The sequence below is a fragment of the Gossypium arboreum genome, chromosome 2 (genome assembly GCF_025698485.1).
Source record: "Gossypium arboreum isolate Shixiya-1 chromosome 2, ASM2569848v2, whole genome shotgun sequence".
In the NCBI taxonomy this organism is placed as follows: domain Eukaryota; kingdom Viridiplantae; phylum Streptophyta; class Magnoliopsida; order Malvales; family Malvaceae; genus Gossypium; species Gossypium arboreum.
The window spans coordinates 97,024,123-97,096,211 of record NC_069071.1 but is presented as its reverse complement, the minus strand read 5'-3'; the positions used below and the strand labels follow the sequence as shown (position 1 = coordinate 97,096,211).

Below are 72,089 nucleotides of genomic sequence, written 5' to 3'. Positions count from 1 at the left end.
CCGTGAGTTGAGGGAAAGAAGAAAAAAAAAGTGTCCATCATTTTTCACTTCTTTTGGCTGAAAATTCTAAGGAAGAAAGAAAACAAGTTGTGTTCTTTGGTTCTTCTTGGTCGATTTGAGAGGGGGAAGAAAGGAGTGAAGCAATCTGTCATCTTAGGTCGATATTAAGGTAAGGAAGTTGATACTAGTTCTTGAAATCCTAGTTGATTTTGAGTGAGATATCAAGTTATTGTTGGTAACCCATGTTGAAATTGTGATTTTGGAATAAGTAAGGTTTTCGGCTATGGAGATTAATAAGGGTGATGGTTGTGTTTCATGCTAAATCTTGATGATTATGAGTTCCTTTCTTGGGTCTACCTTAGATCCATGAAGTATATTTTATTTGGTGTTGTTGGAAGTATCACCATGGTATATCCATAAGCATGATTTATGCTTATTGCATGATAGGTAAGATTTGTGTTTTGGATATATGTTTATATTTGGTTATAATCAACTTGTGATTCGGCTCTTGCACATATATATATATATATATATATGTTTGCACATGATGTATTGGTATGACATATATACTATCTCAAGGTATATATTTACATATGATGATGTTTGGTTATGAAGTAAATGATTGATGCGTATTGAGTTACAATATGTAATGCCTTAGTTAGTAAAATGTATGCCATTTATGTGTGGTATTAAGTATATAATTCGCCTCAACATGGACATGCATATTCGGCCACATGAGGTGGATTGGTGTGTATGCATTCGGTTAGAGGCAAGCATATTGATGCCTATTCTTGGCTTAGATAATCGGCTAAAAGAGTGTGGACTATTGTGTTGAGTTAGATTCATGATTTCGTACATATGTGACTTTAATGTCTAATGAATATATATGGGCTAAGTACCTTGAGTTCCTCTTTTTGATACTCAAATGATTAAATCAATTTAATTGTCAATTTAAGCTCAAGAGCAAAGGGGAACTAAATCCGATAAAGGGAAGGAAAAAGTGGTCGAATAGCCATCGAAATCGTTCGACAACATCCGAGGTAAGTTTTCGAGTAATGGAATTTGGATTATGATTTGATTAGATCATGTTTTAAGCAAAATCAAAATCATGTTCTTTGTGTGTGGCTATTGAGCCGAAATTGCAAGTGTGATAAGTGTCTTGTGTTTGAGTTTGCTAATGAAAATGAAATACGAGTGTGTCATGATTTATTGATAATTGTGCTTGGTTATTCGAATGATGTCCGGGCTAAGTCCCGAAGGCTTTGTGCTAAGTGACTATATCCGGACTAAGATCCGAAGGCATTCGTGCGAGTTACTAATTCCGGGCTAAGCCCGAAGGCATTTGTGCGAGTTACTAAATTCGGGTTAAGTCCCGAAGGCATTTGTGCGAGTTACTAAATCCGGGTTAAGTCCCGAAGGCATTTGTGCGAAGTTACTATAACCGGCTATGTCCCGAAGGCATTTGAACAGTAGCTATATCCGATTAAACTCAGAAGGTACGTGATTCGGGAATGAATGAACTTGCTGTAAAAATTTCAGTTAATACGCTTGTGAAATCCCAACAATGAGGTATGTTTCAGATGTGCTTTGAATTAGTTGAGCCCTTACAAATAAGTATTCGCTCGGTTGATAAATGAGCTACTAGGCCTTTGGCTAAGTTGATCTTTGTGTATGAATATAAGGGTTGGTAATGTGAACTAAGTATGATATTGAGAATTTGTGCATATGAAATTATCTGTTTAGCTTCATAAATACTATACTTTGGTTGTGTCTAAATTCATGACTCAAACTTACTAAGCATTAAATGCTTACTCCGTTTCTTTAATTCTCTGTTTTATAGATTTTGGTTCTTCAGCTATCAGACTCGGGATTTTTGAAGTCGAAGTCACCCACACTATCAAAGCTCCTTTTGGTATATTTTTGGTTGAACTTTGAAATGGCATGTATAGGACTACCCTTTTGTTGTAGGTCATGTACCTTTCGGTTTTGTGTAAATTTGGATAGCCATGCGAAAATGGCTTAAGTATACTTTGGGCATGGTATGATAATCATTGTATGTTGTTCATTAAGAGGTATGGAAATGTTTGGAAACGATTAGCCGTTGGGATGGTTAATCATGATCATATTTTGTGCTATTTATGTTAAAGGGCTAGTTGAATCATGGAAACTATGAAATAGGTAAAGCCTACCTTAAAGACAGATGCTGATAGCTGCAGTGATGTGGATGTGAAAAATCACTAAAAATAGTAGGAATGGAATTAAATATTGAATAAATTATGTAAACGAACCTTGACGAGTCTATTTTCATAGGAAAATAACAAAATGACGATATGAATAGTATGTTAAGAGATATTTAAGTTTTCGTGAGACAGGGCCAGAACGGTTTCTGGAGTCCCTGTTCCGACTTTGGAAATTCATTATAAATTGACCAGAGATAATTAGAAGCCATGCCATATATGTACAGATTCTTTTCGAGTCTAGTTTCTGTAGAAACAAACAGAATCATATTGAAGCCTCTGACAGGAGATATCTAAGTCGAATGCGCAAAGGTCAGTAGTCAATCCTCGTAACATGGGGGAATTTAACTACTAAACTGTACTAATTGGCCCGACCAAAAATTCTAGAAAAAAAATCTGTAGATGGACATATGAGTCTAGTTTTAGGGAAAAATTACGAAACTGATTTTCGAGTTTTGGAACTCAAGATATGATTTTTAAGGTGATAGTGACGCAGTTAGCCAACTGCCTGGAAATTTTTTAAAATGGACTGTGAAAATGAGTGGTTTAAGCCCGTTAACCCCTCGTGTCCGACTCCGGCAGCGGTCTTGGGTACGGGGTGTTACAGAACGTGGGCGCATAGAAGATGATCTTAAAAACATCAAACTCTCCATCCCACCTTTTCAAGGCAAATCGAATCCGGAAGCCTACCTCGAGTGGAAGAAAAAGATCGATTTGGTGTTCGAGTGCCATAACTATTCCGAGACCAAAAAGGTTAAGTTGGCAGCAATTGAATTCTCTGACTACACGATGATTTGGTGGGATCAACTCACCACAAGTCGAAGAAGGAATAGAGAATGACCGATAAGCACATGGGCTGAAATGAAGGCAGTGATGCGTCGGCGATTCATACCATCCTATTACCACCGCGAGCTCTACCAAAAGCTCCAAAATCTTACCTAATGAGCAAGAAGTGTCGAAGACTATTTTAAAGAAATGGAAATCACGATGATACGAGTAGATGTCCAAGAAGACCGCGAGGCAACTATAGCGCACTTCCTACCCGGTCTCAATCGAGACATCACTAACATCGTGGAGCTTCAGCACTACGTCGAATTAGTAGACATGGTGCACATGGCCATTAAGGTCGAGAAGTAAATAAAAAGAAAAGGGACTGTGCAAGGTTATTCAAACCCCAACGCAACTTCAAAATGGGGCCAAGGCAATAGCAAAGAAGAAGCACCAAGTCGTGCAAAGGATCAAGTGGTGCCAGCAAAACCTAACAAGCCCATTGGTGAAACTAGAAAAAATAAGATTGAGGTTGTTCCTAATCGATCACAAGATATCAAGTCCTTTAAGTGCCAAGGGAGAGGACACGTTGCTAGCCAATGTCCCAATCAACAAGTTATAGTGGTTCGAGTAAATGGTGAAATTGAATCCGAGGAGGATAAGGAGGAAGAGCCCGAAGTACCTATCGATAAGGAAGAAGACTTGGAATACACGGTTGAAGGTGAAATACTCGTTATCAAAAGGAGTTTGAGTATCCAAAGTACCAAGAGTGAGCAACAACGAGAAAATCTATTTCACACACGGTGCCACGTACAAGGAAAAGTGTGTAGCTTGATTATTGATGGCGGAAGTTGCACCAATGTTGCCAACACATTCATGGTGGAAAAATTAGGCCTTCCAATGACTAAGCACCCGCATCTATACAAACTACAATGGCTCAACGAAGGCTGCAAGTTGAAGGTGACCAAGCAAGCCCTAGTCGTATTTTCAATCAAAAAATACAACGATAAAGTCCTATGCGATATGGTACCAATGCATGTCGGACACTTGCTTTTGGGACGACAGTGGCAGTTTGATCGGAAGGTCAAACACGATGGTTAATTGCTATATCTTCGAGCATCATGGTAAACATGTAAATTTGGCTCCCTTAACTCCAAAGCAAGTCTATGAGGATCAAGTTAAGTTGAAAAAGTCTGTGGAAAAATCGAGAGAAAAGAAAAAAGTTTGTGGGAATAAAATGAGTGGAGAAAAAGATAGTGAACTAAAAAAATGAAATGAGTAAAAATGAGAGGAGTGTTTTTACTGATCGATATGTGAATTGCCTTTGTGTTTTTCCTTCCATTCAGGTTCTTAAAGGTTCAAGTGGCGAGAATCAACTTCAATACCTTTCGAAGGAGAGACGGTTCAAGTTGATCAGCAAAGGTAAGGACGTAGATGACCCTAGTCCACCATCACTTAAAGGTAAGTAAGGTAAGGGATCTATAGCCTTTAAGTCTCAATAACCCCATTCGAATATTGGTGATAATATTGCTGATGACTTAGTCTTTGAAAAGGCTCTGTACCTTCATATGGCTAATTTTCATTCTTTGATTAATTTTGATACTTTCATTTTAAATTATGGCAAGAAGATCTTTTCTAATGAAGATTATTGTGTTGATAAGTGTGTGGGTGAAGTAATGGTCAATCGGCAAATGCAAAACTTGGACATGTGTGATAGCAAATTTTTATGTAAGTCTAATTTGTCTGATTGTGATGACAAATTGAATTTTCTGATTTGTTGCATAAATTCCACATGTTTGTGCAAATCTGTTCGAATGAGATTTAAGTGGTGTGATTGTTTGTACATGTGCATGCTTGAAGTCCCTTCATTTAGCATGTGAGAGTTATTTGAGGAAAGGAAATTCTTGCTGAATTTTGGTTCGAGTGACCAAACTCATGTGTTCACACCTGGAATCCACTATTCTAGTACGTCATTGAGAGTAATTGAGCATCTTGAATTTTGTGAAAATAAACGAGTGCACAATTTATGCTTACTTGATGTCTGGTCTTTAACTAAGAAAACGAAACTTGTGCATTCTGTTTGCAACTTTAGATTGATTGCTATTCCTTTCATGTTACTGGACATGAAGTTTTTGATTTATTATGGACATGTACGATCAATTTATATGTCTCGATCTAGCAATGGTTTATGTGCTCTAGTTGGGAATGAGAATTCGGGACGAATCTTGGTGTTTGTAAATCATAGTGTGCCCCAATCTTTTCAATTTCGTGTAGGAGGCACTTTGAATTGGTTCCATCCTAAAGAGGGAGGGCATATAAGTAACCTGTTTTTTTTTCAAGTTATGTGTAATTTTTAGGTTGCTTGGCGCAAATTTGTCAAATTCGACAACCAAGGGGCTTGTGACGAGGAAAGATTTGTCGCGAGCAAGTGGCCCAATTTGAGGACAAATCGCTTTAAAAAGGGAGGGGATGATACGTCTACGTCCCAAGCACACTCTTGGACCAGCTCCCTAAGCGTTGCTTACAATCCCTTGCAAGCTGAATTAGTTCGATTCCAGCTCATTGAGCTCAATTTAGCTCCAGCCTAATGAGCTCGTTTTCTTATTTTGAGTTTATTTTAATTTTATGCTTTCTAAATTTGCTGGAATAAATCAATGAGTTTAGCTTAGCTAGTTAATTCGATTTAACTCATCTATCTTTTTAGTTCTTGCATTTTATTTACTAGAATAAAATAAATGTTTTTAGTTAAATTAGTTAATCAACTTCACTCATAAATATGTCTTAATTTGGAATTATTAATTTTGTTTATAAATGTGTTAATTTTATTACATGTTTTTAATTTGTCTAGCTACAACTGAATTTAATATGTGTCTTAGTTTATTACTTGTGTTTAATATGTCTTAGTTATTACTTGTTTTAATGTGTCCTAGCTGAATGCATGATTTTAATGTGATTTGAGCTGCCAAATTAATGTGTCTTAAGATGAATTAATTTTTTGAATTAATTAGGTGCAGGTACATGCTTGGGACGGCATAAATGCAAGGAGCTAATGGTTCAGCTCTTCCAAGCAACCTTTCATGAACAGCAAGGGACAAGGGTGAGCTATTGTTTCTTCTTCTTAAGTTAGCTATTTAGCTCAGCAAGTAGCTTTTAAAAGCTTTCACACCAGCTGGACATTCCATTCACATTGAGTGCCTATTGGGTTTTATGTGTTCATACATGGAGGGTTGTTTGCATTCAGTTTCACACTTGATGTCTATTGCAATACTCAAGTTGATCACTAATTAATCACAATCTTTCTAGTTGTGACAGCCCTAAATTGACCCTAGTCGGAAAGTGGTTTCGGGACCGCTAAACTGAGTCACTGAAGTATTTGAGTATAATATTTATTGTCTAAAATATGTGAATATGAGTGTGTGAAAGTTTTAAGCTTCGATTTAGTTACTTGCATGTGAATTTAGTTAATAGGACTTATGTGTGACACTTTTGAAATGTGATAGGTTAATCTATAAGGATCTATTAGTGCATGTAATCAAAAGGGTGGACTTGCATGTCAATTTCCCCACTTTGATAGTAGTGGCCGACCATGACAATGAGGATAGACAAAATGTGATGGGTAATAACAATAAAATAATGTATTAATGGCATAAATTATAAAAAATTAAAGAAAAGGGTGTTAAACTAATTAAGAGAATAAAACAAAGAAAAGAAAAAAAGTGTTCATCTTTTAACATCCTTGGCGAAAATGCTAAGAAGAAAGGGAAGGGAAACAAATATTCTACCACTCCTTCTAGTCTTGAATAAGGTATGTAATTCATGGTAGCTTTTGAAATTGTTGAATGTATTAAGCTAGTTACTAAGTCCCTTAGTTAGCCCATGTCCAAAATTTGGATCTTGTTGGTAACATGAGTAATCGGTCATGAGATAATGTTCAAGAAATGGTTGTTGTTCATGTTATTTGGATGAGAAATGGTAGTTAGGTGAAGTAGAGTCTAACAAATGAGCACATATGTGCATTAGTTGCTAAATGGAGAAAAATCGGCTAACAAGTGTGTACTAAGGCCGAATATGATTTTGAATATTATTGAGTAATGTATGTGTTTTGAATTGATGGAATGGAGAGGATGCTTTAATTGTGTTATGAACAATTATATGTTAAATTAAGGTTTGCTAAGCTAGCTATTAAGGTGAAGTGCAAATGTTAGTATTTGATTACTAGTGTATATATGTGTATTAGCCGAGTTTTGGACTTGAAACAAAATGGTATTTAGTCAATATAAGTAACCATATTTGTAGAATGTATTAAGTATATAATCGGCCTCAACATAGACATGCATATTCGCCACATGAATGAATACATAGATTGATGTTGTATGCGTTCGGCTATAGGTAAGCATATTGATGGCTTTATCTTGACTTAGAAAATCGGCTAAAGGAGAATATTGGCTTATATGTTGAATTTGATTCATGATTTCATACATATATGACTCTAATGCCTAATATATATGGGCTAAGTACCTTAAATTTCTCTTTGATGTTCAAAATGATTAAATCAATTTATTTGTTAAATTAAGCTCAAGAGCAAAGGAGAACTAAATCCGATAAAGGAAAGGAAAAGGTGATCGAATAGCCGTTGAAATCGTTCGACAACATCCGAGGTAAGTTTTCGAGTAATGGAACTTAGATTATGATTCGATTAGGTCATGACATATAAGCATAACAAATAAACGGTGATATAATGATTCTACTTGAATTATATATTGAGGTAATTAGTTTATACTTATGACGGGCAGCCGAATGCGTATGGAGATCATGTTATATAGCGAATCAAAACCATGCTCTTTGTATGTGGCTATTGAGCCGAAAATGGTAATGGTAGATAAGTGCCTTGTGACTGAGTTCTAGTAATGAAAACGAAATAAAGATGTGTTATGATTTGTGGACATATGTGCATGATTATTCGGATGATAACCGGACTAAGATCCGAAGGCATTCGTGCGAGTTGCTATATCCGGGCTATGTCCCGAAGGCATTTATGCTAGTGATTAGATCCGGGCTAAGACCAAGGCATTTGTGCGAAGTTGCTATATCTCGGGCTAAGACCAAGGCATTTGTGCGAGTTGTTATATCCGCTAAACTCAAGATACTTGGGTTTGGAAGTGAGCGATCTTGCTGTAATAATTTCAATTAATACGTTCATAAAATCCAAACGATAAGGTATGTTTCATATATGCATCGGAAAAGTCGATTCGTTTTAAATAGTATTCGTTCAATTGATTAACGAACTTTCGGCCTTTAGTTAGGTTTGATACCTTGTGTATGAATATATTGATTGAAGCGTGAAGTAAGTATGATTATGAGAATGTGCATATATGAAGTTATTCATTTAGCCATATGAATGTTATACTTTAGTCAAAACTAATTTCATTACTCAAAACTTACTAAGCATTAAATGCTTATTCCGTTTCTTTGATTCTCTGTTTTATAGATTTTGGTTAGTTAGCTATCGGACTCGGGAGTGTCAAAGTCGAAGTCGTCCACACTATCTAAACCACTTTTGGTACTCTTTTAGTTCAATTTGAAAATGGCATGTATAGGGCTGACCCTTGTTGTTAATTGAGTACCCATTTGTAATGTATATTCGTATAGCCATGCGAAAATGGCTCGTATATTTTGAAGTATAACATCATGGTCTTATGGTATGGTTATTAAGTGACGTGGAAATGTTCGGTAATGACTAGCCATTGGAGTGGCCAATCATGGTTCTATTGGTGCTACGTACGTCGTGGCTAATCGTGAACATACTTGGAAATAATGTATGTTAATTTGCTAATTGAATCATGGAAACTATGAAATAGGTGAAATTTGCCTTAAAATAGATGTTGATAGCAGCGGTGTTGTAAGTTTGAAAAATCACTAAAAATAGTAGAAATATAAATAAATAATGAATGAATTATGTAATCGAACCTTGATGAGTCTATTTTCATATGGAAGAAGCGAAACCACCATATGAGCCGTAATTTATGAGATGTTTAAGTTTTCGTAAAATAGGGCCAGAGCGATTACTGGATCCCCTGTTCTGACTTTGGAAATTTACCATAAATTAACCAGAGATAATTAGAAGTCATGCTTTATATGTACGGATTCCTTTTTGAGTCTAGTTTCATTAGAAACAAACGGAATATGTATTGAAGCCTGTACAGGAGATATATAAATCGTAATGCATGAAGGTCGAGTAGTCGAACCACAAACAGGGAGACTTTAACTAATAAACTGTAGGCCCGACCAAAAATTCTAGAAAAAAATTTGTAGATGGATATATGAGTCTAGTTTCAGGGAAAATTTACGGAATTAGTTTTTGAGTTTTGGAGCTCGAGATATGATTTTTAAGGTGACAGTGACGCAGTTAGTCAGCTTGTCTGGAAATTTTAAAATGAACTGTATAAATAAATGAATTAAGTCCGTTAACACCTCGTGTCCGACTCCGGCAACGGTCTCGGGTACGGGGCGTTACATAGCTGATCAAGGTAACTTAATTCAAGCTCATTAAACCTCGTGGCCGAACATAGACAAGGCAATTCAGCTTCCAATCACTTCAATTAATTTTTCAGCTGAATGTTCATTATCTAGAAGCTAACTAGTGGCGTTCCAAGGCTAGAGAAGCTTCTTGGAATTTTCTTGAAATTTTTTGGAATTTTCAGCTCATTAAAAGCTGAAATCAAGTGTCTATTTAGTTATCCATTTGACTATTCGACTAGCATAGACTTCTAGTTATAAATACTTAGCTAATTTCATTTTGTAAGAACTTTTGCAACTTTGAATGAAATTCTGTTATTTTTGTGAGATTTACTTCTCTCAAATTTCGTCCAAAGACTTAGCTTGGCTTATCTGTTAGTTAGTGGCGTCAATCTTTGTCTTTTCTGAACTTATCACTCTAATCCGAGTGTGGTATTCACCCAATTTATACTTTGGTTCTTACCTTATTAGGTAATGGATCAAGGTTCTTTTTCTTTCATCACCTAAATCCCCTTAAGATCTTATAAGTTTCGGGTCAATACTCATATTTAGTGTTGGTTCACACTTGTATCTTAAGTCTATTTTCCAGTCCATCCACAATTACCTACTTAACCATACAAGTTATTATTTATCCTTTTACTTCTTGTTAGCTGAATCTATAACCATCAATACTTAACCATTTTTGAACCCATCTTTGTTACCTAACTCCAAGCTTAGCTTAATCCCAACCATACTTCGCAAATCAAATGACACTTCTTCGTTAGACGATTGAGCACATAAATGACTCAACTCATTATATTGAGGCAAGATTGCATCACACATGGCTCGGGCATTTCCATACGGGCTGGCCATATGCCCGTGTGAGCTACACGAGCTGGTCATACGCCCATGTGCTAGCCGGTGTCAATATCGTACCCTGCTTCTTAGATATGCAGAAAAACCCAATTTTTAGGCTTTCTGATCATTCTAAAGTATATAAATACCAATTAGAAGAAGGCCTAAGGGGGCACTCAAAGAAGATCGAAAAAAAGACTTAAAGAACATCATCGGAATCAACTCGGAAGTGGATCTCCTTCAAGATTGAAGATCACTATTTAATTTCTTTCGAAGTTTTATTCAGTTTCTTTATGTCTTGTTGTTATCCTAACTTTGAGATGTTTTCATTCCATATTACGAACTAAATTCCCTAAATACCTAGGGAAGATGAAACCTATATTGAATCTTATTATTTGATTTCTGATTTACATGATAAATACTTGATTCTTGTTCTCAATTATGTATGCTTATTTTGTGTTTTAATATTTTTAGGATATTAACTCATGTTTAATGTTCTTATTTTAGTGGACCAAAAGTCCCTATTTAATAGTAGATCTAGCATAATTGAATGGAGTTGCATACAATCCTAGAAATAGGACGGCATTAATCTGCCAGATTAGAGTCAAGTATAATAGGGGAATCCATGATCGAGTTAATGAGACGATAGAGGTTTTAATTAGAAAGAGATTTCAATTAATCAACCTAGAGTCAGTTTTTCTTACTCTCGAAAGAGATATTAACATAATTTAAGGATTTCTACAAATCAAGACACAACTGAATAAATCGTTTAATTCAGATTTAGAATAAATGGTGAAGTCTAGGTGGATTCTTTCCTGGGTATTTTCTTTCTCATTGGTTGTTTTCGATTATTTTCTTATTTCATTCTCTGTTGCGTTCGTAGTTAAATTAGATTAGTAAATTTAGATAAGAAAATAATCATTTCAAATTACCAGCTAAATAATAGGAAAATAGTAATTACTAGTACTTTTAGTCCTCGTGGATACGATATTCCCTACTCACCATAACTATACTATTGTTCGATAGGTGCGCTTGCCTTAGTCATATTTATAGTTAGTTTAGTGATCATCAGGGCGACAACTCTAATTAATTATACTAAGGTTTGTTGTCTCCCCTTAATACACAAGGGGATTTTGGGCCTATCCTATATCGGGTCCGATTACAAGTACTTTCTGGTCTTTTAACCCGATACTCTATAATTTGATGTAACCCAATATTTTTTTTCTATTTCCAAAAAGTAAACTTCAATATATTTCAAATTAAATAATTTTTTTCAGCTTAATTCTAATTTCATTAAAACCATGATAACTTTACAGTAAAATAATCTATGATAAAATATATTTTATATTTTTGCATTCAATGGTTCACTATGACTAAATGATTTATTTCCATTTTCGAACTTCTTTTATTCGAAAAACATAAATTAATTTTCAATTATTTTTCAAGTCATTTTCATTTTCATTTTAGAGAAAACCACATTCATTTCCAAATGATTCCATTTCTCCATTTTCAATTTCGTTTTAGGGAAAACCATAATCATTTCCAAAAGTTTCCTATTTCTTCATTCACCATTTCTATTCATTTTTGTTCATTTGATTCAACATGCAATTCATTTATGGTTTCAACAAGTTAGCGGAGGGACCAATTGGACATATGCAATTGAGGCTTAAATGATTTATAATTAAGTTTTAGTTTTTCACCTATTAATTATAAACTCATTTAGTCATGAAGTCATTCCATTATAGTATTGTGAGTGAGCTCTCCGCAACGACATACCATTATTAAAGTGATCAATTTATCCATTACAAATATAAATGACTTGTGGCTACGTTTATTTTTTATCAACCATGTAATCCCAATGAGAGGATATCATTTACCCATGTCTCGAGTTATGAATTCCACTATTGTGAATAACGCTACATACTATGTAACAACCTATTTTTCAGTGGTGTTGAAAATTGTAATTTTGTGTAACACCCCAAAATTGGGCCTAGAAGTTTCAAGAGTAATTTAGGAATTTTAGCTTTAGAGTGCTCGAGAATTTCATAAGAATGGTAACTGGAGATATTTCTGACTATAACTTTTTGAAGATCAAGCCAATTTCTGAAAATAAGGTTGAAAAGACTTCAATTTTAAAATAAGGATTGTTTTGTAAAATTGTTCAAATTAGAAGTAGTTATAAAGCAATTATACCAAAGATTTAAAATACCCTATTTTTCCCCTCTATCTATATTAAAGTCACGTTAACTTCTACTTCTTTGTTTTGTTTTGTTATCCCTTGCTCTTCAAAAGCTTTTTTCATTCAATTTTGATTCTCAAACTTTATTCCTTTGATTTCTATCATCATTCAATCATTAAAACTCCATAAAACTTCAAGAAAAACACCCAAAACATCATTGATTTTCTCATCTTCCAAACTTGTGGGTTTTTTGAGTTTTCAACCAAAAGCTCATTTTTCTTCCACTAAAGGTAACAAATCATTTTTTCTATTTGTTTTTAATGTTATCTAGTTTTTCTAAATAGAGTTTTTATCCATTAAATTGCATGTTAAGGGTGGATTTTGGGATTTTGAATAAAAATGCAGCTTCAAATAGTTTTTCAATTAGTTTTGACATATTAGAAGGTTTCTAAACTTACTTTAAAGTTTCTTGGAAAATTTTCAACGTTTTAGTGAATTTTCGCAAAAATTGCCATAAACATGTCAAAATTTTTGATACCATGAATTAGGTAGTTTTGAGTAGTTTAAAGGTTGAGAATCAGTCCTAGGTGAATAATTAAATGAACAAAATTAGTTTTAGGTAAAAAGATCAAGTATAGACCGAGATAATTGAAATTCAAGTTTGTTATGTCGAAGGTTTTGCTTACATGAGAATTTAGCTTAGGCTTGTGTTTTGATTGTTTGAACTGAGTCTTTGGTCGATTGTTGATTGTGTTTTTGTGTGATTTACCTTGTTGAAGCTTCAAAATTGTTAGGACTGTCAACGAGTAAAGATAAAGGTGAGGAAAAAGCTAGTTTAAGCTTTCGACAATTAGATGAAAACGTGATCGGTGAGTATTTGGATTTGCTACTTGTAGACACGATTCATAGTGTTAATTAGGAGCTTAAGAATAGGCTAAAACCCGGTCCTAAGTTCTGAGTGTAAGCTTTCTATTTCCTTTGTTTTATTTTGGCAAATTATGTAATTATGTGAATAATTGTGGATTGATTATTATGATGTGATATTGTGATATGAGACATAAGTGATGACTATTGTGAATTGTGTTGTGTTATGGTCATGATATACATGCCAAATAATAATGATAATGATATGCTAATAATGAAAATATACAATGGAAGTAAGCAATAATTTGGTAAGTTCATATGTGTTGAATTGTGGAACGTGATATTATTATGACAGGTAATATGTGAGAATACATGTAAGTGATTTATGATGTACTGATTTTAATGCACAGTTATGTGCTTGGATATGTGATAGCTCAATGAGAATTATTGTGGCACTTAAAGTGCAAATAAATGTGAATCTGATAAGTGTAAAATGTGTAACAGAATGCGATGTAAATTGACGAATATGAACAGAGATGATGTGCATTAAATCAATAATTAAAAATGTGTAATTGTGGATATTTTGGCCTTTTAATCTATTGAAATCGTTGGATATAGTTGGCATGTCATAGGATTATGAGTACTCACCTATATGTATTGTTTTTTGGGGCATTAAGGCCCTGGGATAGGTTGGAGAGATAAGGGAATATGAGCTAAGCCCCATTCAATGGGACATGTTTAGTATGTTGGAGAGTGCTAGCTTTATGACGGTCACTAAACTAACTATAAATACAACTAAGGCAAGCACACCTACCGAACAATAGTATAGCTATGGTGAGTAGAGAATATCATATCCACAAGGAATAAAAGTACTAGTAATTATCATTTTTCTATTATCTAGCTGACAAATTGGAGTGATTGTTTCTAATCTAATTTTTCTAAACTAATTTAACTAAGATAATAGACTTCACCTATTATTATGAATCTAAATTAAACGATTTATTCACTTATGACTTGATCCGTAGAAATCCCTAAATTATGTTAATTTCTTTTTCGAGAGTAAGAACAACAGACTCTAGGTTGATTAATTGAAATCTCTTTCTAATTAAAACCCCTATCGCCGCATTAACTCGATCTATGAATTCCCTTATTAGATTTGACTCTAATTCGGTAGATTTATGTCATCCTATTTCTAGGATTGCATGCAACTCCACTCAATTATGCTAGATCTACTCTTAAACAAGGCCTTTTGCTCCACTGAATTAAGCATATTAAACATGAATTAATATCCCAAAAATATTAAAACAGAAAATAAGTATATATAATTAAGAACAAGAATAAAGTATTTATTGTGTAAAATGGAAATTAAATAATAGGATTCGTCATAGGTTTCATCTCCCTTAGGTATCTAGGGGATTAGTTCATAATCTTGAATGAAAACATCTCAAAGTCAGAAAAACCACAAGACATAAAGAACTCAATAAAACTCTGAAAAAAATTAAAAGGAGATCTTTAATCTTGATAGAGATCCACTTCCGAGTTGGCTCCGATGGTGTTCTTCGAGTGTTTTCTTTAATCTTCTCTAGTTCTTCCCTAATGTCTTCTTCTATTTGGTATTTATAGACTTTAGAATGCTCAGAAAGCCTAAAAATTGGGTTTTTCTGTGTATTTTAGAAGTAGGGTGCGAAATTGACATGGGCTAGCACATAGGTGTCTTTCTAGCCCGTGTGGCTCACACGGGCGTGTGTCCAGGCCGTGTGGAAATGCCCAAGCCATGTGGATATTCAAAATATCTCTATTTGTCCGATTTTGGCTCGTTTTCTGTTCCTTTCACTCGTAAATGTTCTCCTAAGTATAAAAACATAAATTTGAAGGATTCGGATTATCAAATTCATTAATTTGCATAATTAATCATCCACAAATGCAGTAAGAATGAGATTAAATTATGTTACTTTTATAGCTTATCAAATATCCCACACTTAAGCATTTGTTTGTCCTCAAGTAAAATCCTCAACTCACATTAAAATTAATCTTTCTCAACTTATAATTCTCATAAAAAATGTTTCGAAATAATTTACAAATAATCACAAATTGACAATTCAACTAAAAGAGCACTAAAAGATTCAAACAATCTAAGTCAAAAATTTTTAAAGCACGAAAACATAGGTATTTCCCTTTATCTAAATGATTACCTTTTATTCAAAATCGACAAGAATTGACATCCTCACTAAAGATTCACTCAAATCACTCAAAGTGTTTAAGGTTCAAGAATAAGCACTCAATAGTCAAATAAGAAAAGTCATTACCATAGGCTTGCATGAAAATCAAATCTCTACCACTATAAAATGATATGAAACACAAATTAAAAGGTCTTTAAGAAGTTGTAATAAGGCTTAGGTTGAGGGTGTGGACAAAGGCAGAAAATTTGGTTATAATCGAGATAGAATTGATAAATTACCAAACTAGAAAAAAAAAACAAGTGCTGAATTAAAAAAACAATTACATCAATCGAGAACTATTCAAGAATAAAAATGAGCTTCTTCTCAAAATATGAATTTAGTTGCTCAAGCTCAATCAACATAGAACTAAATAATAATATATTTTTTTTCAATTCCAAATTTTTTTTATTTTTTTCTCTCTTTAATTTATCTAGAATAATCAGAAATAATTCAGGTAGAAGAGCATAGTTAAGTAACTAACCAAGTCAATTCTCCACAAAAATGGGGTCAATAAAATGGGAAAAAGTCTCAACGAAAAAAAAGAGTTATGGGTTAACATTAATGGGAAAATCAAGAAACAGTGTGTTAGGCTCAACGGGGTTTACTAAGGGTTAATTATGTAGGTAGGCTTCTTATGGGATAAGTGGGTTAAAACCTAAATGCATTTATCATCTCAATATATCAAATCAAAGGTGTGGTCTTGACACGTATAATCGAAGCAAGGTCTAGAATAATAAATCAAATTGACACACTCATAACCAATAATAAAATGAGCAAGAAAAATGTATGCTCTAAAGGCTCAAAATTTTAAAAAAAATCATGGTTTTTAATGTTAAGCAGTGCTACTTAAAACGAGTGAACTGCTCGGAGAGGTCCTCTAAAGTAGCAGAAGAAGAAACAAGGTGATGTCTCGAATGATGAGGATGAGATGGACCCTTATGATGAAAAAAGACATATTCAATGAAGTCCTCGGGTTTGTTCATAGGGTCAAAATGATATAGTCGGTATTGAGGAGAGTCCACTCCATGAAGTCTTTCAATCATCCTCATATGGATCATGCCAGATAATCCCTGCAGGACATCTAGCCGACTAGTGTAAGCGATGAGGACTGCTCCGGTGTGTCAAGGAGACCGAAATGTCGAGCGAGTTGAGTCATATAAGGGCCTAAATAGATAGGACCCTTCCTGCCACTCTCTGTCTGATGGCGAAAGGCAAAAGTGATAAAGTAGGCTAAATAAAAAAATATACCCCGTGGCCATGCTCCATAGAAAATATGCATCGATGAAACTGACGAATCCGGTGCTTTCTCTTACCGGTCAATATGTAAGCCAATAGGGCATGAATATATCGTAAGGCCAGAGGAAGAAAAGCCTATTTCTAGCGACTCGCATCATAAGGTCTCGTTCCCGCCGTGAGGTCTACCCAACAAAGAGATGGTGAGTAGTAGATGTGCCGATGTAAGCGGAAGAAGTTCTTAGCACTCATGAACTCTTCAGTGTATAGTCCCAAAGTAGTGTCAAACTCTAGGACACTCATATATCATGCCATGCCACCGAGTTTGACAGTGATGGTGCCTAAATCGTAATGGGTCGTCATCACCTGCTGAAGGATAAATGTGGAATAGAACTCCAAAGTCATCTCCATGTATGTGGCTTGATGATGGAAAAGAATTGGTCCCACAAAGCTGTGGCAATGATGGCGCGCACATTATCAGCTAAGTGGACCTGCTCCAAAGCACCCTAGTCAATACATCGGCCTAAACTGAGTGGCCTTAGGTGAAAAGTTGATATAAGTCCTCCTGGGGGCCCTGTGAAAACCGGAGGAATAGATGGCAGGCATTGGCCGAAGCGCCTGATGAAGAGGTCACGCTAGGAGTCTTCAGCTTTTTCGAAATGGGGACAACGACCTTGGGTTTGTTGCGTGTGTTTGTCACGGAGTGCCTAAAAAAATATAATAGTCCAATATCAGAAAAGCAATAAAAGAAACAGCACCAATTAAGCAAACAGAGAGGCCGCCAAATCAATATGCAATAATACAATACTAACAATCCACGCATCAAAATTCAATCTTCCTAAATAGAAAATTTACTCCTAAAGCAATATGTACCAATACTCAATCATGCAAAATCCATTAACTGAGGCTACCAAGATTCCAACTAGAAATAATAAAGACCATAAGTGAGGAATAATAAATAAAAACAACAAAATGAGAAATAAAATGACAAAAATTAAAATAATAATAATAACAACATTAAAACAAATAATAATAAGAAGAAACAAATGATAATAAGAATAACAAAAATAAAATAACAAATAAAAATAACTATAATGAGGATAAACTAAAACAGTAACATAAAGAATAATAAACTAATGATAATAAAACTAAAAATAAAAAGAAAATTAATAATAATAATAATGAGAATAATAATAAATAAATAAATAATAACTAGAAAAATAAAATAATAATAACAAATAACCAAATAAATAATGAAATAATGAAAAAAACAAAAAGAAAAGGACAAAAGATGGTTAACTAACGGTGGTTGGTGGAAGATCTACGGGGGCTGGTTCGTGTGGCTACTCGATGAGAGAGGGGGAAAGTGAAGGTGAGGCGCGAAAGGAATGCGTGAGGGGAAGGGATGAGCTAGTCGAGTGAGAAAAAAAGGGGGGTTGCGCAACAATGGTGGCTGGAGGAGAGGGGGTGCTTTGGGCGAACGGCGGTTAGGTTGGGGATTGTTGGGCAAGAAGACAAATCAAAAGAAAAGAAAGGAGCCTAGGGTTTTAAGGATGACACGGTTGTGTGAGGCCCATGCTGCGCCACATGGCCATGTGGATCCTTCTCAGCCCATGTGCAATTAAAAAAGCCAACCCAAACTTCACAAGGCCTCGGACACGTTCGTGTGTCCAAGCCGTGTGTGATCTCATTCACTTCTCCCACACCCGTATAAGAGCCCACACACCTATGTGGCTCAATCGTGTCTTACACACGGTCGTGTCTATTACCCATGTAACTCTCTGACTTGATTTAAAATTGAAAAAATTAGCTTCAAGGTTCACACGGCCTAAGACACGCCTGTGTGTCCATGCCGTGTGGACTATTTTAGGCTGTGTAACTATCAAATTTTTGAAATATTAAGTCCCAGGATCCACACGGAAAAGGACACACCCGTGTGTCCAGGCCGTGTGGGTCACATAGCCATGTCGCCAGGTCGTGTAACTCACTGTTGAACCCCTTACTATGCACACAGCCTGGGACAAGCACATAAATAATTTAAAATTTTTTAAATTATTTAGTTTTAGAATAACATGAAATAAAAGTAAAAGAATTAGCAGTGTTAACACTCGGGTTGCCTCCTGAGAAGCACTTATTTAAAGTCTAAGCTTAACTTACCTCATATTCGCACGGTCATGGTGGTTTGCGGAGCCGAGGCTCCTCTTTCTCGTTATCAATTCTATTATCAAAACAAGGTTTAAACTGAGTACTATTTACCTTAAATGTGCCAACTTTAGAATGAGTTACCTCGACTGTACCATAGGGAAAGACATTCAATATCGTACATAGGGTTGATCAGTTTGACTCGAGCTCCGAATAGGAGATTCGTGGATCTGATTTTTCCAGCAATATTTTGTCTCCAACCATAAATTTGGTTGTTCTCATCATGTACTCATCATGGCATCATTTTGGCTCTTCATCGTGCTCTTTCAGTTTCTCTTTAACATGTGTTCGCCATTCATCTAGTTCATCAATTTGTAATATGCATTCTTCATAAGTCGTTCTGTTTCTATCACATTGATTGAAAAGTGGCTCCTTTATGATCTTTCATGGGATTTCCTGGAAAGAAGGTTGGGCCACATGGTTACTCACGTTAACAGAACATTTCAAATCATCTCGATTACTAGAGACTCTCTCAAAATCACGTGCATGGAGAGTAATCGTTTTGTCACCTACACAAAGTACTAATTCACCTGTACCAACATCAATTATAGTTCTAGCAGTTGCTAAAAATGGTCATCCTAAAATTAAAGGTACCTCACTATCCTTATCCATGTCTAAAATAACAAAGTCAACAGGGAATATGAATTTGTCTATTTTAACAAGCACATCCTCAATAACACCCCTAGGATATCTAATGGTTCTATCTGCTAACTGAATACTCATCCTAGTTTGTTTGGGTTTCCCAGGACCTAGTTGTTTAAACATTTTGTAGGGCATGACATTAATACTAGCCCCTAAATCAGCCAAAGCATTATCAATATTCAAACTACCAATTAAATAAGGAATAGTAAAACTCCCTAGATCTTTCAGTTTGTAAGGTAGTTTATTCTGTAAGATGGTTGAGCAAACTACATTTAACTACACAGTCAACAAATCATCTAACTTCCTTTTATTTACCAATTACCAAAAGCTCCTTTAAAAATTTGACGTAATTGGGAATTTGCTAAAGAGCTTTAACAAATGGTAAGTTAATATGTAATTTTTACAGAAGTTTAAGAAATTTACCACATTGTTCATTCGTTTGGTCTCTCTTCGTAGCATTAGGATATGACACTCGAGGTTTTCTTTGAAAACCGACTTTTTCTCTTTCTAGCTTACCTTAACCTTATCGCTATTTACCACAATTTCTTATCTCAGTTCTTGTTCAAATTCAACTAACCCTTATTCATCTTGAATAGTAATTGTATGAAGTTTTTCCATTGGGTTAGTTTCGATAGTGCTAGGCAAACTACCTTGTGCTCTTTCTAGGATTAACTTAGCAAGTTAACCAATTTGATTCTTGAGTCCTTGAATGGACGCTTGTTGATTTTTTAGTGCTGCCTCAATGTTTTGAAAATGCATTTCTGACACCGAGATAAACTTCACTGATATCTCCTCAAGGTTCTGCTTCTTCTCTTGCTGGTAAGGTTGTTGTTGAATGCCTAAAGGGGCTTCTGCTCTTTGATTTCCTTTACCACCCTAAGAGAAATTGGGATGGTTCCTCCAACCTGTATTATAGTAGTTACTATAAGGGTTATTTTAAGGCCTAGAATTATTACCCATATAATTGATTTGTTCATCCTCTACGCTAGGAGCGAAGGGTAAACATTTCGGGTTAGTCATTCCACCTCCATTCATATTACAATGCATCACCGGATGTACCTGCTAGAAACATATAAATCATCAATTTTTTATTTAATTATTCTCTCTGATTTGATAAGATGGTGACTGCATCTAATTTGAAAACATCGGCTGCTTTCATAGGCTTTGTCCTTATGACTTGCCACTGATAACTATTTAGTGTCATTTTTTCTTCAATAAACTCATAAGCCGCTTCGGGTGTTTTATTATTCAAAGTACCACCAGTTGTTGTGTCGATCAACTGCCTCGTTGAAGGGTTCAAATCGTTGTAGAAGGTTTGAACTTGTAGCCATAAGGGTAACCCATAGTGAGGGCACCTTCTCAATAAGTCCTTATACCTCTCACATGCATCATATAACATCTCTAAATTGATTTTTACAAAAAAATAGATATCGTTCCTCAACTTGGTTGTCTTATCTGGTAGGAAGTACTTTAGCATAAACTTTTCAGTCATTTGAGCCCATGTACTGATGGAACCTCATCGTAAAGAGTTCAACCACTGTTTATCTTTGTTCCTCAACTAGAAAGGGAATAACTGTAAGTGAATGGCATCATCAATGATGCCATTAATCTTGAGAGTATCGCAAGTTTCTAGGAAATTGGCCAGATGAGTATTTGGATCTTCGTCTTGTAAACCATGGAACTAAACAAACTATTGAATCATCTAAATAATGTTAGGCTTCAATTCAAAATTATTTACAGCAATGGTGGGTCTCACAATTCTCGATTTAGCCCTAGTTAGAGTAGGTTTGCCATAATCATACATAGTACGACAAACAGGATCTGGATTTGCAGGATTTACAACAACTGCAGGAGGTAGTCGATTATTCCAATTATCACCTATCTTCTCAATAAAATAATGCCTTCTTATTCATATATTGTATTCTGTCGACTTTGCCTTACTTCTCTACGATTTCTGCGAGCTATACTTTCAATTTCGCTGTCAAAAATCAATAGTCCCGATGGGTTTCTTCTAGTCATAAACTAAAAGAACCTACCAGAAGCAAATAAAAGAAAAATTAGAATGTAAAAATTAAACTAAAAACAAAAAAATAAAAAATGTCTAAATTAATAAAAATAAAGTGTTCCTAATATTTTAGTCCCTAACAACGGCGCCAAAAACTTGATGGTCACTAAACTAACTATAAGTACGACTACAGTAAGTGCACCTATCGAACAATAGTATAGCTATGGTGAGTAGAAAATATCATATTCACAAGGACTAAAAGTACTAGTAATTATCGTTTTTCTATTATCTAGCCGACAAATTAGAATGATTGTTTCTAATCTAATTTTTCTAAACTAATTTAGCTAAGAACGCAACAAAGAACAAATCGAGGAAATAATCGAATAATAACCAATGAGATAGACAATACCCAGGATTGATTATGAATCTAAATTATGAATCTAAATTAAATGATTTATTCATTTGTGACTTGATCAGTAGAAATCCCTAAATTATGTTAATATCTCTTTCAAGAGTAAGAGCAACAGACTTTAGATTGATTAATTGAAATCTCTTTCTAATTAAAACCCCTATCATCGCATTAACTCGATCTATGAATTCCCCTATTAGATTTGACTCTAATCCGGTAGATTTATGTCATCCTATTTCTAGGATTGCATGCAACTCCACTCAATTATGCTAGATTTTGCTCCACTGAATTAAGCACATTAAACATGAATTAATATCCCAAAAATATTAAAATAGGAAATAAGTATATATAATTGAGAACAAGAATAAAGTATTTATTGTGTAAAACAGAAATTAAATAATAGGATTCATCATAGGTTTCATCTCCTTTAGGTATCTAGGGGATTAGTTCATAATCCTGAATGAAAACATCTCATAGTCAAAAAAACCACAAGACATAAAGAACTCAATAAAACTTTAAAAGAAATTAAAAGGAGATCTTTAATCTTAATAGAGATCCACCTCCAAATTAGCTCTGATGGTGTTCTTCGAGTGTTTTTTTTGATATTCTCTGATTCCTCCCTTATGTCTTCTTTTAATAGGTATTTATAGACTTTAGAATGCTCAGAAAGCCTAAAGATTAGGTTTTTTTTCACGTATTTGGGAAGTAGGGTGCAAAATTGACACGGGCTGGCACATAGGTGTGTGTCCAAGCCGTGTGGAAATGCCCAGGGTGTGTGGATCCTAAAATAGCTCTATTTGTATGATTTTCGCTCGTTTTTCACTCATTTCACTCCCAAATGCTTCCGAAGTATAGAAACATGAATTTAAAGGATTAAAAGCATCGAATTCACTAATTTGCATAATTAATCATCCAAAAACACATTAAGAATGAGATTAAAATATGTGACTTTTATAGCTTATCACTTTATGCTTCACCTTTTGGATATGTTCGACTCTATAAGTCAATTGGTGTATTGGAGATCCGTGTATCCGATGTGTGGTGATAGAACCCACTTTTATGTTTCATAGCCTCAAATTCCTAAATTATCGTTTAAATGTGGTCTTATTTATTGTGATAATACAATGTGATATGGATGCATAAACATGTAAATAATATGTTAAATGAGTTTATTTTAGTTTTCTGAAAATGTTAGTATGTTCTCATAGTAAATTGCGTATGTAATTATGATCTAGGTCATTTTTATTTAACTTGTGAATGCATGTGAATGTATAAGTTAGACATTTGAATTATTAAAGCATGTATACATTTTTAGTTTTGATGAATTATTGTAAAATGAACTATTTTCATATAAGTTGAATATAATTGTGCGTGAGAGTATATACTAGTTTTTATGATTTAATTAAGCATGAATATATTATTGTAACCTGATTAGAATATGGTTGTGAACATGTTGTAGTATGCTCTTACTTAACCTTTGATGTTGTGTATACATTATGGTTACTCTAACATTCATTAAGCTTGTTTAAGCTCACCAACTCTCTCTAACCATTGCAACTATTTAGCGTTTGCAGTGTGAGCAGTGCGGGGATACCAAGGAAGTGATCCAAGTTAGGCTTTAGTATTTGCGTAGGTGGTATTAATATTATTTTTTTGAACTGTGGGGATAAGGCAATGTGTTTAGATTTTGATTGATTATTATTGTGGTCCTCATGATATTTTATGGGTTTAGTTTTCTAGCACTTTTGATGGATTTCATAATTATTTCATTGGTGTTGCTCTCGTTTGAATATTTGTTAAGTTAAAGTGCCATAAACTGTATGTATGGTCAATGGACATTGAATAATGTGGTAGAATTGTTTCATGAACTTTGCCATAATGTTTTGGCTATTTTCATAGCTTATTTATTCTTAGGATTTACGGATATTGTTCTTGCTATATCATATGATTACTTAGACATGTTTTCGATGATTGAATTGTTATTTTGGTCATTTTGACATTAGTTTAAAGAGGTAAATGATACATGTTGCCTAGATATTTGTTGGAATGATCTAAATGCTTAAATATGTTGTATTTTTTGTGGTCTAGAGCAGAGGTATCGGTATCTAGGTTTTAAAAATCATACCTCCATGATATTTCTATGTGCAGGAAGTCAGTATTGTAATTCGGTATCGATACCATATCACAAGTATCAATACTCAGGGTAGAATGTCAATAATTTATGAAAGGTATCGATAAATTCTGAGATTTTGATTTTAAATGAGAAAAAAATTTTTGTTTTTGTATCAATTTTCCAAGCAATATCGATACTTTTGATTTAGTATCAATACCTACGTGAATAATTCTAAATTTTTGTTTGGTGGTCTAAAAGCATGTTTAATTCTCATTTTAAGTTCGTTTGACGATTGTTGAGCATGTTTTAATGATGAAATGGAATATGTGTAACTTGTAATTATTCAAAAACTAAATTGGAAGATGTCTGCTTAATAACGAGACCATTTGTAATGCTTAAATGTGTGACGGTGGTGTGACATCTTGATATTCGAGCTCGGCAATCAGGCCAGGTATAGGGGATTACATTTTGGGACCACAATTCCAATTTGTGAATCCAAAAATATTAATTATTTAATATTTACAAATTCATTAGTGTTATATTAAAATTTGGTCTAGAAATTTTGATGTTTGCATAGTTATCTAAAGAAAAGGAACTAAATTGTAAAAGCTGCAAAAGTTAATCGCTATTGATTAATATAGGTTAAATGAGCATAGAAAAATATTTGAATGGATTTATATGAAACTTTATCCCTAATTATTAATAGTGTACGGTTTGTCCATGCATGGATGTATTATTTAGTCATTAGCTAAGGTTAATTTAGTAATTTAATAATTAGTTTAATAAAAGAAAATGTAAATATGCTATCATCTTTATCTCTTGACCGAAATTGAAGTACAGAAAGACATAAAACTCCATTTTTGAATGCTCAAGGTTTCACCAAGTTTATAAATCATGGATGGTAAGTTTTTTCAATTCTGTTTTTAGTAAATTTTATATTTCTGAGATAGTTGCAGCTTAATTTATCTAGCCCATAAACTATTTTGAAATACTATCAAAGATTTGAAAACTTGTCATTGATGTTCTTGATGTTTTATTAATGTTTATGTTTGAGTTTAAAGCTTGATGTTGAAATAGGACTATTTTGTAAAATAATTTTGTATAGTTTTTAAGTTTAAGAACTAAATTGAAAGCATATTAAATTTGGCATGGTTTTCTTGTAAAATTTCAGTATTAGAGGGCTGATTAGGATGAAAATAAATTTTAAACGATGGTTTAGGGATTAATTGTGAAAATAAGTTTGTTTCGATTTTATGGATTAAATTGAATAAAATGTAAAAGTTTAAAGTAATTATGAAAAATGTCAATAAAGAAGTCATATGCAATAAGTGGATTGTTATAAGGTATTTGGTATTGATAATTGAAATAAAAGTTATTGTATAGATCAAGAACCGGTAGATAATCTTGAAAAAAAGAAAATTGATGATTAGTCCCTGACATTACAATCTTTGTTGTTTAGCCCTAGTAAGTTCATACGGTATTGTTTTGTGTGTTTTGAGAATATTTTATTGAATTCTTTATATTGTGGATGTTGTATAAAATTTGAATGTTAAAATTAATGAATTGTGAGAAATTGATTGAAATGGAAACTGTTATAGTGTTATATGTATCAAGCTCAAATGAACATAGGATAGAATACAATTGGCATGCCATTAAGTTATTTTGCGTGTTGTACGAGACTGACTTGCTAGGAGATGATGATTCATGACTTGTTATTATACATTGAATATACTAGAGTCCAACATTTGTTGCGGATTACCAAGTTATATTTACAATAATCCATACATATTTATGGATGGATGTTAGCCTACGGGCTAAGCACTTGGTGTCTAGGCGTGTTCTTGGATGGATTGGATTGGTTGAGCATTTTGTTGTGTCTTCGGTGGATAACCGTGTATCTATATTTGTTTATATTGTTCATCGGGTTGAATTTCAATGGCTAAATGATATGATGATATGTACTTGATTTTTTGTTATAATGCATTGTTGATGACTTGTATATATTTTCATGATTTCTCATATTATATCCTGACTTGATAATGCATGATACCATACAGATGATATGATTAAATGACTCATATATATGAAACTCACCGGATGGCCGGCATCGGCCTAACCCAATGTGACTCGACAGTTATAGGTCACTGTTCACGCCAGACTTTTTTCTTTCTTTCTTTCTTTCTTTCTCCTACCAAACTCATTGGTCTCCCACTATAAAAGCCCCAATTGGACCCTCACCCTTCCACCACCACAAGCACCACCTTCGACCACCGCCAGTCACCTCCAACCAATGCCGACCACCATCGTTCAACGAAATTTTTTTTCCTATTTTTTCCTTTATAAAAAATATAAGTTAATCTAAAATGTTGTTAATATAAATATTTTTTTCAAAAATTTATTAATCTTTTATATCATTCAAGAAAAATTATTCGATTTTTATGTAGATATTAGAATGAATCCTCGACCTATTCTTGATAATGAAAACCACATAGCAAAGTCTGTACACAATACAGTAAATGTGATCCAATTGAGCTTTAGATAATATCCATATAATTTTTTTTATAAATAAAAATATATTGTTTACTATTTCTACCGAAAGAGTTCATCAACCACATGATCCAAGATATTTTCCCGATTAGAGGGTTGTGTATATTTAAATGCTGGTAAGTTTGGGACGGTCACGTTTATTCAAATTTCAGACCTTAGGGTCGACTTAGTATCAATGCCAGTGGAACAATGGCACCCGAAGACCCACACATTCCACTTCTCGTGTGGGGAATGCATTATAACACTGCAAGATGTAGTAGTCCAGTTGAAGCTATCTATTAATGAGCTACCACTAATCAGGCCAGGAAAAATGCTCGATCCTTGGGCCACCTGCGAACGATTACTTGGATGTGTGCCTCTCGATTATAGCAAAGGAAGATTAACCGGTATTAACTTTACCTGGTTAATGAGTAATTTCGAAAGCTACTGAGCTGTCCAATTTAGATGGACATTATTTACATTGCTAGAGGATATCTTCTACAACTGATAGGTGAGGTATTGATGCCGAACGCCAATCAGAATAAAACCCACATCATGTACCTCCCCTTACTAGAAGATTTGAACCATGTCGGGACTTAAAATTAAGGCTTTGCTGTAACACCCCTTAACCTGTATCAGCCGCCGGAACAGGGTTACGGAGTATTATCAAAACTTTCAAAACATTTTTTAGATAATTCACGTGAATTTCTAACCATTAGCTGAAATTATTTATGTCGTCCTTTAAATGGACCCTCGAGGCCCAATATGAGCATTAAAATCGAATCGGGACTTAATCAGAAACTCTAAGAATTTCTCGCGACATTTCAAAAATTTTCCAAGGTGCAGGGCTCACACGCCCGTGTGACCCTAGGACACGCCTGTGCTACAGGCCGTATTCGAACCCGTGTAACTCTCTGACTTGTGTAGACAGCCATGCCACAACGCCCGTGTGCTAGGCAGTGTGGTTAGTTAATTTTTTTCAAAATTAGGTGCAACATGATCATGACATACACCAATGTTCCAGGCCATGTCACACACACTGTTGAGACACACGCCCATGTCTCTACCCGTGTGCTCAATTCTGAGCATTCTATTTCTCAGATTTAAGGTGCAGGAGACACATGGCCTAACCATATGCCCATGTACCAGGCCGTGTGTCACACAAGGTCTAGACACATGCCCGTGTGGACAAAATAAAGCCATTTCTAGCTTCATTTCTCACCCAAAATCACACCAATAACCTGTACTTAAACTCACATCCAAATACCAATCATTCCAAGCATTCAAATTAAGCAAACTCTATCATTCAACATGGCATATCATTACATGCCTACATGTTTATAATCTTACCTTGGTATATTCCATATGTTAGACATAATTTGATCACTACTTAACATGCATGTAATTACCATAGTATGACAGTACAAGTATATCAAAAACAACCATTACTAGCCATTCCAATGGCTAGATTACAAACCACATAATTAAGCCATTTATGGCCAAGTTATCCTATACATGCCATTATACCAAAATGATTTTACTATATATACACAAAATGAGCTAGTGGATAGTGTGATGATGGTCCAATTATCTCCAACATTCGCGAGCTTCTGAGCACTATAAAATATGGAAAATAAAATCTAGTAAGCATTACATGCTTAGTAAGTTTGTATAACGGAAACTAAACTTACCAATCCCGTTTACTAAATCTAAGCATACAATATCATGTTTTTCATCAACTTGGCAAAATTGCCTAAACACATGCATTCAATCAAACATGTTAGTCACAAAATTTTCATATAGATCAAGTAAACATAGATGAGCTCATCATATAATTTTCCTTCAAAACATTATTCATTTCATCTCATAATTCTTTTGTCATGCCAAGAGTTGTGTCCGTTGAATCATTGAAATTCCAATGGATACTCAAGTAGTACACTCAAGGTGTACAATTCATTAACCCGTCAATTCTTATTTAAGAGTACCCATTAAGACACTTAATCAAAGAACATACTCTTGATCCACTTATCGTATTACAAGATTACCAATCCAGGCTAAATCCTTACGTAACGTATGCTCAGAAGAGCTTAATTAGGATTACCAAGTCCAGGCTAAATCCTAATTGTAACATATGCTCGAGAGGGATTATATCAGAATTACCCATCCAGGCTAAATCCTTTCTATAATAAGATCAATAGGATTACTCGTCCGAGCTAAATCTCGCCAGCAACAAATGCAGGACCTCATTTATTTCGGGAAAGCACATATATTCATCGGAATTCAATATTCAAATGGAGCTTAACCCTTTTTCACCGTTTCAAACATGTATTCAATTCTCATCATAGAAATCAAACAATTTGCATCAATAAACATCACATTTCATACAAACACAACATTCAATTTAACATATTTACATGCTCAATTAAGTTACACGAACTTACCTCAACACTGGTTTGCGTATAAAATCTACTAATCCGAAACCTTTTCTTTCCCTCGATCTAACCTCGAATATGTGCTGTCCAGATCTATATAAATAACTTTAATCATCAATTTCACACATTTCATATTCATTTGGACTCAATTTACGTTCTAGGCAAAATTACCATTTTGCCCCTAACTTTTCCATAAATTCCAATCTTGTCCCTAGGCTCGGAAAATGAAATTCATGCAATTTACTCCCTATTCCAAGACTAATCGAAATTTCAACATAAAATTTACAGCACATATTTTCTATAATTTTAGAATTTTTCATCAATTTTCACAACTTTACATTTTAGTCCCTAAATCATGTTTTCATCAAAAATTACTTTGTAAAAGTTGTTTATCTATCAACAACCTTTCATTTTCTACCATAAATTTCTAATTTTCAGCATATACATCCATGACCTAATTTCCATACTTTGATAACTCTTCAAATTGATCCCCCAAATAGATAGATTAAGCTATCCCGGTTTCAAAAATATCAAAATTACTAAAAACGGGACAAGGAAACTTACCCAATTAAGCCATGAAAGTTTCTTCTTTCTCTCCTAGGGTTTCCATGTATTTTTGGGGTAGAAGATGAGTCAATAAGATGATATTTTCTTTTTCATCTTTTAATTAATTAAATTATTTCAAATTCCAATTTAGTCATTGCCCCTTTTCTAGATTTCCATGGATGAGTCACCAAAATATCTACATACTTTTCTTTAATGGTCTAATTACCATATAAGGACCTTAATTTTTTAATTCCATAGCTATTTAATCCTTCTAGCTACTAGAATTCAACTTTTTCATTTTATGCGATTTAGTCCATCCCGTAATTAAGCACATAATCAATAAAATTTTCTTATCAGAATTTTCACATGACATTTCTAACATATTACGGACCATGTAATAAAATTAAAATTAATTTTATTTTCGTATCGAATTTGTGGTCCTGAAACCACTTTCCGATTTCACTAAAAAATGGGCTGTTACATTTGCAGTTTTAGCATGTTGGAAAAACCAGGTTTGGAAAACACAGATTTGAAAAACACAACGGAAAATAAATTTAGGGAAAATAGAGTTTTCAAAAAATTTTCAAAAAGAGATCTAGTTATGATATCAAAAATAATAAACACTTAATCAAAAGTATACATTTTCAATTCGTCTAGGATGAGCGCTTCGACCGAGTAGTCTTCTTCGCTATCCTCAAGCTCACGTCTGTTGAGTAATTACTAGTAGGGTAATTTTGCAATTTCTCTAAACATTTAGGTCAAGTTATAAATTAGAAAAATATCTCTAGAAATTTTCTGAAACAATCTCTTCAGAGAATTTTTTCTCTCCAACTTTCTCTTGAATTCAAGCGTGTGAAAAATAATAGGCTCTCTTTATATAATGAGAGTTTTGAGAGTTCAACTATTATTAAACTTAATCAATTTATTATTAAATTTAATCTAATATTTATCTTGATAAATAATATTAAACTATTAAAATAATATTATTTTTAGAATAGTTAATCTCAAATCAAATTCTCTAATAGAGTCCTAGTAGGAGTGTAACTCTTCCACTAATCAACCACCGAAGACCAACTACCGCAGACCACAGGGACGCCGCTGTTGCAGCCGCCGACATTGCCGTGTCAGGTGATGCACGTGTGACACCCTTACGACACCCCAAGTCGGTTTGACTGCTTTTGATTCGGTCCAAGTTAGCGACAACTCGATCGGTCCAGCCTAGCCACTAGTTGGACCATTAGCCTAGTTTTACATATCGAGCCCGATTCAACCAAGTTTTGGGTCTTGATCTCGGTTTTAGGCTCCTAGGCCCAATTTACGATCTCAGGTCCAATTTTCAAGTTCAATTATCCATTGCGCCAATTTTCTGACTTGAAAATTAATTTCTAAAAATATCATATTAATTTTAATTAATTTGATTAAGTTAATTTTACTTTATCAAAATTAATTTTCCCAAAAGTCACTTAAATTTTCCACATTAATTTTTCAATAAATTTGATTAAATTCTTTAGTTGAATAATTCTCACGACCACCTAAATTAATTTCACATCGAATAAATCGACTTAATTAAATTATTTCCAAAGTCATAGAATTTTCTTCTGATTCAAATGCAGTCCAATCGAAGTTTTGTTGAGCTAGCGGAGGGACCAATCGGATATATACAATTAGGCTCTAGTAATTGCAATTATGTCCAGAAGCGTTGTTCCGATAATTCGAAATTACTTAATCATGGAGTCAGGCCACAAGAAGTACCATGATCGAAAACTCCTCATTGTATACTTTTTACGAAAATAATTCATCCAACTCTTTTTTTTCCAATGACCTCGTCATGTGTGTGTTACCCTCATATAATATCTTTAATTCCTTTGAGTTAAATCAGTTCACTCAATACAGTCCTATTTTATCTCATTGTCACCGTTGCGTCTTCTTAATGATTAATATGATCATTGTCAACAAATGACTATGATAAATTGCTTGTTCGAGAACAAGTAACCCGTGACCACATCCCATATTTATCAATCCACACAATGTCAATTAGAGGATATCATTAACTCTTTAATTAAGCTATGAATTCCAATGTTTCTAGTAAAGTCATGCCATGAATGTCTACTTATATCAAAGCACATGAGTTGCATATGCATGGTCAGTGATTAACTCAAGATTTAGGTAAATTACACCATGAACATCACAAGTAAATTAATTCACAAACAGATTTAGAATTAATTCATCTTGGGTCCAATCCAATGTATCATTCTACCAATGAATACATCTATGTCTCTACCCGTGAAGTCAACTGCTCTGATAGCCAAGACTAGCCATCTCCTCAATTGGAATTGTAGATGTCATAATAATTCTTCTCAGTATTTAAATCAAATGCTCACTTTGATTCTTTTACAGGATTATGGACTCATTTAGATTATCTACTAAAGTGAGTTATCTTTCTCGCAATTTAAATGTTTTACAATGTCACTTATCTTCAGTTTGAACTTAAACAATTAATAAGCTAATATTTGCTTGTCACAATTTTGCTATGCATGTAAAATATAAAAGATGAAAATATAGGTCATAATAGTGAAATGTGAAATTAACTTTATTTATTCATCATTCAAATAAATAGAAAACAGTTACAAGTTTACTACAAAATGAGCATATTTCCAACATGGCATGCCCATACCGTAAGCTTTGGCGAGCGACAAAGCCAAATACGAAGGACATGGGTGGTTGTTGCCCTCTACTGCAATCATGAGCATTATATCGCATGTCATTTATGGTAATTGTGAGCCACCAACCACTGCTGTGGCCACTCATAAATAGGTGAATAAAATTGAATTTTACCTTTTGTTTCAATACTGTTGTACTTTTTGCATGCCAAAAATCTAAAAAAATTAATTATGTTTTTCAGATGGGCGACGATACCATGTAGCGGAAGATCATACATGATGCCCATATATTACCAGATAATATATGCTCATTCTAGGGAAGACATAAAATCTGCTTCCGATTTTTTTTTGTACTACAATATTTAAGTATTATAAATATTTTTTTATTTTAACATTTGCAAAAAAAATTAAAATAACTATATAATTTGTCTACAATGTGTAGTTTATATGGATGTTGTATTACGGGGAAGAAATTGTCGCCCCCATACCATCATGGGTTCACGAGCAGCAAATATTGTTCGTGACAAACGTCCCGTTGATTAATTTCAAAATGGTTGACTGGTACGCAACGGATTAGGTATTGAGACAGTTTAGTTGCATGCAACCTATCACAAACCCTCTATAAGACTTCAAACAAGATCACGGTATAAACAAAAATTGGGTAACCATACATGCTCCATATTTCATTCTGTGGAATGCTCAACGTGGGAGGCACCCCCCTTGTATGCCTTTGAAACAGGGTTCATGCCTACGCCCAGGTATGTAATTTGGTACATAGAGAACAGGATGCCCTTCATATACCAGGGTCGTTACATAATGTTCCCAAAACACTCACAATTGTAATCTTCTTAATGGTGACGGAACAAGACATGATCATGCCATAACTGAGCTCCACCATCCGGGAATACAAAATTTGGCTCAAACACTAAGCTTGAGCCCTAACGTTTAGCATCTAGATCATCATCACATACCCCACATCCCCAACAACAATCTCCTTCATTCAAAGAGATATTTGGCGATGACCTCAAGCCTCAACATTCAACACACTCCAGAGCCTACTCATACCATTTAGAGCTCCAACGGCATACACCTACCATTGAGTATATTTTTGGCTCAAGACCTCCGGTATCGCAATACCCCATCACCCCCGATGATGGGGCATACAATTATACTGCTTTCTTTAGAACACCGGTATGAACACCAGATGTCGGCCTGAGCAATTACCAATTGCCACATGAAGGTACACCCCCTTGCTAACGGAGGAGCCCAACCTTACACTCTGGGGCCGGGGATGTCGAAGGGGTCCAGACAACTCTGATTTTCTGTAATTATTTATTTTGTAAATATTCTTCCAAAACGAAAATTGAATTTTTAACATAATTATTCCTTTGCATAGATGAATACAAAATATTAAGTATAAAAAAATACAATTCAACCAACAAATAATATGGACCAAAATTGATTTATAGATACAAAAAAAAATACGAATATTGTAGAGAACTGATATATGAAAAAATCCAACAACAAAAAATACAAACCAACATTGATTTACAAATACAAAAATAATATGAACATTTTGAATAGTAGTTTCTCCACAGTTAGTCATCTTTTGCTTGAATCAAGCTTACGTTGCATTTAGTAATTTTAACCATGTTCACCCGCCATCTTCTGTAAATTGTAATCGGTATACATAGTTAGTCATCATCCACGAAGACTGTCACCAACTTTTGTAAATCATAATCGGCATCTCCATCCTTTGATGGCATAGCCTTTACGGTTCACGTGACAGTATATAATTCAACTCCGTTAACACATGACAGTATAGAATTCAACCCTAAAATTTGGTATCTTCATTTGATGGTACACTCCCAAACAATCAAGGAACCCGTTAATCACATCAATTACTTACAGTTACTCCTCATCCGATACGCAAACTACTTTAGATGGTTAACAGCCTGGAAGGTTTCTAACCTTAAAGTGACATTGTTTGCATGTTGGATGATGAGTAACAATAATGACATTTTATTTTACTATAACCGATATCTCTAATTGATGGTCTTCAAATGGATCACATCAAGTAATTTTAGGTTATTTAAGTGATTGTTTTTAAACCAGAGTCATTTTTGTAAATAATAAAAAAAATTTGGTCATTTTTGTAAAATAACCCTATTTTCTGTTACTTAAAAGTGTGTTGATTAGAGAAAACCAGCATCCCCTGTTACCCAATCTCCAACTCTATTTGTATTTAGACATTTTTCAAGTTGTTGATGATGATAATAATGTCCAAGGCAAGGCATAATCAAATGTTTCCTTTCCTATCCTTGCAACTTTCTATAGTTAAACAAATTGAACAACATAGCTAGCTTTCCCACCTGTTTAGATTATCCTCTCTATTTATCGCTTTTCCCTCCTCAACCTTAGCCCTTTCATTTCTGATCCTGTATTGAGCTCTGATTCAAACATTATACATGAATTCGGAACATCTAATGGCAGTTCAAACTCTAATATGCATATATCTATATATATTAAAAGAAGATATACCTTCTATTCTATCTCGCTTTGACAAGGAAGTGGAATTTCTACATCACACTCATATCTAACAGCAATGAAAGACATTATCTTAGCATCTTACTTCATAGAGGGCAAGGAAAAAAAGTGATGGCAAATTGGAAAGATAAATTCTGAGTAAGTTGTAGCTACCCTTTGCTCTCTCCTTTCTCATGGATCTTAACAGATGATGATGTTTCCACACCATGGCTCCCCTTTGTTTCTAGAATTCCATCTTTTGCTTCCTTGAATTCATCATCCTTGTCATTGGACCCATTACTATGAGCTCCTTTGAAAATAATAAATCATTTCCAAGGCAATTTTCCATTTTACATTCTAACTGTTCGCAGTTGGCTGGCGGGGATTTTAGTTTTCTTTTGTCATCTCCATTAATTTGACCTTGTATTAATGATAAATTAGGAAATCCAATCTCTCTATGCTGACCAGCATCAAACAAATCCAAAGGAACACCTTGTTTTCCTGAACCTGGAGATAGGACACGCTTGATTGATCTAGAGTACTGAAGAATCAAAAGAGTTTGTGTGATTCAATGGTTGGCAAAAAGAAAACTTCTCAGATGTGACATCAAGATTCAGTTCAGGAATAGGAAAGGCACCAATAGGATGTTCAGCCCATAGCTGGGATCCCACAGATGGAAAGTTTGCCTGTGAGGTGCAATGGGAAGAACTGAAACCCAAATCTATATTAACTGAATTGCATTCTTCCTCAAACAACTATTTCTGATATAGTTCTATTTCCCCTTAGAGACAATAGCTTGCACGCTTGGTTGCTTTTGACTTGTGCAGAACTTGAGTCCTCATATATTTTACCTCAGCAAAAAGTTCTAATAATTTACCATCCAATTAAATCACCTTGCAACAAAAAGTTGCTATAATTTACCTCGCCAAGCTCAAGCTATCCTTTGGATCTTCAGTCTCAAAAAAAGGCCAACCTGGTTGGGTTACACCTGCCACTATATCAAAGCAACCTTTCTATTTAGAAGGCCAATTTCCCAAGTACCTTTGGAGGGAAATTTCATACCTTTCCCCGATTAAAGTTGTCAAATCATGACCAATTTTTTATCATAAATGCTTTGAAGAAGGATCTGATTGTGGGAAAAGAGAAAGAATTAGAGGTGGATAGAAGACATTCTTAATCACAATTTTCATCATAGATACATCAAGTAAAGAGTAATAATAAGAAAGAAATACGGCAACCACACACTTTCACATTTAACTGCTCCCTCTTGGAGGTAACTTAAGCCAACAATCATCCCAAGAATCTGGAGATTTCCCCTACAGAAATTCTCAGTAAGTGAATTAGAGCACTCTAAATTCTTGAAAGACAAAGGGATGACACCATATAATGATTTGTGTTCAAAGTTAGCATATGCAGCAAAAAACCAATAACAAAGCAATAATTATAAACTAATTTGTCATGTTAATATTTAATAAAAAGTGTTGAGCTAAACAATTCCATAAATTGAATGAGAAATAGCACCTAAACTATTCAAATTTGTTGCTTTGACATGCCTGTATAGATGTAATGAATTCATCAAAAAGAAAAGGTATACTCCTATCTCTTAGAAAAGGTATACTCCTATCTCTTAGAACAAGCTATCTCTTAGAACAAGGAAATATTCACTGTTGATTGCTAACATTTTCCTCAACATGTGATGCCCTTCAAAAGCATTATCTGGCATATGACCATTTTCATAATCCAAAAATTCACCAGAATTACCATCTATTTTGTGTGGCCAGTATTTCCAAGAAATGTCATCTTCCCTTTCATGGGGAAAGCCATCATCCAGGTAGCTAACTTTAGCTGAAAAACATATAAGCAAAAAAAAAATGACATGTTGCACCAGAGAAGCCTTCCACAGTAGAATGATGTTTATATATAAGAAAGCTTTGTGAAAAAAAAAGAGCTAGTTCAAAATAGTACCTTTTGATACAGAGAACAAGAATGGTAGTCAGCTGCAAGAGATATTACCATTATTATGATAAAGTCAAACAGACTTGATGAAGGAGATGCATATGACTAACATAAAACCTATGTTTGAAACAATAAATGAAGATAGGCAAAGCAATTTCTGAATATTTTAAACACGAGTTGGTGCAATATGTAAAATGAACAATAAGAATTGTGATTCATGAAAAAAAAAAACCAACACCAACTAAAGACCGTCCCATATATCTTCCCTTCCTATGTTGTAGGAAATGTCAGTGTCACCAAAAGAGCAGTTGCTATTTCTGTAATGGCTGCCAAGTTGCATGTCATCAGAAAAGGTAGAGAGGTTTGGCTTCCAATTGCTATGTGAATAAGTTATATCGACTGAAAACTGCAAAGGATTGCCACCAAGTGGAACATCCATGTGCTGCATTATAGCACATTGTAGAAACCATTTTTCTGATGATTATCGACTTTGTGTTTGAAAATGAAAAATGGGAGTTGTCACAAATCATTTCTGATGAGGTGTGATTAGGTCACCTTGTAAAATGGTTGTTTTTAATAAATGTTTGATTTATTAAAACAACGCTTTTGGTCTGCAAAATTCAGAAAGACAGGTTTGGGAGTCGGTTACGCACTAGGAAGGATTAGCACCCTCGTAACGTCCAAAATTGGTCCTTAGTTGGTTAATTAATGTCTTAGTATCGAAAACTGAAGATTTGAAGAGATTTTAAAATACAATCCTTTGTTAAAAAGTTATTTAATTGAAAAATTTTCGAGAAAAGGGCATATTTCACGTTAATCGAGAAAAAATTATGTCTCGTAAGTTAGGACACAATGCCTTCAATCTTATAAATGAGAATAAACCCCAAAAATTTTATTTAAAAAGATTTGACTATCTCAGTTTTAGAAAGAAATCATACTCCATAAGTTAGAACATGACCTTTTCCTGATTCCCGAGAATATTTTAATTAAAATCTCATTTTTTTTAAAAAAAAGAAAGATGTTCGGTTATTTGGATTTATCGAGAAAATTGAAACGCCGTAAGTTAGGAAACGACCTTTAAAATTTCCAAAATACGAAACATTGCTTACCTTTTTAAAAAAAAATTATGCAATTATGTGAAAACAAATATAATATTTGAAATGTCGTGGATTTGATTTATTCGAGTATGGTAAAAAAACAACTAAAAGGTTAAAAATCGTGCTTGATAAATAACGATAATGCAAAATAAATCCATAGTAATAATGGTATAATATGCTTTAATAAAATATGAAAGATATGATAGTAATAATAAATTACAGTACTAATATGCATGATAGAATAAAAATAATGAAAATGATAAATGTAAATAACAACAACAACAACAACAACAATAACAACAACAATAATAATAATAACAACATTAATATTAATAATAATGATGAATAATCTAAATTTGGAAGTATATAAAAGGATATACATAAATAAATGAATAAATAATAAAATAACAATAATACGGTAAAAGTAAAAATAAAATAAGCCAATTATAAAAATAAATAAAATGAAAAAATAAAAGAATTAATAAGAAAATAAAGAAATAAATAATAATAATAATGATAATAATAATAATAATAACTAATAAAGTTTAAATAATAATAATAAAATAAACAATTTAAATTAAACCAACAACAAATAATTAAAGAAGTATTAAAATTGCAGCAGTTTAAAATTAATAATAATAGTAATTATTATTATTATTATTATTATTATTATTATTATTATAAGAGGATTAATTTGAAAGCAAAACAGGGTTTTAGGGTAAAATAGAAATAAAATAAAGTAAAAGGACCGAATTGTAATGCGCTATTAAAGGGGAGGGACCATCAGGGAAATTATTCCACTATCCAAAACGCGCAGCGTCAAGGAGGACTAAATTGAAAAAAAAATAAAATTTCACGGTATAAATTAAAAACAAAAAAATGGATTTAAAAACAAAAAAATACAGAATGGCTAAACGCGCAAATATCCCATTTGTTGAAAACACGCGGATCCTTGGGAGTGGGTCGACCGACGTGCAGGTCGCCTCAAAACGATGTCGCTTTGAGGCTTGTGAGCTTAGGCCAAAACGACACCGTTTTAACCCCCTATTTAAGTTAAAAATCTAAAAAAATATTCATTTTCAATAGTTTTTAAAAAAAAAAAAACACCCCTCCCATTTTTTCTCTAAAATGGCCTGAAGGTCCGGCCATGGCTCCGACGTCGGACCATTGTGGCGGCCGCTGGTTGCAGGCAATAGCGCCACCGTCCACAGTGGCTAGCGAAATGAAAAAAAGCTTTTTTGGTTTCCCTTTTTTACCCTCAGCCTAGATTCGCGACCAAAAACTCCAAAAACTCGATCAAACTCGACGAAAAATAGAGAAATGTTTCGTCTCTCTTTCTTTTCTGACATGCAACAACAGTGAGTTTCTCACCTTTCTTTATTTTGTTTTTTATTTTTGAAAATAAAAAAAATAGAAAGAAAGAAAGAATACTCTTTGTATTTTTTTATTCCGAAATCTCTTTTTTTGGATTCAATTTTTGTCTCTGAATTTTTTTTGTGTATTTGATTTCTCCTCCTAAAAAAATTACAACTTGATGTCATGGCTTTATAGCTGATTACATTATTACTGTTCATTGCGTGTTTTTGTTTTCCTTGCAAGAGTAATTGGGTAGTGGAGCAGTGGTGGCAGTGGCAAAGGTGACAGTGACAATGGCAAGAGGTTGTCAGAGGCTAGGGGCAGCTAGGGTTTCTTTTTCTTATTTAGGTGATTGGGTTAGGGTTTTTTTTATATTGGGTCATTGTAAATTTGGGCCACATGTAATTTTGGGTCTGTTATTTTGTAATGGACTGTAATATTTGGACTTATATATATATATATATATATATATATATATATATAATTTTTTGGGGTTTTATTTATCATTATATTTTATCTTTAGGCTGGGAAAAAATGGCCCACTGCAGCTGCCCCTCTTTGCTCGTTGTCGTGTAATGGGAACGAAGCAAAGACTTTAAAAAGGGCCAATTTTTGTCTAGTCTTGCTGAGTCTCAACCTCTTTTGGTGCTTCTCTTCTTCAAGTAGCCTCGTTCCAATCCACTACATCTTCAGGGGTATAGGAATTATTGCTTCGATCCACTCCACTACAACTTCCAAGAGATAAAACTTGTAGCTTCAATCTACTCCATTGCAAATTTAGGGAGATAAGATATGTGTCTTCAATTTACTCCACTGTAACTTCAGGGAGATAATGTGTGTAGCTTTAATTTTCTCCACTGCAACTTCAGTGAGATAAGATTTGTAGCCTATTTTTAATCTGCTCCACTACAACTACAGAGAGATAAGGTTTGCTATCTTCGATCTATTCCACTGCAACTTCAGGGAGATAAGATCTGTAACTTTTAACCTGCTCCACTGCAACTTTAGGGAGATAAGGTTTGTGGTTTTAATCTGCTCCACTGCAACTTCAGAGAGATAAGATATCTAATTTATAGCTTCAATTTGTTCCACTGCAACTTCAGAGAAATAAGATTCTTTATCTTCAGTCTGCTTTACTGCAACTTTAAGGAGATAAGACTTATAACTTCAACCTGCTCCACTACAACTTCATGGAGATAAAGTTTGCTATAATATGCTTTATTACAACTTCAGAGGGATAAGATCTATAATTTATAGCTTCAATCTGTTCCACTGCAACTTCAGGAAAATAAGATTCGCTATCTTCAGTCTGCTTCACTGCAACTTCAAGGAGATAAGACTTGCAACTTCAACCTGCTCTACTACAACTTCAGAAAGATAAGGTTTGTAATTTTTAATCTACTCCACTGTAACTTCAGGGAGATAAGATCTGTGGTGATAACTTCAATCCGTCCCATTGTAACTTCAAGGGTATAAGATTTGTGGCTTTAATCTGCTCCACTGGAACTTTAGGGAGATAAGATTCGCCATGATAACTTCAATCTATCCCGCTGCAACTTCAGGGGCATAAGATTAGTGACTTCAATCTGCTCCACTGAATTTTCAGGGAGATAAGATTTGCCATAATGATTTCAATCCATCCCACTGCATCCTCAGGGGTATTGGATTTATGGTTTCTCTGATCTGTTACATTATTCTCTAGGGAACATGACCTGTAGAATCTATTTCATGAGTCTATTCATGCCAAGGGATTAGGATGTCATGATAAAAATGAATCAAATGCTCCTAACTAGATGTGTATGAACGATATTTGGATAAATGTAGAATTTTGAGAATGATCCTCTTTTAATGCTTAGGTTGACACTACTCGTTGTTCATCAAGGTTATATCACTGACATATTACTCTGTCTTCTTCTTCAACAGGTATCTTTGACAGAAAATCTGAAGAATAATCACAATTTAGGCTATTCTTTCCCTAATGTTTCCAACTCTTGAATTTGGTTAATTCTAACTAGTGGTCCTGTTTCAGGTCCTTATACTATTTAGAAGCTTTTTAGAGCAACATGCAAAAAATCCTTTTGTTTCAATATTACTAGTCCATTAATCGTTATTTCAATGAAAAATGCTTGAAAAATATCGTAGTGGACAAGGTTGAAATTTATTGGGAGCAAAGCTTGAAATGAATAGATTAATCAAAATAGAAAATTTTCCAAAATACAAAATGAATAAGATGAAAACAGGTGCCCCAGATATCGTAGCATGAGCTTCTTCGTGTAAACTCCTTCGAGGTCCTTTTGAACTTGATATGTGTTTAGAAGATGTAGAATACTTTGTTGATGCCCCAAGATGCAACAACCCTCCTTCTTGTTAGTTCGAGGAAGACAAGACTACTACATGCCCCATCTTCAATCAAAATTTGAATTGCCCTTTCTTGGGTTTTCAATTCAAAACCCTTTTGGTCTCAAAGTGCCCTTTACGGGTTTTCACCTTGGCCTTTTCTTTTTCTTTTTTCTTTTTTTGTTTTTTGTTTATTTAGTGAAATATTTCTTGATTTAATTCGAATTCACAGGATTAGGTAGATTCTTTGCCATCCATCTCGGTCAAAATCAGAGTTCCTTTAAAAAAGGCTTCTTTACCACATAAGGTCTTTCCTAGTTTGGCATCCACTTTCCTCTGAAAAAGGATAGAAAGGATCTTTTTTAGCAATAGGTTTCCCTCATGGAATTCTCTGGGACAAACCTTTTTGTTGTAATCTCGTATCATTTGTATTTGGTACATCTGACCATGAAGGATAACTTTTAACCTCTTCTCTTCAATTAGATTCAATTGATCACATCGAGATTTGATCCATATTGTTTCATCCATCTTCAGCTCTGACAAAACCCAGAGAGAAGGAATCTTGACTTCAACGGGCAAAATTGTCTCCATTCTATAACCATGACAGACGTTTGATAAGTATAGATGGTAATTTCTCATGCCAATCTTTATGAGTCCCGATTATTTTCCCCACGATCTTTTTTTTTGGTTGCCTCTACTGCACCGTTCATTTTGGGGTGATATGGTGTTTAATCTTTAACAGACTGCAAACTTTTGATATCGTGTTGTTGTTCAAATTTAGTTCATCGTCAGATATGATCCTTTTTGACATTTCATACCGACATATGGTCTCTTTCTTCAAGAATTTGCTAACTGCCAACTTTTTGACATTGGCATATGAAGCGGCTTCCACCCACTTTGTAAAGTAATCGATGACCACAAAAAGGAATCGATGTCTGTTAAATGCTTTAGGTGAGATTGGAATAATAACATCTATGCCCCACATAAAGAAAGGCCATAGAGAAGTCATAACATGAAGAAGTGAGGGAGGTACTTGAATTTTATCTCCATAAATTTGACACTTATAGCATTTTTTAGCATAATTGATGCAATTTCCTTCCATGGTGGACTAATAATACCCGAATCCCATTGTGAAACCATTGGCATGTATTCCACAGACACTTTCATATACTTCTTCCAAAATGTTCTTATCCTCCACAACATCTATGTATCTTAATAGCACCTGATCCTTTCTTTTTTTTTATAGGATCTCTCCATCTAAGACATAGCCACTAGCTAGTCTTCTCAATGTCCTTTTATCATTCACAGTTGCTTGGTTAGGGTATTCACGATTCTTCATATATCCCAGTATATCATGATACCAAGGATGATCATCATTTTCTTTTTCTTAGATGTTGTAACAATGAGTCGGAGCCTCATAAATACTCATTTGGATCGGTTTCACATCCTCTTGTCTGTTCACCTTGACCATGGAAGCTAAAGTTGCTAGGGTGTCAGCCATCTGATTTTCTTCTCGCAGGAGGTAACAGAAGGTAATATCATCAAACTCTTTAATTAATTTAAGGACCAACCTTTGATAATAGATCATCTTGGGATCTCTTGTCTCTCATTCACCTTTAAGTTGATAGATCACTAGCGCAGAATCCCCATATACCTCTAGTACTTTGATCTCGCATTTTATGGCTGCACAGATACCCATGATGCATGCTTCGTATTCTACAATGTTATTTGTGCAATCAAAATCCAATTTACTAGTAAATGGATAATGATCTCCATTTGGGGATACCAAAACTACCCCGATTCCGTTACCCACAGCCTTTGAGGCTCCATCGAAGTTTAGTTTCCAATGATGGCCTTCTTGAAAGTCTTCTTCAGTGGTTGAAACATACATTAAATCTTTATTTGGGAAGTCAAAGTTCAAAGGCTCGTAATCTTCTAGAACTCTAATGGCTAGAAAATCTATTATTGCACTCCCTTTTACAGCTTTCTGATTCACATAGACTATATCAAATTTGGAAAGCAAAATTTGCCACTGGGCCATCCTTTCATTCAAAGTAGTAGACTCTATCATGTATATAAAGGGTCTAGTTTCGAGATGAGCCAAGTTGTGTGGTACAACATGTACTGTTTCAATCTTCGGATTGTCTAGATTAAGGCGCAACACAACTTCTCAATTGGTGAGTATCTCGTCTCACACTCAGTGAACTTCTTACTAAGGTAGTATATCACCCTTTCTTTCCTTCCTGACTTATCGTGTTGGCCAAGCACACATCCCATAGAATTTTCAAATACTATCAAATATAGTATCAGTGCCTTATCTAGATTAGGAGGCATCAGCACTGGGGCATTGGACATGTATTGTTTAACCTTGTCAAAAGTTTTCTGCTATCTGTCATCCCATACACCTGGATTGTGTTTCTTGAGAAGACAGAATATGGGGTCACATTTCTTAGTTAATTGTGAAATGAACCGGGAAATGTAATTTAACCTCCCTAAGAAACTCAAACTTCTCTTTGAGTACGCGGTGGAGGTAGCTCCTATATAGCCTTAACTTTATCCGGTTCAATCTCAATCCCTTTTTTGCTGACTACGAATCCTAGCAGTTTCCCTGACCTAGCCTCGAAGGTACATTTTGCTGGATTAAGCTTTAACTGGACTTTCCTCAATCTCAAGAATAATTTCCTCAAGACTTGCACATGCTCCTCTTCTAGTCGGGATCTGGCGATCATATCGTCGATATAAACTTCAATTTCTTTGTGTATCATATCATGGAACAAGGTTACCATGGCTCTCCGATATGTTGCTCCCGCATTTTTCAGTCTAAATAGCATCACCTTATAGCAAAATGTCCCCCACATGGTTACAAATATGGTCTTATCTATGCCTTCAGGATGCATCTTTATCTGGTTGTATCCTGAGAAGCCATCCATGAAGGAGAACAGTGAGTAACCTGTCGTGTTGTCAACTAAAGTGTCAATGTGAGGCAACGGAAAATTGTCTTTCGGGCTGGCTTTGTTCAAGTCCCTTTAGTCTACACACATTCATACTTTCCCATCTTTTTTATGGACGAGGATGATATTGGCTACCCATTCTGAGTATTTAACCACTTGTAAGAAACCAACATTGAATTGCTTCTTGACCTCCTCTTTTATTTTCAGCAAAACGCCAGGCCTCATCCTTCGGAGCTTCTTTTGAACTGGCTTGCTCTCTTCCTTTATGGGGAGCCGGTGTACCACGATATCAATACTTAACCCAGGCATGTCTTGATATGGCCATGCAAAGAAATCTTTGAATTCTTAGAGTAACTCAATGAGGTCTCGCTTTGTCCCTATAGTGATACAAGCTCCAATCTTCACCTCTTACAATTTCTACTAATTCTTTATAAAGTAGGATTTGTTTCTCATCTTATTCTACCATTCTTAACAATCAGGAGATAGGTTACAATCTCGATCATCTTCAAAGTCCTGAGGTTCCTCTAGACACATATCTTGCTTAAAAAGAGATTCTGAGTCAGTAACAGAGTCGCTCATATCATTGATAACTGGAGACTTGTTATAGGAACGAAGGAAGACCCAAAGAATAAATGAATCTAAGAATAGTTATCAGTGTGGTATGAGTCATGAATGAAATGGAAATAAAAAAAAGAATATTTTCCAAAATGAGACACAAAGATGCATTTTATTGAAATAAAAATAATGGACATGTGTGATAGCCCTAATTTGGCCCTAGTCAGAAAGTGGTTTCGGGATCACAAAACTGAGTCACAGAAATAATTAAATGTTATACTCTGTGTTTATTATATGTGAAAGTGCATGTGTGAAAATTTCATGCTTTGATTTTGTCATTTGAGAGTAAAATTATGAAATAGGACCTATGTGAAAAATTCTGAAAATGCTATAGGCCAAATTGTAGTGGGCAAATAATTTGTAGTGTAAAATGGGAGGATTTGCATGTCAAACTCCCCATTTTATGTGTAGTGGCCGGCCATGATGTTGGTGGGAAGCAATATGTGCATTAGATAATAATAATTTAAGACATGAAGTTATGGTACTAATTGATATGTGTCATTTTATGTCATAAAATAAAGACTAAAAATAACAAAATGATGGAAGGAAAAGTTTGTCCATCCTTGTTCATGGTAGCCGAAAATAGAAGAGAAAGGAGAGGAAAAGAGCTCTTGAATGTTCAGTCACTTGGGAAGAAAATCCAAGGTGAGTTCATGGTGCTTTGCTTTATTTTGATGTTCATGGGTTTTTCTTGTTTCTACCTTAACCCATGAAGCATATTTTTTTATTTTTGGTTGTGTTGTGAGCATTCAGTCATGAATGGAAATGAGAGAAATGGTTGTTGTTTCATGTTCTTTTGATAAAAAATGGAGAATAGATGAAGTTGAGCCAAGCAAATGAGCATGCATGTGCCTTAGAAGCTAAGGGGGGAAAATCGGCTAACATGTTGTGTGTATTATGGCCGAATGTAAACTTGGATAATATTGAGTAATGTTGTGCTTTAGAATGATGAAAGGAAGATTATGCTTAAGTGAAGTTATAGGTATGTGATGATTGATTTGTGATATGCATGTTTAAATAACATCCATGCAAGGTATGTGTGAAAGAGTGAATTGGTAATAAATCTGCTTGGGACAGCAGCAGTAACGTGATTTTGGAAAATCACCATAAATTGTGGGAGATGAATTAGAAGCTGAATAAATTATGTAATTAAATCTTAATGAGTCTAGTTTCTTATAAAAGAAACCGTGTAAGCAAAAGAATTTCTGATGATGAGATATTTGAAGTGATGTGGGACAGCGTCAGAATGACTTCTAGATCCTCTGTTCTATTTTTATAAAATCATTATAAATTTTAAAAATATGGTTATAAGATGAAGTTTATATGCTTAGACTCTTAATGAGTCTAGTTTCAAATGAAATAAACGAGAACATATTTTGAATTCTGTACAATGAGAAATTTGATTCGTAGTGCAGAGTGGTCAGATTAGTCAAGCAGTGAAATAAGAGAAACTTTAAGAAAAATCTGGTATTGATTGGCCAAACCAAAAATCTTGAAAATTTTATGGGTAAAATATATATGGGTCTATTTTCAGAGAAAATTAACGGCACTTGATTTGGAGTTTCGTAGCTCCAGTTATAAATGATTTAGTGACTGTTGCTTAGGAAGACAGCTTGCAGTGAAATTATGATTATGTGGTAAACATTGACAAAAATTTGTTAATGAGTTGCTTATTGATTTCTTATAAGCTTACTATGATCAGTAGGTGTGAAAGTTGAATATATATATATTATATTTTGAAAGTGATGCTTGAATAGTCGAATAATGACTAGTTTAAAATCTTTAAATTTTAAGCTCAAGAGCATAGAGGGGCAAATTCGGATAAGAGAAAAGAGAAAGTAATCGAATAGCCGTTGTAATCGTTCGGCAACATTCGAGGTAAGTTCTTAAGTGTTTAAGCTTGATTCTTTTTTATATGCCCAAGAGTTAAATTAATATGGTAAAGGGAATGTAAATTTTATTTAGTTAATGTGCCGAATATGTAATGATTTAAGGCTATAAGCCGATTATGGCTATTATGCTTAAGTTGAATTGGATTTGGAAATTTGATGCACTAAATTAGTGTTACAATGAATAAACTATGCCGTATATGTGCTGGTGGAGATATCACGATTTGTGATTATTAAATACTTAAAGGAAACCATGATGTGTATAAAATTATTATTATTAGTCCTTTGTGGTAGCCAAATATGGCTTGGCACTAAAGTGATTAAATGTGAACTTCGATGAGGTAAACCATTAAAAGTGTGGTGCTATAAGACTATGGGCTAATATGATATCTGGATTCGTTCCGTAAAGTAAATTATTCAGGTATGTGATATGTACTTAGGCATGTTAAATCGATTGGAATTGAATCATGAATGTGAATTGAGAAGCATAGGTAAAAATGCCTATGACATATATGTGAGTAAGGGTAAAACCATCGTAAATTATCGATAAGGATGGGCTATGTGCGGAACCATCTTATAATTGCTAATTTGAAAGGTTGTGTGCGAATCAGTGAGCAATATGTATATATTAGATGAATCGTGACCTTTTGGTTCTACTTGAACTAAGTTGCGCGATAAATAATTTATGCATATGACTTATAGTCGAATGGTCACTATGGGTTAAGTTTGAATGGTGAAATGGAAATGTGATATGTTGAATGAGATGTGTTAATATATGATTAAATATGCATGATATTTGATGTGTATCGGGCTTAAAACCTGCAGCTTCGTCTTTGGTAAAATATCCGGTTAAATCCCGAGCTTCGTCTTTGGTATTATATCGAGGATAAATCCCGAGCCTAGTGCTGGTATTATATTAAGCCTTCGTGCCTAGCGAGCTTCGTCACAGGTGATGTGTATTCGGGCCTTCGTGCCTAGCAGGCTTCGTACCGATGATGTGTATTTGGGCCTTCGTGCCTAGCAGGCGTAATGACGGTGAAATGATATGTTATGTGAATTCGGTGTTCCTTGTAAGATAAGGGTTTAACCGAATGTTAAAGATGAAATGATAGTGTATTGTATCATGCTTATATGGGCTAATGGCAAGTATAACATGTTGGTAAATATGTAATGGGCTTTTATAATCGAATGATAAGTTTGAAATGAATGTGAGTGAAATGTTATGCATAAGCTATCAAATGTTAAGTGTGAAAAAGAGATGAAAGAAAAGTGTTTGAGATGTATAATTATATACGTTCGAATGATGTTAGTACTCAATTGATATGAATATGTTATATGGAACTTGTTGATTTGATTATTCGGGCCTTTGAGCTTAGTAGACTATAATGTCGGTAAGATACTATTCGGGCTTTCGAGCCTAGCAGGCTATAAAGCCAGTGAAATGATATCGGGCTTCGAGCCTAGTAGGCAAAATGCCGGTGATTTGAGAAAAGCCTATGACTAAGGTACCTCATCCTAGATTGTCAAATGAATACATTTAATACGTAAAGTGGGCCAGGTACGCAGTATGTACTCAGATGTGAGTTTGATTTGAAGTGAATCATAAGTGAGTAATGTGATACGTATGTGAATAAATGTTAAAAATATACCTATGATCATGATACACCGGTCGAGGTGTGAAAGTATGTGAGGTATTTGATTTAATTATGTTATATGAATTGATTAAGTGTGATAAGAATGCGAGCGTGCATTATATGCTTGTGTATATTCGCGGATGGTAATATCCTAGAATTTGGCCTCTTAAGAAATTAAATAATCAAGTATAATTGCGTTTATTTGTTTGCATTGCTTAAGACTTACTAAGCTTATGAAAGCTTACTCCGTTGTTACATTTCTCTGTTTTATAGATTGTTGACTTCAGTTACTTGCTCGGGTTGGAGTTCACCGGAGATATTATCATACTGTCGAGCTCACGTTATCGGTGTAAGTAAATCCTAGTATTTCGAGTCTATGGCATGTATAGGGTTTTAATGTTTTGGACCTCGTAAGCTCATATATGGGATAGATTGCATGTGAAAAGAAAAGTTTTAAATTGATTGAAATTTTTCAGCACGGTTTTTGTATGATTGACTGAGTTTAAGTCGGGTAACACCTCGAACCCTGTTCTAGTGAGGGATACGGGCAAGGGGTGTTACAACATGTGCCTTTTTCACAAAAGGATTCTTATTGCTCCCAGCCTTAGAGCAGCAGATGTGTTTTGAATATTACTCCAAAATGGTCCTAAAAACTACAAGAATCTCCTCCACAGTCCAGTTGTTCAGAAACTTTCCAGGGATGTAGGAACAAAATTCCTAATAGGTGTTTTAGTTCCTTCTTTAAAAACACAAACATCTTTCCCTCCGATATCTTCAAAGAATTCTGACTCTTTATTATCCATCAAGCTCTGTAATAGCGTTCTGAACTTGACATACTTTTGAATTTTATGAAATTTATTGCATGCAATGAAATGTAATGTTAATGACTGGAAAAGATGCATGCAAAAAGGTTTTAATTCTAGTTCAATTCCATTAGAACAACTTTACTAGAAAACAAGTTTTTTTACATAAAGCGGATACATATACGACCTCGCCTTCACACTTAAAACCTTAACTTTCCCAAGAAACAAAGCTAATTCTCAACCCTGATCTGACTCTGATTCATATTTCAAGCTTTGAACGGCTGGGGTGCAAGTGGTCAGCCACGTCTCGTACTCGGACCAAAGCTTTTCTCATAACGTGGTCCATATCTCTGACCTGCCCCTCTCACAAGCTGTCACCTTATCAAGAAACCCATTTTCCATAACAAGCTCTCTGTTTAGCAACTGAATGTGAATCAACACCCTTTTCTATAATGAAATTGCAATGCAATCATAGTCAAAATAAAGCAAGTCAATACATTTCATACCAAGCTAGAATTCAAAGCAAGCAAGAAATAATAAATAGAGCACCTATTCGGGCGACCACTAGGGTTTGGTGTAGTTCTATCTAGGCTAGGCTTTTATATGCAGTTCAGTTCTAAAGAAATGGTACCTCAACCGGCAGATTCCTCAATCCTTACCCATTATAGGCTTATACGGACCGAGTTTAGTTTAGGGGAATATGTTTCCCTATGGCTATACGAAGATGAAAATCTCACGAAGACATAGGTATGGATGTATCCCGAAAGCGATCCACTATCCTATACGGAGGTAAAGACCTCATGAAGGAATAGTTTCTCACTCCCAATTAAAAGGGTATAACCGACCGGTTATGAAATGCAAGAATGCGAAAGTATATCCGAAGACTCGAACCAATAGGGCAAATATATCAAAATGATGCAGACCAATGAAATGCAACGAAAGGATCGTAAATTTAAACCAAATTTTCAATTTTCGAAAAAAAAGAAAAGAAGTAATCAACTCGTGGCTTGACTCTCTTATTTTTTCCTCAGTGAAGTCGCTAAGCTATCGAAATCATTTTTTTGATTATGATGGACTTTGTGTTTGAAAACGAAAATTGGGAGTCGCCACCAATCCTTTTTTGATGAGGTATGATTAGTTCACCTCGTAAAATGGTTGTTTTTAATAAAAGGTTTGATTTATTAAAACAACGCTTTTGGTCTGCAAAATTCAAAAAGATAGGTTCGGGAGTCGATTACGCACGAGAAAGGACTAGCACCCTCATAACGCCCAAAATTGGTACCTAGTTGGTTAATTAATGTCTTAGTGTCAAAACTCGAAGATTTGAAGAGATTTTAAAATACGATCCTGTGTTAAAAAGTTATTTAATGAAAAAAATTTCGAGAAAAGGGTATATTTCAATTTAATCGAGAAAAAGAATTACATCCTGTAAGTTAGGACACAATGTTTTAAATCCTCGAAATCAGAATTAACCCCAAAAATTTTATTTAAAAAGATTTGACTATCTCAGTTTTAGAAAGAAATCATACTCCATAAGTTAGAACATGATTTTTTCCTGATTCCCAAGAATATTTTAATTAAAATCTCATTTTTTTTAAAAAAGGGAAAGATGTTTGGTTATTTAGATTTATCGAGAAAATCGAAACCCCGTAAGTTAGGGAACGACCTTTCAAATTTCCAAAATACGAAACATTGCTTACCTTTTTTAAAAAAAAATTATGCGCTTATGTGAAAAACGAATATAATATTTCAAATATCATGGATTTGATTTATTCAAGTATGGTAAAAAAATGGCTAAAAGGTTAAAAAATCGTGCTTGACGAATAATGATAATGCAACATAAATCCGTAGTAATAATGGTATAATATGCTTTAATAAAATATGAAAGATATGATAGTAATAATAAATTACGGTACTAATATGCATGATAGAATAAAAATAATGAAAATGATAAATGTAAATAATAATAATAATGAATAATCTAAATTTGGAAGTATATAAAAGGATATACATAAATAAATGAATAAATAATAAAATAACAATAATACGGGTAAAAGTAAAAATAAAATAAGCCAATTACAAAAATAAATAAATAAAATAAAATAAAATAAAATAAATAAAAGAATTAATAAGCAAATAAATAAATAATAAAGAAATAATAAAAAACTAATAAAGTTTAAATAATAATAAATAAACAAACGATTTAAATTAAACCAACAACAAATAATTAAAGGAGTATTAAAATTACAACAGTTTAAAATTAATAATAATAATAATAATAATAATAATAATAATAATAGGATTAATTTGAAAGCTAAACAGGGTTTTAGGGTAAAAATAGAAATAAAATAAAGTAAAATGACCAAATTGTAATGCGCTATTAAAGGGGAGGGACCACCAGGGAAATTATTCCCCCATCCAAAACGCGCAGCTTCAATGAGGACTAAATTGAAAACAAAATAAAATTTCATGGTATAAATTAAAAATAAAAAAACGGATTTAAAAACAAAAAAAATTCGGAAGGGCTAAACGCGCAAATATCTCATTTGTTGAAAATACGCGGATCCTTGGGAGTGGGTCGGTCGACGCACTAGTGGCCTCAAAACGACATCGCTTTCAGGCTTGTGAGCTTAAGCCAAAACGACGCCGTTTTGACCCCCCTATTTAAGTTAAAAATCTAAAAAAAGATTCATTTTCAATAGTTTTAAAAAAAAAAAAAACACCCCTCCCCTTTTTTCTCTGAAATGGCCTAAAGGTTATGCCATGGCTCTGGCGTCGAACCACCGTGGCGGCCGCCAATCGCCGGCAATGGCACCAACGTCCACGGTGGCTGGCGAAATGAAAAAAAGTTTTTTTCGTTTCCCCTTTTTACCCTCAGTCTAGATCCGCGACCAAAAACCCCAAAAACTCGATCAAGCTTGACGAAAAATAGAGAAACATTTCGTCTCTCTTTCTTTTTCGGCGCGCAACAACGGTGAGTTTCTCACCTTTTTTTATTTTGTTATTTATTTTCGAAAAAAACAAAAAAAAAAAGAATCCTCTTTGTATTTTTTATTCCAAAATCTCTTTTTTTGGATTCAATTTTTTTCTCTGAATTTTTTTTGTGTATTTGATTTCTCCTCCTAAAAAAATTACAACTTGATGTCATAGCTTTATAGCCGGATTACATTGTTACTGTTCATTGCGTGTTTTTCTTCTCCTCCTAAAAAAATTACAACTTGATGTCATAGCTTTATAGCCGGATTACATTGTTACTGTTCATTGCGTGTTTTTCTTTCCTTGCAGGAGCAATTGGGCAGTGGAGTAGGTGGTGGCAGTGATAGAGGTGGCAGTGGCAGTGGCAGTAGCAAGTGGCTGTCAGAGGCTAGGGGCGACTAGGGTTTCTTTTTCTTGTTTAAGTGATTGGGTTAGGGTTTTTTTTATATTGGATCATTGTAAATTTGGGCCACATGTAATTTTTGGGTCTATTATTTTGTAATGGACTGTCATATTTGGACTTTTATATATATATATATATATATATATATATATATATATTATTTTATTTATCATTATATTTTATCTTTGGGCTGGCCAAAAATGGCCCACTACACACATGATAATGATAATCCTTCTCTACCAAAGTTAAGATAAGAAACTTGAGTTTACTGTTTAGGGAAAATATAATACATTCAATTTGCAAAAAAAAAGCAAACGAAGAAAAAGCGAGCATTTCATTTGATAGGCTGATTCCATCATTTAAGGTTAAACAACATTAAGATGCATAATCACAAACATGATATTCTTGGGAGGCTAATGTTGTAAAAGAAAGAGGTTTAATGTGAAAGTTATTTTTCAAGGAAAATATTGATTAAGAGCAAACATAGAAATAAGAAACTGAGTATCAATTAGCTCTCTCACCACTTCTAGTTCAATATCATTTAGCATAAAGTTAGAACCCTTCAATGAGTTTAGTTGCCTTGAAAAGTTCTAGGGTAATGAGCAATCATCAGAAGAGATTCTACAATAGCAGAAAGTTGAGATCTGTTTAGATAAAATTTTACCACTCTTTAATTCTATAACTTTTAGTTTATCAGGAAATACATCATATAAGCTGTTAAAATTAAGTGACCCGAATCCTTTTTTAAATAAAATACAGTGGTAAAATAAAATAAAATAAGAATCCATATAGAATTACACTTCTTTTATTTTATTTTAGAATATAGTTTTTTAAACCTTATTAAATTCTATCTATTTGATATTGATTAGAATAAGGTGTTTCAATCTTACTAGAATATAGCTTTACAAGCCTATAAATAGACATAGTCTATTCCTCTTGTAATTATTCAAATTCGACATAGTGAATTTTCTTCTCCTCTATCCGTGGTTTTTTCCCGAAAGGGTTTCCACGTAAAAATCTGTGTGTTCTTGATTTTATTTTTTATTTTTTTACAAAGTGGTATCGGAGCTTCCGGGCTGTTCATCTCAATCACAGTAATGGCATCTTTGAAGTATGAAATTCCACTGTTGGATGCAACACCAGATTTGCGTTGTGGCATATTAGGATGCAAGCAGTTCTTGCGCAGATGGATCTGGAGGATGCTCTGCTAATGATAGATAAGATGCCTTCAACATTAACAGATGAAGAGAAGAAGCGTAAGGATCGAAAGGCGTTAACACAATTATATTTACATTTGTCCAACGAAATTTTACAAGATGTGGTGAAAGAGAAGACCGCTGCTGCACTATGAAAGAGGCTAGAATATATATGTATGTCGAAAACTCTAACAAGCAAGCTGCATATGAAGCAGTGCCTTTATGCTCATCGTTTGGAGGAAAGTGCATTTGTACACGAACACTTAACAATGTTTAAAGAAATTCTCTCAAACTTGGAGGCCATGGAGGTTAAGTATGATAAGGAAGATCTAAGGTTGATTCTACTTTGTTCGTTGCCCCCGTCTTATTCAACCTTTAGAGACACGATTTTATATAACAGCGAGTCTTTCACAATTGATGAGGAATATGATTCTTTGACCTCGTATGATAAGATGAAGCATCTTGTGGTTAAACCCGACTCTCAGGGAGAGGGTCTCATTGTTCGTGAGAGACAAGATCAAAATGCTGATGATGATCGTGGAAGGACACAAGAACGGAATCCTCACAGTAAATCTAAGGGTAGATCAAAGTTTTCAAACAGAGGTAAAACTTGTAACTTCTGCAAGAAGAAAGGGCACATTAAATCTGAGTGCTATAAGCTGCAGAACAAGATTAAAAGGGAGGCTGCGAATCAAAAGAGAAAACAAACAGAAAATTCCGGTGAAGTTGATGTTGTAGAAGACTACAACGACAGTGAAATTCTAGTCGCTTTAGTCAACAATTCTAAAGCGAGCTAGGAGTGGATACTTGATTCAGGCTACACCTTCCACATGAGTCCTAATCGGGATTGGTTTACAACTTACGAAATAGTGTCTGAAGGTGTTGTTTTGATGAGAAATAATGCTTCGTGTAAAATCACAGGTTTTGGAAAAATTAAAGTTAAGATGTTTGATGGAGTTGTCAGAACACTCAGTGGCGTACAACATGTTCCAGAATGAAAAGAAATTTAATTTCGTTGAGTACTCTTGATTCAAAAGGGTACAGATACACAGTTGAAAGTCGGGTTTTAAAGATTTCCAAAGGTTCCCTTCTTGTGATGAAAGGGCAAAGAAAGACTGCCAAGTTATATGTTTTACAGGGTTCTACTGTTACTGGTGATGCAGCTGTCGCTTCCTCTTCCTTGTCAGATGATGATATTACTAAAATTTGGCATATGCGCTTAGGGCATATGAGTGAAAATGGCATGGCAGAATTGAGCAAAAGAGGACTTCTTGATAGGCAAGGAATTTGCAAACTGAATTTTTGTGAGCACTGTGTTTTTGGGAAGCAAAAGAGAGTTCGATTCACCAGAGGAATCCATAACACGAAGGGAACGTTGGATATATTCATTCTGATCTGTGGAGGCCATCTAGAGTGCCTTCGAGAGGTGGAGCTAATTATATGCTAACCTTTATTGATGATTTTTCCAGAAAAGCTTGGGCGTTCTTCTTGAAGCAGAAAAGTGATGTGTTTTTCACATTTAAGTCTTGAGAAATTATGATTGAAAAACAGATAGGAAAACAAATAAAATACCTTCGTATAGACAATGGCTTAGAGTTCTGTTCTGATGAGTTTAATAGATTGTGCAAGTCAGGGATCGTGAGACACTTGACAGTTCCCCATACTCTACAGCAAAATGGCGTTGCAGAACGAATGAACATAACGATTATAGAGAAGGTTCGATGTATGTTGTCAAATGCCAACTTACCAAAGTCGTTTTGGGCCGAAGCAACCTCTACTACATGTTTTCTGATCAACCGATCCCCATCCGTTGCCATTGAGAAAAAGACTCCACAAGAGGTATGGTGTGGTAATCTTGCTAATTATTCTGATTTAAAGATCTTTGGGTGTCCTATGTATGCTTATGTTGATAATGAGAAATTGAAACCGAGATCTATTAAATGTGTTTTTCTTGGTTATAAAACTGGTGTAAAAGGGTATAAGTTATGGTGTCCAGAAAATAGAAAAGTTGTGATTAGCAGAGATGTTTTTGATGAAACTACTATGCTACCTAACTTATCTCTTAAAGACTCTTCCAATAAAGAAAATCAAAAGCAGGTGGAGCATCAGATTAATACAGAGTCGACTCCTCAAGCTAGTACAAAAATTGAGAATAGAGTTGCTTCTTCACCACAATACTCTATTGCCAAAAACAGAACTAGAAGAGAAATTAAACATCCAAAGAAGTATGTCGAGGTTGATCTAGTTGGTTATGCTTTAAATGTGGCTGAAGATATAGATCCAAACCAAGAGCCATCTAATTATTCTGAGGCGGTTAGCTATGAAGACTCAAAAAAGTGGATGTTTGCTATGCAAGAGGAGATGGAATCACTCCACAAAAACAGAACATTGGATCTTGTGAAACTTCCTAAAGGTAAAAAGGCTGTTCGTTGTAAATGGGTGTTTAAAAAGAAAGAAGGGACTCTACGAGTTGAAAAACTCAAATATAAAGTAAGGCTTGTTGCAAAGGGTTACAGTCAAATTCTAAGAGTAGACTTCACAGATGTGTTCTCCCCAGTTGTTAAGCATAGTTCGATTTAAGCTTTGCTTGTAGCCATGCATGATTTAGAGCTTGAGCAGTTAGATGTAAAAACTACATTTTTTCATGGAGAACTTGAAGAGAATATTTACATGCAACAACCAGAGGGTTTTACAGTCTTAGAAAAAGAGGACTATGTTTGCTTGCTAAAAAAGCCCCTTTACGGTTTGAAACAGTCACCAATACAGTGGTACAAGAGGTTTGATTCCTTTATTACTTCTCATGATTTCAAAAGAAGTAGTTTTGACAGTTGTGTTTACTTTAAGAAAAACAGTGATGGTTCTTTTGTGTATCTACTTCTTTATGTTGATGATATGTTGATAGCAGCAAAAGATAAATGAGAGATAAAAAAGGTCAAAGCCCAACTAAGTGAAGAATTTGAGATGAAAGATTTAGGACCAGCAAAGAAGATACTTGGTATGGAGATTCTCAGAGATAGAAAAACAAGTAAATTGTACCTAAGTTAGAAGGGGTACATTGAGAAAGTTCTTTGCAGGTTCAATACGCAGAGTGCTAAGCCTGTTAGTACTCCTTTAGCAGCACATTTTAGACTTTCATCAACTTTGTCTCCACAATTAGATGATGAGATTAAGTACATGTCACATGTTCCATAATCTAGTGCAGTGGGATCTCTCATGTATGCTATGGTTTGTTCACGTCTAGATTTATCATATACAGTCGGTGCAGTTAGTAGATACATAGCGAATCACGGTAAAGAACACTGAAAAGCAGTTCAGTGGATTTTAAGATACTTACGAGGTACTACTGATGTTTGCTTACAGCTTGAAAGAACTAGAGATGGAGTCATTGGGTATGTCGATGCTGATTTTGCTGGAGACCTTGATAGAAGAAGATCTCTCACAGGTTATGTCTTTACAATCGAAGGTTGTGCAAACAGTTGGAAAGCCACTTTACAAACTACAGTCGCTTTGTCTACCACTGAAGCTGAGTACATGGCGATTACTGAGACTTGTAAAGAAGCTATTTAGTTAAAGGGACTCTTTAGTGAGCTCAATAAAGACCTTCAAATCAGCACAGTATTTTGTGACAGTCAGAGTGCCATCTTTCTTACAAAAGATCAAATGTTTCATGAGAGAACAAAACACATTGATGTTCGGTATCATTTTGTTCGTGATATTATTGCTCGTGGTGATATTGTTGTGAGCAAAATTAGTACTCATGAAAATCCTGCAGATATGATGACTAAGTCACTTCCTATAACCAAGTTTGAGCATTGCTTAAACTTAATTGGTGTTCATTGTTGAAGTTGAGCATTGCTTAAACTTAGTTGGTGTTCATTGTTGAAGTTAAACCCTTAAGGGGTTTTATAGAAGAGGTGGAGAACTTGTTCGTTGAGAGTTCGCGATGAAGAACTTGTTCATTTAGAATTCGTGTCAAGGTGGAGATTGTTAGAATTAAGTGACCCGAATCCTTATTTAAATAAAATACAGTGGTAAAATAAAATAACAGAAAAATCCATATAGAATTACACTTCTTTTATTTTATTTTAGAATAAAATTTTTTAAACCTTATTAAATTCCATCTATTTTATATTGATTAGAATAAGGTGTTTCAGTCTTACTAGAATATAGCTTTACAAGCCTATAAATAAACATAGTCTATTCCTCTTGTAATTATTTAAATTCGACATAGTGAATTTTCTTCTCGTTTACCCGTGGTTTTTTCCCGGAAGAGTTTCCATGTAAAAATCTGTGAGTTCTTTATTTTATTTTTATTTTTATTTTTTTTTTACATAAACTTTGTTGAAACAAACAATTAGCACTCAGCCGTTGAAGAATGTGTCAGTCTAATAGAATCTAAAATATATAAGTTTTGTGATAGACCGAAGTAAGTTGAACATAGTCCACAAGAAGATAAAAAAGAATAAAAAATATTAAGAAATGAGAACTGAAGACTACAAATCTCTCAGTACTTTTCACTCTCGAGTGGTTGTACAAAAATTTCAAACTGTTTGACTTCATGCCATGAAAGGAACTTAACTATTTACTGCTTAGAGGACCAAATGAAATAAAGGAATCTTCCTAGGAAGTTTATCAATGACACCTTTTCTGGGAAAAAAAATAAAAATTTGTAAGAATGATGGAAGGATTATTCTCAAGCACACCTTAAATACATCTTACACCAGTTAAATGTGTCATATCAGTTATATAAGTAATATTGCACTTTACCAGTCCGTACCTCAACAAACAATTTACTTTGGAGTGTAACTAGATTTTCTTACACATCATATCATACTTATCAAAAAGAGTTCCAGGTTTGTGATAAACATACTTATCTTCTTTGGAAATCTCATATTCCCTTCTTTTATGATGTAGACAAACCATAATTTGAATTTAGAGAGTCAATTAATTGCTGCTTGCAAATAGAAGTACCATTTTAAATGGAAAATAGATTCATGAAGTATGCAGTTCATGAAAACAATATGACACAGAAAGTAGTCTAGGAAACTAAAACTAACTGTTATTAGGACAAGTATCTAGCGAGTGAATAGGGAATATGAGAGATCTTGCAGATTATATCCATTACCTGCCCTCTTGGTTTGGTGAGTACAATGGAGTCTCTGTTCTGATCTTACCTAAACCTGATAAACCAGAAAAAATTTGGATAAAACCATGTTATTAGGATGTTGAAATTTGAAAACCAAGATCACTGCATCAGTATCTTGATAACATATAAAACAAGTAATTAATCAAAGTTGAGATACCTTCATTAGTGATTCACTAGCAGGTTAATTAGAGCCGGAAATGGTAAGGATAACTGTAATTCCTACTCTAGACACTAGCCACTTTCTTTGCTCCTATTCTATTTAGAAGTTATCCACTTATCTTCTGGCGATTCCTACAGTTTTCAATCGTAAAATTAACTCTTCGTTTCAAACAGCGATAAATTTCAAATAAAAAGAGGAAACTTCATGAAAAACAGTTGTTCATCTGAGTTTCCCTTTAGTTTCTTTGGAAAATGGACTTCTGCATGACCTACTGCCTCAATGACTCCCTCAATTGTTAATGTATCATACCTTCAAATGAGCTTCATGAACCAGACTTCTTTCTGAACCCACTTCTGATTCATCATTAATAAGCATCTCGAAAACAGATAATCCTGGAAGAAAAAATTGAAGAGAACTATATATTTAGTTCATTAACATCATGAAAAAAGAATCCTAATAGTATGCTGGAGTTACATATTGCAATAAGAAAATAACATACTTTTTTGGCTAGCTACAATCAGTTGAGATCTTGTATATAACCAATAGTCCAACTTACGATTCTCAGTGACTGCATTCCAGATCATTGGCAACATTTAAATCATGATCGCTAAATGAAATCCTGCGCAAGCAAAACAAGCATTAGCTTTTCACAGTGTCAGCAAGCGTTCTTGATGATTTGAGAGAGTTGTCAGTGTACAATTATTATCCCAAAATATTACATTGCTTAAGCTTTGGTAAAAGCGGACGCAATAGTAATTAAACATTAACATAAATAATTGTAGCTGTGTTTAAATTTTCGCGGGTTTCTCTACCTAAATCAAAAGAGATTTGATGTTTATGTGAAATAGAGGATACTTTTAGTTACACAAATATGAATTCAGTGCGACCTACTTTGGGCGTTGTAACTCTCCTTGATAGCTTGATGGTGGAGCACCTGCACCAGCAAATGGCATTTTGCACTGGATACCCATGAATTCCGGAGAAATTATGCACAGAGATATGAACAGATATCTGCTTCCTTGATTTTAACAGGGGGTACTGGACTTGTAATGATCTTCGCTGGATCCTCTGCCATTTGATACTTAATTGTCGACTTGGTTGGAAACAAAGAATAGAGGGGAGAAAAACCAAGGCTGGTCAAAATTTGAACAACAGCATAAAATGCAACACGCCATCCATGTATCATAAACAAGGCCCACCCAACCAAATAACCAGGCAGCCCACCTCCATTCACCAGTACTGCAACGGTAACCAAAATTTAAACCAACGCGGGATGAAGGGTTGTTTTACCCCTTTGCCGCCTTTCTCAGGGCTGCCCTCCGGTAATCAAGATTCCTCACTCCTCCAACGGTAACATTGCTTTTATCACAAGCACCCCCTCTTATTTATATGCACTAGAAATCTCAAGAAAGCAACTTAATTTGTTCTCAGTTGCAAGTAAATACAGAGAACAGTAAGATGATGAAACCGCTCTGCCTTGATGATTTCAAGCATAAAAAGATCAATCCCAATTGGAGTCCTTTTGATATCCTGTTACAAGTAACCGAAGTTGACCAACTGAAATTGCAGAAAAGCCGTCATAATGACTACCTGAAGCATTTTCTTTACGACACACTACCCCCCAATCTGAGGTTCAAGTTCAACAACAGGAAACGTACACTGACAACACTAGAAGAGGCAGACGATCGCGAATGGGAAGCACCGAAACCAAAGCTCAAGAGAAGCAAGAAGCAACATAAACCCGTTTGCCCACTGCCACCACCAGACTTGCCTCCAAAATTCAAACAACACATACTTGAAGAAATGGGTGGTACGAGTTTGGTTTTGGTCATCCAAAAGACCATCTTTTACTCCGATGTCAACCCTGCTGCCAGTCGCTTCTCCATACCCTTCTCCCAAGTCAAGACTCAAGACTTCCTCAACGAGGCAGAGGCTAAAGAGTTGGCGCACAAAAACCCCATGCAGCTGTGCCTCTTAGACCCATCGTTGAAGCAAACAAGCATTACCTTTAACAAGTGGGTTATGGGGAACACCTCGCTCTATGTCCTTACCAACAACTGGAACTCTGTTGTTAAGAACAACCAACTGGAGAAAGGGGACATGGTGCAGCTCTGGTCTTTCCGGGTGAATTCCCTGCTGTGCTTTGCACTTTTCAAACTTTGACTTCCAAACATACAACATTAGGGTTTTAACTTCTATGGCATTGATTAATATTCTTTTATTATGGCCAAGCATGTTTGGTTATTAGTTATTACAGGTCGTTCTTATCTTAATATCTAGCCATTTGATAAAGGTTGCTCCAGCTCATCATCGAAGGGCAGCCCTTAAATGTTTAGAATAATTTTCTACTGGTAGAATGTAGCATCGATGTTTAATCCAAATTTATTTCAAATTTTATGGAGGAATAAAATAATTTTTTTATAATTTAACGTAGCTCAACACCGAATTTAATACGAATAAAATAAACCAAAAGAATCTCACAGAAAAATTAAAATTAAAATTAAACAACCAAAAACCAATGGTAAATATATTTCACAGACTTGTTAGAAACTGTCACATGATCCACCAATCTCTTGCTTACCTTTTCATCCATGGAGACAGCACTTCTCTCTTTTTCATTTATTATCTGTTTGGGTAAACTACACCATAGGTTATCCCAACTATGATTTATTTTCTTTTTTGTCACCAAATTATTATCTTTTTTCAATTAATCCCTTAATTATGGATTTATTTCTTTTTTAGTTACTTAACTATGATTTTTTTTAACTCATCACCCAACTAATATATTCATACAATTAATATACCTTGAAGCCTGTTTCATTTTCTTGAATTTCCATACAATGAACTGCCAAGTAAGTAGCGTCCACTTGCTTGTGAATTCAAGATCCTAACCAAAGTCCTTGCCTTATAAGCCGGCAACTCCTTGCAAAGCCAAGCGAGCTTCGACCTTCGTCACTGCTCCAACAACTCGTCCAGCTCCTTAACCTCGGTCTCCCGCCCTACCAACTGCTTCTTATTGCTTCGTTTTCATTGTTGGAGAAATCCCACCTTTCTGCTTCCTCTTTCCTTTTGTTGAAGTTGGCTTCCATGCAGCACAATCAACTAAGGAAGCAGCACATGCTATCGAGCCATGCATGCACTAGATGAGGAACCTTGCTGCTGTTGGTGTTTCAGTTTAGTTTAGTTACATTTAGTTACATCAAGTTTCCATTTTGTAATTTAGTTTATTTTTAACCAAGTTGATATGATATGTGATGTAATTAGGTAGAGTTTGAGCTGAAAATCAGCTTTGTTTTGTTGTGCAAGTTTTAACTTTGTGTTTTCCATGTAATTAGTGGTGTTAGGTAGTGTTTAGGTGATGTTAACCTTACCTTGATCAGAAAATGTTTTGTATTTGTAATGGCATTATGCCAATGTTCTTTTTGAATGAAAATCATCGAATTTTTTTTCAATATTCTCCATTGTTCTTTTCTTTTCAAAATTTTGTTCTTGAATCCTGCTTGTTTCTTTGGCAAGTATCGAGCCTTACTGCTCAAGCTTCTGCTAAACTTTGCTTGTTCCTTGTACTCAAACACCAACAATTGGTATCTAGAGCTATAATCTCAGTGGACCTGTTATTGTATACCTTCAAAAACGATGGCTTCATCAGGCTTCTCACCAGCTGCACCACCAGTCTTCAATGGAGAAGGCTATCACATATGGGTGGTCAAGATGAGGACCTACATGTAGGCATTCGACTTATGGGAGGTGGTCAACTCAAATGCTGAACCAGAACCATTGAGAACCAATCCAACAATGGCTCAGATCAGGCAACATGCTGATGAAAGGACCAATAGGCAAAAAGCCATGTCCTGCATTCAAAACTATGTGTCAGATGTGATCTTCATCACAAGGATCATGGCCTGTGAGACACCAAAACATGCCTGGGATAGACTGAAGGAGGAGTTTCAAAGGACTGAAAGAACAAGGCAACAACAGCTTCTAAACTTGAGAAGGGACTTCGAGAACTTGAAAATGAAGGAAAAAGAAATTGTCAAGCAGTATTTAGATAGAATAATGGCTGTGGTTAACAGCATAAGGCTCCTTGGAGAGCAATTCAATGAAGCAAGAATAGTGGAGAAAGTCTTCTCAACCTTACCTGAGAGGTATGAGGCAAAAATATCCTCCCTCGAGGACTCAGGGGACCTGACCAGCATCTCTTTGAAAGAGCTGATCAATGCTCTCTATGCATAAGAGCAAAGAAGAGCCAGCAGATTGGAGGAGCATCAAGAGGGTACCTTCTAAGCTAAAACAAAGGCTGACTCGACCATCACTGCCTACAAAGGCAAGAAGACTTAGAGAGACAAGCCTAAGTCAAATGCTCCAAGAAAATGGGATAGACCATGTAGACATTGCAAGAGGCCTGGTCATCCAGAGGCCAAATACTGGTTTAGGCCAAATGTGTAGTGCCAATACTGCAAAAAGATTGGCCATGTTGAAAAAGTTTGCAAAGAGAAGGGTAGACGGAGACAGAACCAACAACAACCAAGGGCTGAAGCTCGGGTAGCTGAAGAAGGCAGTGACCATGAGGAGCAGGTCTTTGCAGTCTCTTGTTCTGCTGCTCAAGAGAAGGTCTCAAATGAATGGCTCCTAGACAGTGGTTGCACCAACCACATGACACCAGATGCTGCCAATTTTAAGTCATTGGATAGAAGCTGTAAAACTAAAGTGAAAGTTGGAAATGGTCATTTTATCAAGATTGAAGGTAAATGAGATGTCCTAATTTTGACTCCTACAGGTAACAAACTCATTTCAAATGCTCTTTTGGTACCTGAAATTGACAGAAACTTGTTCAATATAGCTCAGTTGCTAGAGAATGGCTATTCAGTTGTATTTAAGGGTAGTGAGTGCAAAATCAGTGATCCGAGTGGATCTATGCTTATGACAGTACCCATGACAGACAAGAGTTTTGTTGTGGACTGGAACAAAGGCTTAGATAGTGCCTATGTTGTTTCTTCAGATGAATCCAAGCTTTGGCATCAAAAGCTTGGTCATGCCAACTACAAATCTATAGACCAGCTAAACAAGGAGAATCTGGTTGAAATCTTCATTAACTCAGTTGAGAAGGAGGATGCTTGTGAAACTTGTCAACTTGGAAAGCAGGCAAGGCTGCCATTTCCTTCAAACAAAGCCTAGAGAGCCTCAGAAAGGCTGTAGCTAATGCATAATGATATATGTGGTCCTATGAAGACTGAATCATTGAATGGAAGCAGATACTTTATCCTGTTCATAGATGATCACTTGAGATTTTGCTGGATTTTCTTCTTGAAGCACAAATCAGAAGTGGCCTCAATATTTTGGAAGTTCAAGACTACTATTGAGACAGGAACTGGCTGCAAGCTTAAGACCCTGAGGTCTGATAATGGAACTGAGTACACCTCAGCTTAGTTTCAATCCTTCTGTAATGAAGCAGGCATTAAACACCAGCTTACCAACACTTACACACCTCAACAAAATGGTGTAAGTGAAAGAAAGAATAGGAGTTTGATGGATATGGCCAGATGTTTGATGTTTGAAAAGAATTTGCCCAAAAACTTGTGGGATGAGGTAGTCAACATAGCAGTCTACATTCAAAACAGACTTCCAACCAAGGCTTTGGCTCACAAAACACCTTTTGAGGCCTGGTTCGGGTTCAAGCCATCACTAGCACATCTGAAGGTCTTTGGATGCATATGCTATGCACATGTCCCAGCTGTGAAAAGGGACAAATTGTCCAAGAAAGCTCAACCTGGTATATTGGTTGGCTATAGCACAGTCAAGAATGGCTATAGGATCCTTGATCCTTTAACAAACAAAGTGTTAGTTAGCAGAGATATAGTGTTTGATGAGAAAGCATGCTGGAATTGGAAGAAGAATGAGCCAGAGGTAGTTTTTGAAGAATCTATAGTGGAGCAGACTGAAATTGGTCAGAATGGCCCTGAAATGGACATTGATGATGAACCAGTGAGGGGCACTAGACCATTGGCTGAAATCTATGAGAGAGCACATGTGGCTACAGTTGAACCAAGTAGTTTTAAAGAGGCTGAAACACATCAAGGCTGGAAACAAGCTATGGCTGATGAGATTGCCATGATTGAAAAGAACCAGACATGGGAATTGGTTTAAAAACCAACCAACAGGAAGATCATTGGGGTGAAATAGGTCTATCGAGAAAAACAGAATACTGATGGGAGTCTAAACAAGCTAAAAGCAAGGTTATTTGTAAAGGGGTTCAGTCAGAAGTATGGAATAGATTACCTGGAGACCTTTGTACCAATGGCCAGGTTAGACACCATCAGGCTATTGGTTGCCTTAGCAGCTTAGATGGAGTGGAAAATCCATTAACTCGATGTAAAGTCAGCATTTCTCAATGGTTTTCTTGAAGAAGAGATCTATGTGGAGCAACCTCAAGGCTTTAAAGTGCCAAATAAGGAAGACATGGTCTACAGCCTCAAGAAAGCCTTGCATGGTTTGAAACAAGCACCAAGGGTCTGGTATAGCAGAATCGATAGCTACCTGCTCAGTTTGGTATTTCAAAGAAGCCTCAGTGAGCCTACTTTGTATGTCAAGAAAGAAAATGATGAAACACAGCTTATTGTATCTGTGTATGTGGATGATTTGCTTGTTACAGGAGGAGACCAAGCTATATTGGCAAATTTCAAAGCAATGATGCAAAAAATGTTTGAGATGTCTGATCTTGGGAGAATGACTTATTTTCTTAGCATGGAGGTGAATCAAACTCAAAGAGGGATCTTCTTAAGTTAGAAAGCTTTTGCCTTCAAAATCCTGATCAAGTTTTTAATGCAAAACTGCAAGGCAACAAGCACACTTATTGCTGTTGGAGAAAAATTATCAAGCTAAGGGAGTTTCAAACAGGTTAGTGAATCTTTCTATAGGAGCCTAGTTGGTTGTTTGTTGTATTTGACTACCACTAGGCCAGACATTATGTTTGCTATCAGTTTGCTCTCAAGGTTCATGCATTATTGCAACGAGAAGCACTTCCAAGCTGCTAAACGAGTACTTAGATACATCAAGGGTACTCTGAACCATGGAATGTTGTATGGCAAAGCTGGTAAGCTAAGATTAGTTGGATACACAGACAGTGATTGGGTAGGTTCGATTGATTACATGAAGAGTACTTCAAGGTATGTTTTTTTCCATTAGTTCAGCTATCTTCTGTTGGAGTTTGAAGAAGTAAAATATGGTTACTCAGTCAACTACTGAAGCTGAATATGTAGCACCTACTGGGGCTGTGAATCAAGCCATATGGATAAGGAAGATATTAGCAGATCTGAATTTGTATCAAGAGGAAGCAACAGGGATCATGTGTGACAATCAATCCGCTGTTGCAATTACAAAGAATCCTGTATTCCATGGAAGGACAAAACACTTCAACATCAAGTTTCATTTTGTCAGGGAGATGGAACAAGCTCGAGAGGTTGACCTAATTCATTGCAATTCTAAAGTGTAAGTTGCCGATATTTTGAAAAAACCTCGTAATGCATCGAGGTTCATTCAACTAAGGGAGCTAATGGGAGTTTGTAGCATGGAAACTAAGGAGGAGTGTTGAAGTTGGCTTCTATGCAGCACAAGCAACTAAAGAAGCAGCACATGCTATTGAGCCATGCATGCACCAGATGAGGAACCTTGCTGCTGTTGGTGTTTCAATTTAGTTTAGTTACATTTAGTTACATCAAGTTTCCATTTTGTAATTTAGTTTATTTTTAACCAAGTTGATATGATATGTGATGTAATTAGGTAGAGTTTGAGCTGAAAATCAGCTTTGTTTTGTTTTGCAAGTTTTAACTTTGTGTTTTCAATGTAATTAGTCGTGTTAGGTAGTGTTTAGGTGATGTTAGCCTTACCTTGATCAGAAAATGTTTTGTATTTGTAATGGCATTATGTCAATGTTCTTTTTGAATGAAAATCATCGAATTTTTTTTCCATATTCTCCATTGTTCTTTGCTTTTCAAAATTTTGTTCTTGAATTCTGCTTGTTTCTTTAGCAAGCATCGAGTCCTACTGCTCAAGCTTCTTCTGAACTTTGCTTGTTCCTTATACTCAAACACCAACATCTTTTCTTTTTTTGGAAGAAACCTACAGCGAAGTTCAAGAATAGGGTGGAAGACACGCCGAAACGGCGGGAAAAGAAGGGCAACCATGACGTAACATGGCAGAAGGAGGGATGAAGGGTGGAAAAGAATGTGAGGACGGGAAAGAGAGTGGAAGAGATGGAGGAAAGAGAGGGAAGTGAAAGGGGAAGTGCCTATGGAGGGTTAAAATCTGGACTGTTAAAAATAAAAATAAAATCAACATAAATTTTTTTATCAGGGAAACTATAAGCATTAGCACTTCTATTAACTTAAAGAAGAGTTCAAGGAACATAGAACAACCTGTTCTTTATCTTAATATCCAGCCATTTAATAAAGGTAGCTCTAGCTCATCATCGAAAGGTAGGTTGCCAAAAGAAGTATCACTTGACAAAGATGGGAGTGAATCTATTTCTGGATCGATAAATTAAGGGAATGATGAGGAAACTAAGATTACCTCTTTTAGTGATGATGATGATCTTTCTTCACATTCATCTCAGACTGTTTCTTCATCTACTTTTGATTCTTTTAGGGAGTCACATCTAGTTACGTTGAATTTGTTAAAAAATATGGACACCACATATATATAATAAGATTAATTACATGTTATTATTTACTATCATAATAGGTTATCCCAAACTTTAATTATTAAATAAAGTATGGGTCAAATATGTGTAGATACTCTAGTAATTGAGTTCTAATCAAATTCTCATTAATAAGTAGCTAATTAGAATTTGATTATAACTAATATGCCAAGATTATAAATCTAACGGAATTGTCTCTATAATGTCTTTGAATAGAGGTTTGAAATTGGGTTGGATTTAAGATTTCTAAAACTGACTCGGCAGACTTTGGTTCTTGAAGCATTTCCATAATTTACATTTTCATGCAACTAATAAATACTTATGCTTTCACAATTCTGGATTCTGCTCTTGGTGGTGTTAGTATTTGATGCACATGCATCTTTCTGAAAGAAAAACTATCAGGATTTTTGTGCTTTAGTTTAGTTTTTATTGTATAATTAATATAGGGCAGGGGAAGCAAACTTGGGACCATTTTTGAGGTAAGATATGGCTGGCAATTAGGCCAAACCCCAGCTTGAAAATTGCTAGGAGCAATAAGTTGAGCAACATTATATTTGCAGTGATAAATTTGCAGTTCCTTAGGTACCAGCATTTGGTTTTTTACCAAAATAGGACAAAAAATAATAAAATACCAAAATAATACAAGGAAAAAATTATGTACCAAAATGGTATATCCAGGGTGGTCACACCACTGCCATAGGTGGCACCACCCTGGCTCTGATAAAAATTCTGACTTTTCTGTTAAAAAAAGTTAAAAACGAAAAAAATAAAAATATGAAAAAAAAGGGTGGAGGGGGTGCCAGAGGCGGCACTGGTTGTGCCTCTGGCAGAGGCAGCACCCAACCAGTATAAGAGCTGAAGCAGCAACTCCAAAAGCAAGAAACAGCAGCAAAGAGAAGAAGAGAAAAAGAAAGAAAATGAGAAGGAGAGAAGAAGGAAAAGGAAAAAAATAAAAAATAAAATGTATAAATTTTTTTAAATAATAGATTTTTGCATTGTTATTGTGTTTTTGTTGTTATTATTATTGTTGATTTTTATTATTTTTTTAGTTATTATTGTTAGTTATTATTATTGTTAGTAAAAGACTATTATTAGGATTGTTGGTTATTGTTGTTAGTAAAAACCCTAATTATTGTTAGTTATTATTATTGATTTTATTAATTTTGTAAAAAAATCCTAAAAAGCCTATTTATGTTATGTAAAGAATGTTTGATTTTTTATGTAATTTATTTGTTATATGTGTTTTAGGTTGATTAGATAATATTTATAAAATTTATTTGGCATGTTATAGATATTGTTAGAAATGACAACATATTTGGTATTGCCTGATGAGATAATAACTTTAGCACAAAGGGAGAAAGTTGATAAGATGATGAGAGGAGTGCAAGATTACAGAATAAAACTAGAAGAAGACATTGTTCAACACGTTATCACAGTAAATAAAAAGATGCAAGAAGTGTTGTGGAAGGGTCATGAAATGATTAGAAAGAATAAAGTGCAATACTTAACCCTTAGAGGGACATTAATAGAACGGGACCGTCAAATCATTTTAGACTAACTTTGGAAGACATTGGTACCACGAACCTATTGGAATCTAGTTATATGCTTCGTAAAGTTTATAATCTTTTATGGAGCAATAAAAATAGCGAGACAAAGTATAGGTTCACGAAAGTTGACTGGGAAAAAAAATGTGATTGGCATTCCATGGATGGATAAATTAGAAGTTAAAAAATTACTAAGAGAATTTCTAATTTCAATACCCGTTATAAAGATTGAAGAGGAAGAAGATCCCGAAGAATTTCCAAATTGGATTGTAGAAGATGATTATGAAGAGAATCAAGAGTATCTAAATTGGATTGCACAGTATTTCCTAGAGAAAGATACAGGGTTGGAGATGGAAGAAAACATAGAACTGAATTTAAATGGTTAAATGTAAAGATAAATGTTGTTCATGTACAAAATGAGAACTGAAAAAGTATGAGCTTATGAATGAAAAAAATTGCATATTGATTAATTATATTTTTTTATTTAAGTAATTTATTTGTTGTTCAAAATTATTCTGAGAAATTTTGTTTATTTTTTAACAGATTTAGCATTGAAGATGGATAATCAATTTTTCGTATGCGTTTATTTCAATGGAATCATCTTGACAACAATCGTTGGATGCATATTTGAATGTCGGTAGCAAATAGCAATGAGATTTAATAGAAATGTCTCATTGGATGATATGAAAGGAAGGATTAACGCAAAAATTGTTAGACATTGTGGGAGAAGGATCTCAAAACTTTTCTACAAGTTTCCAGTTTCGACAGATCCCATCAAATTCACCAAAATGGAACTTGTAGATGACGAAGACATGGAGACAATGATTGCTCTTTACTGTGGGAATGGGAGTGACAAAAATTTACCAATTCACTTATTTGCTGAGTTAGCCGGTATGGAGCAAAATGAAGATCTCACTGCATATGGTGAAGAATATGAAGCTTAAGGAACGTGCACGGTGGCTCCAATATCGTTCGTTGATAGTGAATCGACTATACGTGGGATTGATATCAATCTTAATGTTACACCCGATATTAATGTGGTTGGTGATGATGGATACAATAGTAGTGATCTTTGTGATCAAGAGGTTGATAGTGATAGTGATCCCAAAGTGGAAGATGTCCCCGATGATATTGACGATAAAGACGTGAATGACGATGGAAACATTAACGCGTCTTCGGTCTGGAACCAAATGCGACATATTGTGATACACAATAATCTTCAGCCACACATGTTGCTCATAGACCCCGACGCGGCGCATGTAGCTGAGTTCCTATAGTACCCTGAAATACTTCCTACTCATCGACTGGCCGTAAATTCTGATATTAAGGAGTTGTTCGTAAGCCAAAGATTCGAAAGTAAAGAAGAGTGCGTATTTGCTATTAAGCAGTATAGCATGAATATATCAGTGAATTACAAAGTTGCAGTGTCTAAACCGATATTATATATTGGAGAGTGTTGGAAATCGACGGAAGGCTGCAATTGGCGGGTATGAGCTGTATTTATTCAAAATTCGCAAATGTGGGAGATACAAAAATTTGTTGGGCCTCACACATGCACATCAACATGTATGATTGAAGATCATCGAAAACTTGATTCTAAAATTATTTGTACATGTATCATGCCAATGGTAAAGGACATGCAGACCATTAAAGTTTCGGTACTGATTGCCGAAATGTAGGCACGATTTCAGTATCGAGTATCATATCGAAAGGCATGGATAGCTAAACAGATGGAAATGGAGCAATTGTATGGGGATTTCAATACGTCGTATAACGAGCTACAGGGATGGATAGCTGCTATGCGGGAGTACGTATCGGGGACTGTTATTAAGTTACAGACACAACTTTATTACGGCCCGGATGACCAACTACAGCTGGGAAAAAGAATTTTCCATCGGATATTCTAGATGTTTGATCCATGTGTGCGCGCATTTCCCCACTGCAAGCCATTTGTACAAGTGGATGGGACCTGGCTATATGGAAAATATACACAGATCTTACTTCTTGTGGTTACTCAAGACGATAACAGGAATGTGCTCCCGATAGCATTTTCCATCGTAGATAATGAGAACATGGAATCGTGGGAATTCTTCCTTACCAACCTGTGGAGGTATGTTATTAGCAACGATAATATTTGTATTATCTCCGATAGAAGGAAATGATTAATAGCCGCCATTAGGCGTTCCGGTGTACCATGGAGATCCGTTTACTGCATCTGACACATCACGGCTAACTTCCATTGAGATTATAAGAATGCAGACTGGAAGAGGCAAGTTGTGAAATTGGGTAAATGATTACCTTATCTTTTCAATATAAGTTTTAATGTTTTAAAGCAATACTGTAACTTATCTTTTCTTAATACATATACAGCGCACGAGCTAGAGCCACACATTTTTCGCCAAAGAATGACTGGACTTGAGAGT

At 34.8% G+C, this 72,089-nt stretch overlaps 1 protein-coding gene, 1 long non-coding RNA gene and 1 other non-coding gene across 3 annotated transcripts; 2 read left to right on the top strand and 1 right to left on the bottom strand.

Moving 5' to 3' along the window:
• Positions 1 to 21,031: 21,031 nt before the first annotated feature.
• LOC128289536 (small nucleolar RNA R71) lies at positions 21,032 to 21,138 on the top strand. The gene has a single exon (XR_008279182.1). It is a non-coding gene; the product is annotated as a small nucleolar RNA R71 (small nucleolar RNA).
• A 37,704-nt stretch (positions 21,139 to 58,842) lies between these two features.
• LOC128285499 (uncharacterized) lies at positions 58,843 to 59,957 on the bottom strand. The gene is made up of 3 exons (XR_008275948.1): positions 59,930 to 59,957; positions 59,740 to 59,822; positions 58,843 to 59,304 (listed from the first exon to the last, which is right to left on the bottom strand). It is a non-coding gene; the product is annotated as an uncharacterized LOC128285499 (long non-coding RNA).
• A 931-nt stretch (positions 59,958 to 60,888) lies between these two features.
• On the top strand, positions 60,889 to 61,593 carry LOC108466121 (putative B3 domain-containing protein At2g27410). The gene has a single exon (XM_017766481.1). The coding sequence runs from the start codon at positions 60,889 to 60,891 to the stop codon at positions 61,591 to 61,593; it is 705 nt and encodes a 234-aa protein (XP_017621970.1).
• Positions 61,594 to 72,089: the final 10,496 nt, after the last annotated feature.

Excerpts from the sequence above, each read along its gene's own strand:
- LOC108466121 (XM_017766481.1), top strand. The coding sequence starts at position 60,889 with ATGATGAAACCGCTCTGCCTTGATGATTTCAAGCATAAAAAGATCAAT.